Raw genomic sequence first — 72,089 nt, forward strand, 5'->3', positions numbered from 1 at the left:
GTGGATGAAAACTCCTAAAATATCCTCAAGACAATTGTGCCACATATTACAGTCTGGGGAAGATATTCTGAATTGGCATAATCAGTTGATTTAAAACTTGGTTTAGAACCATAATTGTGGAAGGAAAAATCTTTGTGAAATCTTTCTAACCATGCACCAAGACATAACATGGAGTTTAGATGAAAATAAGCAATAAAGTAGAGCTGGGGAGTAGACGCTAGCTTTCTTGGTACTGACCACTCACTTCCAAATTAAACTCTTGATATAATTATAAGTCTTTGTGTATGTGTATGTGTTAAGAATAAATCTAGACATGTCTTCCACCCAGCTACAAGTTTTCTTAATGTGTCCCCACATGAAAATAAATTATCACATGATCAATGTAATGAGCTAAATACAAATGAGCTAAATATATGACCAGAATCTTTAGGCATAAGATGAGGAACAAAGAAACAAAAATTCTAAAGAGCATATAATCCAATTTAAAAGCACGGAATCTTAATCTTGAATCATTAAATCATGAGCTAAATAGTACATAGTTTTATGCTAATGTCTCAATGCTGGTAATACCCTGGAAATCAAGCTGCTGTGTCACGGCTATTTATTAGTCTGACAAGAGTTATTGGAGTTTTTGTACATGGGTGAAACCTTTGGTAGTACTGGACATTATCTCATTTTTATGTAGTTGATTATATTTTAATTATTAGACAAGAGAATGATTTTGTAGAAATTGTATTCTCTAAATTTAGAATAGAATAACTTTTTTTTAGAGCTGCAAGGATGTGATAAAAGGTCATCATTATGCTTTGCTGTAACTCAATCTTTTCCTACAAAAATATTATACATTTACGTTTAAAAAGTTACAGCACAGAACCTAAGAGCTGTGTTCCTTCACCATGCAGTTCACAGGAACTAACCCTCCAAGGTTGGCTCTTTGAACCTTAGAAATATGAATAATTAGGTCATTTCATAAATTATGGCATAAGATATCAGACTGCCTTACATTATATTGCATTGCATTTAAAGAGCTCAAGTATAAATAGGTGACTTGAAAAGTTATTCTGCACTTCGCTAATAGCTTATATTATTTCCTGAAAATTCCTTTTTGTAGAAAAGGGCATGCCACTTCTCTGCTGGATGCTCCAGCAAGTCTTGTTTACTGTAACCAGGAGATGAAATTTCCAAACAAACCCTGGTGTTTACAGCACTTGGAGAGGCATGTGGCCTGCCATTCCAGCCTCTCTCAAGCATGTGCCCCACCTGCTTTTTGGCTTTGGCTTACACAAGTTGGTTGGGCCACAACACAAGTGTGAGAACATGAGAATGTGAGATGCCACAGGCCAGGTGACATGCCAGTGCTGAAAAGCTGGTACATGGCAGGGCATCATTGTGTACATAGAAAGGCCACATGCCACACCAAAATGTGGCAGCCACTTCTCCCAAATTAGATGAATAATTTTCCTTTCATTATGTTCTCACAAGCATGTTGTAAAACAATAAGCCTTGAGCTACATGAAGTCCAAAAGTTCAGGGTTTCAAATGAGTGGCGAATGAATATTCATGTTTATTTCCGGGTTGATTGACAAGTAGGACTTTTTTTTAAAGCCACACTTATGTGTGATTTAAGAAATATTTTTTCAAGGCAACAGAAATCATTCTCATAGGTGTGAGTCTTCCGATGTGGCCAAATGCTGTAGAGCAGCAAATAACTTTTTTTTTTTCTTTGACTAATAAAGCAGGAGAGAATTTACTAGAAGAAATGTCGTAGGATCTCATATAGTTCCTCCTAGTTTCTCTGAATTTCATACTTCTGTATGCTATCACCAGGTCCATGCTGCTAATGCAACTGCAGTTGAATTCATTTCAAGTGTTGGCAGGAAAGGATAAGGGAAAAAATAATTACACTTTTAAAATTCTGTTGAGTCTAGTGTGAGTTACAGAATTCATAAATGTGCCATGTCAGGTAACCCGAGGTATTTTCTGAGTTCCGACTCTATCGCTGAATAAGTATGTGAACATAAAAGTTGAATAAAATTTTTCTATACTTTATTTTCTTCATCTTAACAATAGGAGACTCAATCCAGGGCCAAAATCCTTCTGAAATATTTGAAGAATCAGTAATGAGAATGTCTTTCTCGATAAGAGGGCATCAACAGGAATCTTGAAAGAATCTAAAGGGCATTTGTCTCCGCTATCCACACTTTACACAAGAAAATAATTGTGGGACTTGTGACTATTAACATTTATTCCTCACGTAATGTATTTTCAGACATATGGTTTTTAAGATTTATTTTTTTTCATCTGTTTAACTGCAAGCCATGAATTTCCAAGGAGGAGAATATACCTTTTTATAACCTTTGGCATAGATTTCATATAATATTAAAAGTGAATCAACGATTTTTAAAAACTAGCAATCATATTAGTATGTGGAGAGCTGTAAGTTAGGCCTGCGTCTTATGGTTCTTGGCTTTTGCAGCTGCTCCCTAACTTTCCTAAAATAATGCACCATAGTTGAGTGTGGCACAGAGAGTATCCTGTAGGGCCATAGTCCGATTTTAGATTAATGGGCTCATGGCCCTATTTGCTACGGCCAAGTACTGTTCACCTTCACCACGACCACAGCATATTCATCGTTTACATAAAAGAAAAGCCACTGATACTGTGCTATGCTTATAATGTTATGTTGCCTAATAAAGGTATTTTGGGGAGTTTATTTATTCCCTTTCTGTTTGCTGAGTAAATTATTGCTTGTAAAAGGTTATGCTTCTCCAGAGAGCATTAGAAATAAAGTCTCCGTTCTTTTTACCCAAAGTCTGGGCAATTTCCAGCATCTTTTAAGCCTAGAGTTTGAATAAGAATGTCATCTCTTTGAAATAGTCTGCCGAAATAGAGATTTAAAGCCCAGACACTGCCTCTTGATGAATACAACAGACTGAGAGGATAGTGGGGAATCCTGAGTCTGCGTGGAGACAGCTTCCCATTAGAGCTCCCATATTAGTATTCAGCACAGTAGGTGAAGCTTCAGAGACCAAGTATGATTTTGAATTCTGAATATCCAAGCAGAATATTCAGATACAGTGTATATACTGCATGTTTTTTTTAAATGTATATTTCAGTAGAGAATTTACAAAAGAAGTACATTATCCTTGTTTGAATATATTGAGCCTTCACACTGACTTTATGTGAATTCTTTATGTGAATTCTATAATTTCTAGAGTTACAGCTCTACAATATTTTACTAGTAGTATAGAATCAAAATTATAAACCAAGTAAAAAAATGTTTTTTTCCTGGACATTTTCATCGTCCCCTCCTTTTGGCCTTCATTCTTTCTTATTTCCTGTTATAGTTTTCCAGATTTTTGTGTGTAACAATAATCCACTCTCCCCTACAGATCATGCACACTCCTGGGAGGTTGTAAAGATGTCTTTTCATCATCTACTGACTTTCTTTTCTTTTCTTTCTTTCTTTTTTTTCTTTTTTAGTTTATTCTCTCTGAGGCATAGATGAGCTGGAGGTATCACTTGGGACACACTCATAATTGAATGATGAAGTGAACTTAAATGAGTGTATGCAATTTCACATCTGCCAAAGGTGGAAACAATGTTGGTCCCATCCACTTAAATTTGAATTGGTGATTTAGCATCAAATGTGCCATTTTAACAAATTTTAACAGTGGTATCTACAGTAGAGTGGGGTAGGCCGAATAGTCTACCTTCATTGTCTATGACACATAGTAGGTCATTAATAAATATTTGATTGAATTGAATAGGAAAAAATATCATTGTGGAATACATCATGTCAGCTTAGAATAATTGGACTATGGCTATGTTGAGGAGAAATAACCAAAAAGAGAGTCAATTCTTCCCTAAGGACTAGCAACATGGTAAAAAAAAGAATTTTAGAAAAATAAATGGGCAAAAGAAGGGACTAATATTTTGAAATAATGAGAGTCTACTCTTCCACATAAAGGACAAAGCTATATTTGCGGTATCTGGAGAAAATGGTGGTTGAAGCCATTTGAAAAGTTGAAAAAGGATGTGTTCATGGTTATAACTTTTAACAATAATCATTTGTTGGATCCAATTTTCAAATATTTTTTATGTTCTAAAATAAAGAGGAATGTGTCAATGAAAACATGGATTTTTCACATTGAAGTTTACCTTACTCTAATATTTTCAGATGGAGGATTCATGATGAATTTAAAACAAAGAGTAGAATCTATAAGAAAATAACAATGTGTTTAGATTTTGGTAAGCCTGCCAAAATCATAGGGAAGCGTAGTCACCACCCAGTGCCTTTTTTGTTTTAGGGGAAAATTATTTTTTTAATGCCCTAATGAGTATAATTAGTAAAATGTTGTATATGACAAAAGTGTACATCAAGATGAGCCAGGACCCTGAGAAGTGACATGTGATCATATTTTGCTAAGGAAAAATCAAATGCTCTGTGATAAAAATGGAACTAATGAAACCAATATGAAACGCAAATATTTCTGAATCTAATTATTACATCAAAAATACTAGAAATCCTGGACTTTAGTCTACTGTTACATTCTTTAAATTTCTGATTCTCAGAGTTAAAAAAAAAAAATCTGGTTGCATGGCACTCGGAATATACGTAAGTAACACTTGGGAGACATTGATAAAACATCGGATAATTAGTTAATTTCCTGAATTTCATTAGAAGATGGATTTAACCCTAATTTTAGGATACAAAGATTGATAAAAACGATTACTTTACATGAAAATATTCTTACATTAACTATACGATTTGCCAAACCACACATGGAAATTTAAAAAGAGAAAGATATTTTTCTTTGACCTGAAAGGAGGACCACACATATACTTTAGTGAATTGAAAACAGCTGTGTACAGTCTTTGGCACAGGCAAATTTTTTGAAAGATTACATCTGGATGGTCAGTTTGGGTTTTGATACAATCACCATTGAGGTATTTACATATAAATATAAAAATATGTTGAACTGCTTAAAAACATTTGTTTTTTTTGCTTAAAAACAATTTTAAAAGTTGAGCCATCTATGCCTTGAATTCAGTGTCCTGGGTTCCCCCCTCCCTTTTCTTGCATTCTACTGGTATATAATTTGAGTAAAACTGTTAAAGGCAAATATTAACCATTAAATGTGAAGGAATGATAAAAACTATTGTAAAAATGAAGAAATGAGGAAATTTTAATTCTGTCCTTGACTGTTGAATTTACTAAATGATGCTTTGCAAACGACTTTAGCCATATAGTACTCAGTTTCCTTGTATAGCGAGGTTAACAATACTTTTTATTTAACTGGGATTGTTTAAAAAGAGCAAAACCAAATGAACTCCTGATGAAATTTCTATATTTACATATTGTCTATAATCAGTATTTTCTCTTTTGCCAGACAATTTTCAGGACATGTTGCATTCTCATTTTTTCAAAAAGATAATGTAATTTCTTTTCTTTTGGTAGCATAAACTGGAATTCGTAGGCACTGAATTAGGCAGGAATAAAGGAGATGAATTTATTTTATCAACAATTTTCATTTATTATATTTATTTTTATAATGCCCTTTCAAGTAGCAACTCAAGGCAGTATGTGGTGATTCTGACTGCAATGTAATAGTCATAAAAAATGTATTTATAAGACCCTGTACCGGACATCTTCTGTGAATCTAACCCTAAAATGTAAAGCAATAACCTGGGAATAGTTATGAATATCTAAAGATGCAGGACCGACTTTCAAAGGGATTTCCTCCCCCACTTTTCCCCTTAGAAAGAGCTAAAAAGGACTAAAGATATCAATTCAATACATGTATTTTTTTTCCCAGGCATCAATTTTCTTGGAAATAAATCTGAGAAGTAGAAAAAATAATTTACTCTCTGCATGGGTATTTGCTGTAAGAACTTTCACCATAATGGAAAGTGAATGGAAAGGTTAAGTAGAAGACGTGCATCATTGCTGTAATTTGTAAACTGATGTGATAACCTCATGTTTAATATTTTATGGAGTAGAAGGTGAATGCTAGAGGGAGAAATGTCACTTGGAGATAAGCGAAATCATATGCTAAGAATGTGTATAAATGTGACTGAGAATTAACTTGAGTGTTTCTTTATTAATTGATAGACTGGTGTAACATGACGATGAAATAATGAAGGTATCCTAGCAACCATCTTTTCCTAACAACTGTGGCCTGTAAGACTGTGATGACTGTCAGCCACATTTTATTAATTCAGGAGGGTGAGCAAAGATAATTTCAATTTTTTTTAATTTCAATTAATAAAACCTCTCTACAAACAAAGTATAATGTAGATTTGATCACATCTATTACTAGAATTTTTTATTTAATGATATAAAATAATAGTATCCCTAGATGAATAAATCATTTTAAGTTGATAATATTCCAGTTCTGAATAGTAGTAAGATACTCTATCATTTATTTAGTTGATATACAATCTGGAAAAACATCTTAAAAAAAAAAACCCACAAAGACCTGCCAATATTATGAGGTCTTATAATATAAAATATGAAAACATTAAAATAGGCATTTACTTAAAAGTTGATGTTTCTATTTTTATCAGCTTTATTAATCCAATCATATGAAAATGAAAATATTATATGTCCCTGCTTTGATATTCTAAAAATGGATTTATTCCTGTTTTAAAATTCACATCTGTGGGCTTCGTCTCTCCCAATACTGAATTTATCCAAATACTATTTTTAGCGAGTTAGAATTGATACAAGAAGTACTTATTAAGCACCTAATATGTGCTCAAATGAAAGATCAACATGACACGATCATAAAAACACTTCTACTGAGTTTTTAGATCTACTTTTTTCCCAATTTTCATCTCCTCTGATTTAATATAGAAATAATTTATCTGTCTATGTCCTGTCAGGAAAACAGAAACCTCTCGGTCTACGTGAAATAAATAGAAAAGGATTTGATACAGAGAATTAGTGAAGGCAAGAAGCTACAGAAACTGCCAGAAACTTACATCAATCACCACTGCTTCCAACAGTGAAGTGAATGATTTCAGAATAAGATACCCGAAAACTGATGCAAATATGCCATGCCTGCCCAAACCCACATATCTGCCCATTGCAGCCAAAGTGATAATATGGCTTCCTTCCTTTCCACCTTCCATGTTTCATGGATTGCCTCTCATTGGAAGGATCTTCTGACAATATCTGAGAAGTCTAGTTCTCAGACTTCAGCCTGAGTGATACAAAGATCAGCCGGGATGAAGGGAAATAATGGTGCTGACCTCCCAACAGACAATATGGCATCAATCTCAAGCCACAGCTCTCCCATGGGCAATCGTATAGCAATTCCGAATAGAACAGAAAAACTGTTGGAGGGTTCTGTAGCTTGGGATTGTCTTTGGTATTTTAGTAACTAGAAGAACCCAAAATTATCCAAGATACTGAATGATGTATCTCCACTTGTACCACTGTTACCACAACAATTTTGTCGGTGTTCTAGTAAAGCTTAAAATTTATGCTTTTGTAAGATACCAATATGCTTGATAATCTGAAGAGATCTTTGGAAATTTGGAATCATTTAATCTTAGTGAACTGCCTGGTTAGATTTACTATTAATATAAAAGCAGAATAGGTTATGAATATGGAAATTTTTTGAAAAGCAATCACGAAAGTGAAAGTAGCACTTGTTAGCTAGCCGAATTAGTCTTTAGCAGTAACTATTCTGATAATATATTTTTAAGTTTGGGTGTCAGATACTCTTACTGTTTTCCACTTTGAGATGAATAATCCCCTTTTCCCCCCCTCAGCAACTATGGAACAATTGATGAGTTGCATAAATGAGAGAACTAGAACTTACTGAGACATCCTTGGTTGTGACGAAGCAAATAGATCTCTCCTAGGACAGAGAGGTGTCTGTCTTCATCACCATCCCAGGCCAACACTTAGCATGGTGCCTGATACATGTGAGGAATACAGTAAATATGTCCTGAATAATACATGACTACTACTTAATTTGTTCCATTTAACTCACATATTATTTCAGAAATTGTGTTTTTTTCCATAGAGAAATGTACAGTCATTAGAGGGAGGAATTTCAAAACATGACATTTTCAAATCTTAATAATTGTTGAATCTAGATTCAACAAGAACAAAACAAAAGGTACAGAGATTAATTGTACTTTTCTGTCTGCTTTGGATATATTTAAATTCTTTTTTGGATAAATTTTCTTTTGAAACGTCATTCTGGGTGATCTGAGGCTAACGATCACAACCACCATTCTACTGAGTCAATAGGTAGCTTCAGTGTTGCAGTCTTCTGTCGAAGAGTCTACTATGGGCCTGATACCCAAGCTCTGTTCCGTGGTCACAGAACCTCCTGGAAGGCACATTTCTTCCTGACTCATCTTCACCCTCTCTTCATCTGTAATATGTCAATATGGCATCCCTGCATAGGGCTTTCTTTGTGTGCATTATATAGAAAAATACAATAATGTATCAGCTATCATTTGTTTATTCTAAGTGACAGGAATCTTGCTTTAAATATTTTCTCTCATTCAGTACTCACAGTAATCTTATGAGTTAAGTTTGAATCCTACCCACAGTTTACAGAGGGGAACGAGAGATTTAGAGAAGCCAAATCAATTACTCAGTGCCTCATAGATATTATAATAGCCATAATTTAAACCCATGACCGACTTCATCGAATCAACAATAACAACAGTCTCAGTGAAGGAACTTGGTAAATTGCACTTTGCTAAACCCAGAGAAAGCATTAAGTAGGATTTGAAGGACTCAATGGTAGATCTTTTAGTATCACTAAAAGTACTAAATATACTGAAGCTTTAAAATACATATAGATAGATTGGCGTAAAACTGTAAATATTCAGTGTTGCTACATTTCTTTGATTCCTTGCTCATTAGGAAAGTGATTCAAGAAGAATCTTGAATCTCTCCTTAAACAAAGGAGAGAACTGTTAAGTCAACTGCGTATCCGTCTTTAATAAGAAGATGAAAAAAACATTTCTCCAACCAGCCTCTCAACAAGCTAATTTTTTTTCTTTATTTTTCTCCTTATTTTTAAAAGTATTTTCAGTTTGATTTTTTTGAATCTCGAGTTTTTGTGCAATTTGGGATATTCTGAACTCTTTTATTCTTTATTGGCTGTGACTAGAATCTTTCAAATTACTTTTTATGTTTCTGGAAATGTCTGAGGAACTTGAGATAATATATGGCAGTAGCTTAAATGAAAGTCTCCGTTTTGGAATGTTCATGAGAAATTTTAAATTCTAGACTTGTTATTTATTGCTTAAGTAATTAGCTCTTGACTCAAAGCAAGATCAGCATCTATAAACTATATTCACAAATAATTCATGACCACAACCACTAGTCACACTTTAGTAGAGTGAATGACAAAATTATCAAGCAGGCACTAAAGCTCCACCCATATTCCACAGTAGATTTTTTTCTCACTCTTTCAGACAGCTATTTCACATTTTCTCCTTCCTCAATCTTCTGTGATTAAAAACCCAGCTGATGACTTCATACTTCCTTAGTAAATGAGATACAACCAGATGAAAACTGTCTCATCCTCTGCCCACAAAATTTATTTTCTGGCTACTGTTTTATTCCTGATGGCAGGCCCAGTTTTGAATAAATGGGTTGACCTGAGAAACTCTTTTTATAAAGGAAGAATGGTCTGATCGCTACCTGAGGCCAACCATCTCACATCTCCATTAGGACTTTATTCTTGCAGTCATGCCTTCTCTTTCCTGCATCATCAGTTTTTCTATGTATTCACTCAGATGTAAGCATAATTCTCCAAAATGATTACAGGAAAGAAATCTTGAAAACTCTGATAATCTCAGAAGAAGAAATAGGCATTCACGTGGGGAAGAATTCTGAAACACGTTGATGGATCAACGCAGCATCGGCTAATCTGCCCTGGGTAATACCAGAGTCACTGACTATTGCTGTTTAATTCTTTTGCAGGTGCTGAGTCACAGGAAGCCGTGGTGTAACACCACATATTCTGTCTTCATCTGTTCAGATTGCTGTAACAAAATACCATAGACTGGATGTTTTATAAATAACCAACATTTCTCACAGTGCTGGAGCCTGAGAAGTCCAAGATCAAGATGCCAGAAGATTCAGGGTCTGTGAGAGCCTGGTTCCTGGTACCTAGAGGGACATCTTGTAGCTGTATACTTACGTGATGAAAGGGGTGAGAAATCTCTCTGGAGTGACTTTTATAAAGGCACTAATCACATTCATGGGGGCTCTGTCTTTATGACCTAATTATCTCCCAGACGCCCCACCTCCAAATACCATCACACTGAGGTCTGGGTTTCAATACATGGATTTTTGGAGGACCCAAAAGTTTACGGCATACCTCATCCATCCAAATTAACCACTTAATCGTTTTCTGTTTTAAACAGTCTTCAGTCAAATGACCCAAGGATCAAAAGATGCAGTCATCTAATACCATGTTGACCAGAAAGATTAAGAATCTTTAGGAATTATAGTTGTGATCAAAGAAGCAGTAACAATAATTATTCCTACTTCCTGGAATATTTACTCTGTGTAGGGAACTGTACCAAATACTGTGCACACTGTGTACACTTTAGAATACACTTTGTGACATTTAACTGATCTCTTAAGCATGGTCTATGCTCTGAAAAATTTTAGATGGATAAAACCTGGCCTGTTTTGGAGATAGTTGCTACATTCTAGCTGGAACTTAGTGAGTTAACCCCAAGCCATCTGGAACATTCAGCTGTTCAGAATAACTCATTTCCAGGGAGCTCTGTATAGTTGAAGACTTACTGTATGAGTTTTCACATAATGTGAATAGAAATGTGAGTATTTGTAACATTTAAACACTCACAATTTCCATAAATGAAAGAAAGTTCAGTAAGAGATTTATCATGACTCAGTTTTTTTTTCTCCCTCCTCAGAACGGTACTTGCATATTTTGGGTGGCTTTTGAATAGGTATCGCTGCAAAATGCAGTAGGTGACAGTTAAACATACGTTTCAGCATTTGCAGGGGATGAATCATGCTCTTTCCCAGTCATTTGGCTTTTCAAGATCTCTGTTAAAGAAAAGATGCAAAACCTCTCTCTTGTGGCTCTTTCATCAGTCATCAAACTTGTGGCTTTTAGAACACATTGGTTTTGAGAAGCTTTTCATGAAGCACCTTGAAACAGCTTGCCATGGAAATGGAGAAAAAGGAAGGCAGACGCCTGGAGAAGGAAATTTTTCTTTTAGTTAACATATCACAGAATGGGCTCTGTGCCCAAACTTGAGAATTTGGAGTTCTCATTGACATCAAAAGAAATTCCTTTTTTTTTTTTTTTTCATAAGGCTGCTGGATTGGTCCTGAGATTTGAAGAACATTTTTACTCTTGTTCTTTCTCGGTTCTTTGCACCTTTGTTTTGTAGGCATTTTCCATGTGAAATCTGGATAGTTCTTTTCATGTTGAATAATTATGTCTCTCTGGATATTTCCAAAAAGGTTAGATCCAATGAGTTCCTAAGAAAATACATGCAATATTAACTTTCTTATCAGATATAAAGTGGTAGAAGACAGGGTTAGAACTGTCTTTCATCAAGGTAATATTTATAGCAAAGCAAATCAACATTTCAGCTCTGCAAATCCTAAATTTGTTGCCAGACAGTATCTGGAGATTGTTTGGATGTTTTGATTAAATACAGATTCCTTGAATTTCTTTCCTAACAAAACCAGAATTCTGTCTTAGTTCTTATTCTTTGTTTTTTTTTCTTGTTAGGTCTTCTGAGAAATGAGATGTCTAATTAAGGACTCATATCACTGAATGTAAAGAGTCTCTTTCATGATCGTAGTCACCTAAATTAACTTATCCTACAGTTTATAATCTGACACACAATCATGATACTTAAAAAAATAAGCATTTGAATTTATACAAAGTAAGTTTTTAATAGAAACAAAACTAGGGAAAATAGGCAGCATTTTTTTAAGTTAACAAATTGTATTTTTCCCCAAATCATGCTTTTCTGTGTGCACACAGGAAAAGATATTCTTGGTACACTTAACCAACACTGATTGAGTGCGTCCTGTGTTCCAGGCACTGTGGTAGAGGCTGGGAATACAAATAGGGTGCCCATCCTGGAGGTTTTATGGTGAAATCAGACAAAGACAGGGACATGATGAAGGCTAGGAAGTAAGATGCATGCTAAAGTACCAGTGTTCATAGTGGGCAGAAAGAGTTTACCAATAAGAGTGAGGGATAAGGAGTGGTTTCCTAGAGAAGTTTAAAAAAAAAAAAGAAAAGAAAAGAAAGAGAAAGAGAAAGAACCTGGGGAAATTATCTGATGAAATTATAGGCAAGAATAGCAGAACGAGACCTTGTGACAGGTGCCTAGACCTAAATACCAACCACCAGTCTATGGAGGATCACAAATAAAGCAAAGTTCGCAGTGGATTTTTGGGGGAATCTGTGGCAGATTGGGAAGCATTGGGAAGTAGAATTCTTGACATGGACAAGAATGTTCTCCCACTGGGAAGGATTAAAAGCAACAGAATTGTTTCTATGTGGTAGTTGTAGCCAAAAAGAATGTCTATGAGCTCATATGGGACAGTCTCAAGGATACACAGAAAAAGTACTCAGCAAGGATTTAGAGGGGATAGAAATTAGCAGGTGTGGACACAAATTGGTAAAACAAATGATTACTAAAAACGTGACCCTCTTCATCCTTAGAAGCTATCATGGCCTGAGGAGAGACTTGATTATAATTAAGGGAGAACAAGAGGTAGTGAGGGTGGGCAGTTATCAGTAACCAAATAATTGTTGGCTATATAACGTCATGTCAAGAATTCTTAATTTTGTCTCTTAGCTTTGATAATTTTGTATGAACATATTTGAACTCTTAAAAGCTAACCATGACAGTAGTGCAGAGAATGAATGGGATGGGGCACACAAGTGAAATTTGAAGGTTAAACTGAAGAGATCGAGGAAGAAAAGGAATAGTAAGAGCAGTGAAAGCTGCATAACCAGGCAGCAGTTGTGCACAGATATAAAAAGAAAAAATGAAATACGTGTTGTTTAGAAGTATGAACATGGATTGGTTGAATGTGTTTAACAGGCGGATCAAGGGGGTGAAATATAAAAAGAAGTGTACGCGGTCTCTAGGTTTCGGGCTTGGGCGCGGAGTGGGTGGCAGTGCCAGTCACTGGGACAATGATTACAGAACAAGGGAAACATTTGGATAAAGAGGATCAAAGTGGCTAACACTTGTTGAGTTTCGGAGATAGATAGGTTTATAAATGTTGGTCTAGACTTCAAGCTATGAGTTGGAGCTGAAAATATAGACTTGCTGTTTTTGTCCTCTTGTGTTTTGTATAAATATATTCCACTTAAATTACAATGCGGTTAATTAAACCATGTTTGAATCCCTGGCCAAATAGTTTAGTATTTAAGAGAGAGTGTTCAGGGAAGATAAATCAAGGAAGCCTCTGTCTATACGGAGTTGTTACTTTTCTTGATCATTAAGAATTTAAATAAGTGAAAGATTTCTAGAAACATCATCTAAAAGCAAGTTAATTGTAATGTGACCGAGGTCACCTAAGCCAAAAATCTTTATGTCTCATGTCACGTGACATAACATCACTACAGGCCAAGACACTTCTATTCTTAAGAATTCTAGCACTGTTATGCCTAGTACATTGAGGCACAGAATTTCTCTGGATTTCTGCTTTAAGAAGTTAAACCACCCGTCAAATGACCCTAATATAACATTGTGTGTCAACTATACTTCAATTTAAAAGAAATGTATACTTGAAGAGAAAAAGAAAGTTAACCATACATGGCCTTGAGATGAAATGTTAATCATGGAAGAATGGTGGTCAAGAGCAACTTTAGATCTCAGATCTGATTCTTATTTGCTGTATAACCTTTGTAAGTGTACGTGCATTTCCTGACCTTAATCTCGTCATATGCAAAATTAAGGGCCTAATAATGTCTAACTCATGGTGGTATGTAAGAAGTTAATCATTAAAGAAGCTAAGCAGAGTTTCTATATTCAGGAAGAAAAGTATAAGAAAACAAAACTCAGTAAGCTTAAGAAAAAAATGTGCTTCTAAAGCTAATAGAATAAGAAAATAAAATTTAAAATTTGAGGGATCCCTGGGTGGCGCAGCGGTTTGGCGCCTGCCTTTGGCCCAGGGCGCGATCCTGGAGACCCAGGATCGAATCCCACGTCGGGCTCCCGGTGCATGGAGCCTGCTTCTCCTTCTGCCTGTGTCTCTGCCTCTCTCTCTCTCTCTCTGTGTGTATGACTATCACAAATAAATAAAAAATAAAATAAAATAAAAATAAAAAAATTAAAATTTGAGCTAAACATATATGAAGAGTACTTTGATATACGTACGAACTTAAAGAATGTAATGAAATAAAAATACTAATTCTCCAGATTTCGTTATCTTCCACTTTATAGTCCAAAGAATATACTCCCAGCTGAAAGCTGAAAAGCAGAGTTCGGTGCAGTGTGGCATGGTCTTTTTTTGGTCTGAGGCCTCTCAGAACCTCCGAAAAAGCATCTGGAGGTGTGGGCTTCCCCTTCTGAGTGTTACAGGGAAGCCGTACCTTTGCAGAGAATGTTTTAGCGCCATGTAATAAAACAGACCTGTTTTCAAACACGAGCTCTGGAAAGTTCTTTAACATTATTTTCCTCATGCAGGAAAAAAGTAAAAACAACAGTAACTTAGATTTAGTGGACAAGGTCTTAGAAACTATTCAGATGATGCAAGAAGAAGCAATCTGATTAAACATATTACAATAAAAATTCCAGTAATCCCACCCGCACTACTGTGGCTCAAGAACTGAGTTGTGGGAATGGCATCTCTTCTCCTGGTTCTCGATCCTTCAGACACTCAGACTGGGACTTTACCATCGGTCCCCTGATTCTCAGGCCTTCAGATTTAGACTGGAATTATGCCACTGGATTTCTTGAGCCTCCAGCTTGCAAATGGCAGGTCATGGGACTTCTCAGTCTCTGTAACCACAAGAGCCAATCTCTTACAGCAAATCTCTTTCTATATACCTCTATGTCTGTCCATCCATCCATCCATCCATCCATCCATCCATCCAACCATCCAGTTGGTTCTGTTTGTCTGGAGGACCCTGACTAATGCTGTGGTTGACAAGGACTAGTGGGAAAGGAGAATGAATGAGTGCTGATAGGTACAAGGTTTCCTTTGGGGGTGATGAAAATGTTCTGGAATTGGAGCACAACTGGATAAATATACTAAAATTCACTGCATTGTATATTTTAAAATTATCAATTTTATAAGATGTGAATTACATCTCAATAAATTAGGTATATATGTATATATTGATCTTAAAATAACATTTGACTCCAGATGTGGATGTTGCATCAGAGTAGTAAGGCTTTAGGACACCTCACTTGCATGGGTCCATCTAAGGCTTTATGAAGAGATGCTCATGTTCATACAGCCACAAGTTTTTTTGTAAAGTGTGCAAAAACAAGATATTTTAACTGCAATTGGTTAAGACCAGTGTCCCTTTCCATAACGATTCCCCCAGCTACTCATTTTCTTTGTTATGGCACGGCATTGGCACAGCTGCAGAGATATCCTATTCTCTCTGCAGAAAATGATAGCACATTGTTCTCTAAAGGGGCCTTTAAAGAATGCAGCCCAAATATATAGAGAAATATCACAGAGAGATGATATTCACGTAACTAGTAAAAAATAATGCCATTTTCCCAGATTTTGTGGTATTTGTGTCAGCTCTTTAAAGTTTATAGTTTGTTGTGCCTTTTCTCTAATGCAAAATTTAAATATTAAGAATAGTTGTTAATTTTGTAATCTTTTCCTCAAAGAGATTACCCCAAATAATGTGGCTTTAGAACCCACAAAATCTGTATCTATCCATATGTGGGACTCAGCATATATTAAGTACTACACTGGAAGAGAAAAACACACTCCTTCTGGAAAATCCTGGGAAGGTTTTAGCTTTTCCTCTCAGTGCTCTCTCATGTAAGAATAGCGTTTCTCAGAATGGTGAATATAACAGGATATACTCACATAGTATGAGTCAGGTCATGGCGGCTGAATAACTACTAATATACACAAGTAGCATGTTTGCTTCTTCAAACCTGACTTAACTAAGAAAATAATAACAAAAAAAATCAGCACATTAAAATATCTCTTTTCCCTAAGAATTGAACACTAGATTCCCTTGTGTCCAACTTCATCCAAAACTGGGAGAAAGAAAGCCACTTGGGTTATTCTTTTTCTTGCTTTGAATTATCCTTGGACATTTTGTCAAGAATTTAAATTCACAAATTCTCCCTTAAAGTATACATGTGGTGCCTAAAATAATCGTGTCATAACAAGTGTCTTTAACACTATCGAAAATAACCTTCCCAATACATCAGTGTCTTTATTATAGTTGTCAAAAGCTTTGTAGTTGTCATGTATTTAATAACCCGAATTAAGAAAGTACAGATGAACGTAGGAGGCAACACTTCCCAGGTTTACCTTGGATATGGATGCCAAAGATATCAGAGAAAGGGGGGTCAACATATGATCCCATACGAGCATTTCTGTATTATTCCAGATGGTTACCCAAAAAAGTTTTGCTAGAGAAGTTATATTTACATATGAGAGATCTATTTTAATGATATTTGTAAAGGTAGGAAAAGCAACATTGTTTGGGGGGGGGTATCAATCATTGCTTTGGGCCTTCAAGTTAATGGGAAACCCTTTAGAGTATGTGGTTTTCAGAGCGTGAACTCAATGCCCATAACCATGTGTGAGAAGCGAGTCCAAATGTTGAGAACAGAAAGCAACAAGGCTTTCAAAAGTACAGCCAGTGGTGTTTCATCCAGGAGATGAGGATGGATGACAGATCTTCTAAAGCTGACAGTAGTCAGGGATACTTATTATCAACTCAAGCTGCGAAGCGACAAAGTCAAAAAAAAAAAAAAAAAAGAATCCTCTGGACTTGTCTCCCCGAGTATTCAAGCTTTACTTAAAAGCTTTAACTTTCCTAACTAAAAAGTTAGGGTAGGGTGGAGTGGAGGAGGCAGGGAACCAAGCCAAATGTGGTAATGATATTCCTCAGTGGATGGTTCTGTCTCTCCTGCTCCCTTGCATTTGCACAAGCGAAGTTCAAAAGGAAGAATGTCAAGAGTTTAGACGTACAAATGCCTGAGTCACATGTTACACTATTTGCTGGATTATGGCACCACATTAAACCTCCAAGTATCCACTTCCACGCTCATGACTTTGGAATGTGAGCCTCATCTTGCCTCTCCTGGGTGGCATATTCAGGACCGTAGCTGAAAAGAAAAGTGGGAATTCTACATAATGATCTACGCAAGGAAACAGCCCTGACTAGCAGAGGATGGGGAAACATACCTGCTTAGGTGCCAAGAACGTACAAGAAGGATACACGAGGAGGAGGTTTTTAATACTTAAATTTCAAATCAAATACTCAAATTTCAAATCAAATTTCGAATACTTCATTTTCAAACCTTTGCACTTTCTTGGAATATCAATACAGCGCAGCTTTTGCCGCATAGATGTCAGTGAGCAATTAATTTCAAGCTTTTCAGCAAAATCTAAGGATTTGAGATAGTCTCATACAGACAGAAAAGAAATCTGATGGTCTTTATCCTGGAAAACAAAGCCTCTAAAGGTCAGTAACATTCGTGGGTTCCCCACTGCCAATAAAGTAGATGCGCTACGCTTCTTAGTGTTGAGGTACGTAACATTCCCTCCCACTTTGTTTCACTGGATATAGTGATGTCACTCCACTTCAGAGATGGCTCTGGGAAAAGTGGCCAACAGGTACAAACTTCTGGTTACAATATAAATAAATATAGAGATGTAATGTACAGTAGGATAGCCCTAGCTAACACTGCTCTACGGCGTGTTTGAAAGTTGTTAAGAGAGCAGATCCTTAGAGTTCTCATTGCAAGGAAAGATTTTTTTTTTCTTTTTCTTTCTTTATTCGTGTCTGCATGAAATGACAGATGTTAACTAAACTTCCTGTGACAATCGTTTCACAAATGTAGGTCAAATCACTATGCTGTACACCTTAAATCTACACAGTGCCGTCTGCCGAGGGTATCTCAATAAAACTGGGGGGAAATGGCTCTTTCAATACCATAGACTCAGGAAAACACAGGAGGAGAGATGGAAAAGGTAGTTTTTGCAATGCCCTTTGCTAGCTCTTTTCTCCGAATAGTCATTATGACCTCATTTCCCCAATTTAGGAAGGATTGAGTTGTACTTTGACTTGCTACTATTTTTAAATCTACAGATCCCGTCATTTAAAACATATGTTTTAATCAAATCAAGCAAAGATGTCTGGGGTGATTAGCTGAGGATTTTCATTCCTTGAATGCTCTTGGCATGGATATTCAACTCCTCCTCTTTAACATTCCCCAAATACTATTGATTTCTCCAGTTATAAGCTTTCCATCGCTCATGTTTATTTTAGCTTGTTTGCATGAAAGCCGACACCATACAGTGACAAGAATCACATTCCGAGCCTAAATGCTTAACATTTAACAGGGATTTTAACTAAGAGACCTAACGATGCCAAGTGTAAAATAACCTGCCATTTCTAGATGATCTGCTTTGTTTTATGAGGAAGGGCCAAAATCATGTTTTAAAAGGAGTCTTTCCATAATGCACTTGTCACAGAAGGTTGATAAAACAGAAAGTCAGACGAAGTTGATCATGGCAGAAACGTAGAAGTGCTGTTAACTTAATATATATCTCGTATTTGTTGTTAATTATCAAATTGCCATCCCTCCCTCACACTAGGTGGTCAGGAAAGATAGGATATCACCTCGTGACAGTTTGTAGACAGATACGGAAAGGAGCATTTTCTGATGCAAAAATACTCATGTCAAAATTGCAAGCTTAGAAAGTTAAGGATTTTATTTTCTTAAGCAAAATGAATGTTCTTCTACCTAGAGCGATTGGTTTAAATCTGGCAAGCAAGATTTACACTCAGGATGCAAAGTGAACAATCAGTAAGTCCAATCCATACTAGTACTCAGAGAACGAGTCTGTTAATGTTTATTTACCAAATAATTCCCTTTGCAGAATGATCCTGAAGCCATTCAGGCAGCTCAGTTCTTGAGCCAGAGTGGTGCTGGTGGGACTATTGGGATCAAATAATTTTTTATTAGATTTCTCACCAAAATCTGGGGAAGGCAATAATCTCCTCGCGTGCATATTTTGCTTGAGTGTCCTACACCCTGAGCATGTGTTCCACTCTAACCTTGAAATACAAACCAAGCCTCCTGATGATCTTCAAGCGCACATTCGTTCGCACAGAAACAAACACTACAGCCTACTACTGCTGGGTTTCTTTGCGATGAACAGTGTATTTTGCTCACTGTGGGGAAAAGGCAGGAGGCAGCCTATTGTATGTGGTAACAGTTATCTCTGAGTGAATAGAAGGAATTGCTTCCAAATGCAATAACAGAATTACTGTAGATTAGTGTAGCATTTGAGCTTTAGTGCTGAGGCAAAATTGTTTCCTCTATTGCATGACCATGATCTTGGAAGTTTTCATTTTATTCCAATAATGGAGATGCTTGATCACATACTGAGTCAGGTAAATCACAAAGCCGACTCTTCAGCAGTCCTGGGCAGGCCATAACTAATGCCATAGCTGAGGACTGCATTAACCGCAATTCGGATGAATAAAATCCAACCACAAGCTCATTTGATTTGGTTACAGTGGGAATAGGGACTTTGTCCAGAAACACAATATGCAACAACAACAAATGCTCTTGTTCCACATGGTGAAAAAGAAGCCCAGGTACTATTCACTGTGGTCTGCAGCCTTTGATTATTAGGGACAGCACGCCCAGTTCACGAATACTGGGTATCCATGAAAGAAACAGAAACTCATGGGCCAAGGGGAATATTTATATACATCTGAGGATGAAAGAGCTGAGGGAGGGCAGCACTGTAGTATCAATTACAATGACAAACATGTGGCTGCTTAAAATTTTTAACTTGAAACATGAAAAGGGATGGGGATTCAGTGCAGCGCATGAATAGCCTATAGCTTCAGCTTTGAAGCGAATGACCCACTTTCCTTTTCATGTGTATCCATCAAAATTAGGTAGCACCTTGCTTGAAATGTTGATAAATTTGAGATCAGATCAAGAAACACATAAAAGTTGAACAGGGACTATAACTTCACTCTTTAAATGTGCACATTGAAGAATAATGATCGTTTTGTGTTAGATTTGATTTAGGTAAGAACGAGATCCTCTACCTTCATGAGCTCATAGTGAAAGTAAGAGTCAACAGATGGAAGATGATAGAAGATTTGAAATATTGCTAACCTCCCCCAAAAAGAAACTCTATAAGCACCAGCAAAAACAAAACAAAACAAAAAAACAAAAACAGTGTATTTTCTTTAAAAATTAATTTTTAAAAAAATCCAGGAAAACACATAAGAAAAAGTGACTAAAGAACATGATTTGACTATTATCACTTGCATCCCAATTGGGACCCCATTGAATCACTCTAAGCTACAAGGTTCTATAGTGAAAGAGACTTAAGGATTGAAACGATTGAACCTGCCAAGGTAAGTTAGAGAACAGAGGAATTTTTAAATATGCTAATCTTAATACACAAAATACAATTGCCCTATTGTGCTGTTAGGAATGAGGGTTAGTTTTAATGGTATTAGAAGATACTAGATCAGGGGACTTAGAGCTTCCAACTCTACTTCTCGTCCCCATGTCTTTTTCCACATGAGACTCCCAAGAAGCCATGAACTCATCAGTGAGGACAAATTCTAAATTTAAATTTGCCTTAATTCTTGTCGGCTGGTCCCCCATGTCCTGTCGAAAAGCAACCGGGACAGCTGGGCTGAGCACGTGGCTTAGACTCATGGCTCAAGAGGAGTCTCTGGATCCATTTGTCTCCATCTTAGCTGCAGCTGCTCACTGGTACCAAAGTTGGTGCTCACAAGTAGAAGAGGCATTGGAGGGTGTTGCCACGGTGCCTCCTTCAACCAGAAAGCTGGTACGTTTGACTCCATCAGTATTTCCTTCTGACTCCATCTTCTCCTCAAACAGAGGCTGGGAGCTGGGGAAGACAAGAAAGGGAGTAGAGGAAAAGAGGCTCCACTAGAAAGGGAGTGGTGCTTAGGGCTTCCCTCCTGTCCAGAGGCCAATGACTCCACATAGAAAACACGCCTAATTCAGTTCCATGAGCAGTTATGTTGTATCACAGTGGGAAAGGGAGGAGGGTAGAAGTAAGACATGGTTCTTATTCTCAAAAAGACTCAGGTCTAGCAGAAAATGAGCTCTAACCATAATGCATAGTGATAAATGCTTTATGTATTTATAAACCAACTTATGTAGGAAATCCAAAGACGGAGTCATTATTCCTGCTATGAGCGCAAGGGTGGTTAGAAATGGCTACAGCAGAGACATTTGAGAAATTATTGAAAGACAAAAAAGTAATTTTAGCACACTATTGAGATTACAGGCATAATGGAAGGGGAGAGGGGAAGGAAAAGAAGGCAATGAGTTAAGGTAAGGAGATCTGAAATTACATAGCATATATGGTGAGAACTCTGGCTAGAGATCTGGGGATAAGGAGGACCAGGGGACAGGTGCAGGCTACGTCAGAGAGCTCCTGAGCACTGCAAATAGAGCAACTATCACAATAAAGCAAATCAAATTAATTTTTTGGCTTCCCAATGCATACAAAAGTTACGTGCACACTACACTGTTGTCTATTAAGTGCGTGCAGCAGCATTATGTGTGAACAATGTATGTACCTTAATTAAAAAATACTTTATTGCTAAAAACACCAACCATCATCTAAGCTTCCAAGGAGTCATAATCTTTTTGCTGGTGGAGGGTCTTGCCCTTGATGTTGAAAGCTGCTGACTGATCAGGATGGTGGTTGCTGAAGGTTGGAATGGCTGTGGCAATTTCTTTTCTTTCCTTTTTTCCTTTTTTTTTTTTTTTTTGACATTTTCCAAGTTTTTATTTAAATTCCAACCAGTTAACATACAGTGCAACATTAGTTTCAGATGTAGGATTTAGCGATTCATCACTTACATACGACACCCTGTGCTCATCAAAGATACTTTCCTTAATCCCCATCACCTGTTTAACCCACCCACCTCCCCTCTGGTAACCATCAGCTTGCTCTCTATAGTTAAGAATCTGTTTCTTGGTTTGCGTAGCAATTTCTTCAAATAAGACAACAATTAAGTTTGCCGCATTGATTAACTCTTTTTTTTCATGAACATTCCTCTATAGCATAGCATGTGATGCTGGTTGATACCATTTTATTCAGAGTAGAACGTCTTTCAGAATAGGGGTCAGTCCTCTCAGATCTTGCTGCTGCTTTGTCAACTAAATTGATATAATACTCTAAATCCTTTGTTGCCATTTTGAAAGTCTTTTTATTAAGATTTTATTTATTTATTTGTGAGACACGGAAAGAGGCAGAGACATAGGCAAAGGGAGAAGCAGGCTCCATGCAGGGAGCCCGACGCGGGACTCAATCCAAAGACTCTGGGATCATGACCTGAGCTAAAGGCAGACTCTCAACCACTGAGCCACCCAGGTGCCCCTCATTTTGGCAGTCTTTATAGCATCTTCACCAGGAAATTACAGCATTTAGTCACATCTTCAGACTCTACTTATAATTTTAGTTCTTTTGCTATTTCCACCACATCTGCAGTTATCTCCTCCATCAGTTTTTTTTTTTTTTTAGGTTAGAATTAACTTCTTCCAACCTTCTGTTCAATGTTGATATTTTGACCTTTTCCTATGAATCATGCATGTTCTTAATGGCATTTAGAATGATGAATCCTTTCCAGAAGCTTTTCACTTTATTTTGCTCCCGTCCACCAAGGGAATCACTATCTAGGCAGCGATAGCCTCACCAAACGTACTTCTTATGAGATGTGAAAGTCAAAATTACTCCTTGATTGATTGATAGGCTGCAGGATGGACCTTGTGTTGGCCAGTATGAAAACAACATTAATCACTGCATATCTCCATTGGAACTCTTGAATGACCAGGAGCAGTTATGTTTTGAAAGAAATCCCTTTTTTCTGAGCAGTAGGTCTTGAGAGTGGGCTTAAAATACTCAGTAAACTGGGGGTAAACAGATGTGCTGCCATATGGTCTTTGTTGTTCCCTTTATAGAGCACAGGCAGAGTGGATGTAGCATGTCTTAAGGGCCCTAGGATTTTCAGAATGGTCAAGGAGCACTGGTATCAACTTCAAGTCACCAGCTGTATTAGCCTCCAACAAAAATGTCAGCCTGTCCTTTGAAGATTTGAAGCCAGGCATTGACTTCTCCTCTCTAGCTGAGAAAGTCCAAGATGATGTCTTCTTCCAATATATGGGCTGTTTTATCTACATTGAAAATTTGCTGCTCAGAGTAGTCACCCTCCTACGTAATCTGAGCTAGATCTTCTGGAAAACGTGCTGCAACTTCTATATCGACACTTGCTGCTTCACCTTGTACTTTTATGTTATGGAGATGGTTTCTTCCCTTAAACCTCATGAACCTACCTCTGTTCACTTCACACTTTTCTTCTGCAGCTTCCTCACCTCTTCCACCTTCATCGAATTGAAGAGAGTTAAGGCCCTGTTCTGGTTAGGTTTTGGCTTAAGGAGTGTTGTGGCTGGTTTGACTTCTGTCCAGACTAATCCAACTTTCTCCATATCGAAAATAAGGCTGTTTCACTTTCTTATCATTCATATGTTCATTGGAATAACACTTTTATTTTTTATTTGTTTTTTGAGAAAGAGAGAGAGAGAGAGCAAGTGCAAGCAGGGGAAGGGGCAGAGGGAGAAAGAATCCTAAGCAAGCCCCTTGTCCAGCGTGGAGCCCAATGTGAGGCTCAATCTCACAACCCCAAGATCATGACCCAAATCAAGAGTGAGGTGCCCAACCAACAGAGCCACCAGTGCCCCTGGAGTAACGTTTTTAATTTTCTTCAAGAATTTTTCATTTGCTTTCGCAACTTGGCTGTTGTCATGAGAAGCCTAGGTTTCGATCTATCCCTGTTTTCAGCATGCCTTCCTTCCTCACTAAGCTTAACCATGTCTAGCTTTTGATTTAAAATGAAAGATGTCTGATTCCTCTCTTCACTTGAACACTTAGAGGCCACTATAGAGTTATTAATCGACCTAATTTCAATATTGCTGTGTCTCAGGGAATAGGGACACCTGCAGTGAAGGAAAAAGAGAAACACCTCATCAGTGGAGCAGTCAGAAACACACACTTTTATTAAGTTTGCCATCTTATATGGTGCAGTTGGTGGTGCCCCCAAACAATTAAAATAGCAACATAAAAAAAAATAGCAACATCAAAGATCACTGATTACAGATCACAACAAATATAACAATAATGGAAAAGTTTGAAAATTGAGAATTTCCATAACATGACACTTCCTAGTGAGCAAATGCTCTTGGAAAATGGTGCCAATAAACTTGTTTGACACAGGGTTGCCACCAGCCATAAATTTATAAGAAATGCAATAAGAAAAGAGGATGAAGCACAATAAAATGAGGTATGCCTGTACTTAGGAAAGATCTAAGAAAGGTGTGTTATTGCCAATTTAGGAAGGGCCTTGAATATTCTGCTAAGAAATTGAGTTTTATATTTGATGATGATGGGAATCATGGAAAATCCAGAAAGCTGATGTCTAGAAGTGTGAAAACCCATTGTTGCTTCACAACTTGAATTCAATTCAATATTTGTTAAATAACTACTATGTGTCTGGTCCTGTGCAGTTTGAGGGCTTCATGGGTTAGTTGGTCAAGCCCTTTTCTGTGGTTTTCAACTGTAAAATGAGCCATAAGCAAAAAACTTACATGCTTCTCGTAACAAAGATGGCTAGGAGACTGAGTGCTACCTTTTTATTTTTATTTTTTTAAATATTTATTTATTCATTTATTTATGATAGACAGAGAGAGAGAGAGAGAGGCAGAGACACAGGAGAAGGGAGAAGCAGGCTCCCTCCCTGGAGCCCGGCCTGGGACTCGATCTCAGGACTCCAAGATCATGCCCTGGCCCAAAGGCAGGCGCCAAACCACTGAGCCACCAGGGATCCCGAGTGGTACCTTTTTAGATGACTGGCTGAGCCACTACAGTTTATAAATCCTAAAGCCTTCCCTACCTAAAAATCAAATCAAAATGATTTAAGATGTAATTAGATGATCAAGCAAAAAGCCTCCCCTTTTTTCTGTGTTTACCATTGTATTTTCTATTTTGTGTCCATTCTGAACAATCATGCACATGAAGGTACTTCGTAAACACGCTCCAGATGTAAGACAGGTTATTTCTCTCTATGACCAGCCCCAACTGCTAGGTGCTGGATCTTACTGGGCATGATTGCTTAGAAGGCCCTCTGTCACTTCAACCTCTAAAATCCCCACGTTAAACTCCCCCTCAAAAAAATCTGTTTTATTCTTGTGCTCCTTATCTCAGTTGATGGCACCAGTACCATCATTAAATTGCCTAAGCAACAAATCTCGTCACTCACTAGGATCCTTGGAAGCTCTGAGCACATACAATGGCACAGCCACACTAAATACACATGCATTTTAAAAAAAATTCATAGAGTTAAGTACTATAAAGAATCCAATAGAATTTGGATTTTAACCATAAGTTTTAATGTCTTTTTTGAATTCTATGATGTTAAACTATTCCAAAAGTATTTTGGGGGCCCCTACTCTGTGGGTAGCCTCACTGTCTCTTGAGTGCTCAGCATTGTTAGACTCGTACCCTCCACACTCTCTCAGTTCATATTCTTTACAGCTCCTAACTGGTTAACTTCTTGCTCTATTTTTAAACTTTATCCCTTCCCAGTCATCTTTCCGTGTTTCCAGAATAATCTCTGGTAAACACAGACCTGATCATATAATTTCTCTTCTTCAAAACCTCCCATGGTTCTCATCATCATCAAAGTCTTCTTCTTTGCCTTAGACACAGGGGACATTCTGAGGAAATAACCTCAAAGTCCTTTTGGCAAATAGTACCATAGAACAAATAAAAAATAGATAAATAAACAAAACCAATCATTTGTAAGAGGAAAAGTGTCGTAAGATTTCCTCTTTATTTTAGGGGTACCTGAGTGGTGCAGTTGGCTGAGCCTCTGACTCTTGGTTTGGGTTCAGGTCATGATTCAGAGACATGTGTGTTTAATTAATAATTTACTCTGCACTGGGTGTGGAGCCTGCTTAAGATTCTCTCTCTCTTTTCCTCTGCCCCTCACCCTGCTCTCTGTCTTTAAAATAAATAAATAAGTCTAAAAAAAAAAGATTTCATCTTTATTTTAGAAATTACGGGTTTTGCTTGTTAGTAGCACTCACATCTGGCAATCAAGAGAATGGCATTGTTTCTGTCAAAGAAGAGACCGTTGGGAATGACTATTTGGAAAGCATTTTGATGATGTATTATCATAAAGAATTTAGAACTTTAACAGAGTTAACATATATGCTACCAAGAAAAAAAAAAAAACAATAAAAAGTTCTCAGAAACTGAGACTGTCCTAATTGAAAAAAGAACATTTTAAGCACTTCCATATTATTAGAACAAACACCAAACAGAAGAAAACAATTTGAGATAATACCATCTTGTCTGATTACGATATGACTAATTTTAAATAAATAAGATAATTTTTAAAAACTCCCATATTTGGGGACTTTAAAACTTCCGAATAACTAACGGGTCAAATAAGAAACTATGATGGAAATGAGGAAATGTTAGAATTAATGGTGAACAGAATATTGCGTATCAAAATTTGCTAGATGAACTCAAACTGGTCCTGACAAGGAAACTGGGCATTTTTCTTCGATTACTTGACACAAATTTCAAAACCAGTTAACAAACATCTTTTGAAGAAGTTCTAAAAAAACAGAATAAGCCAAAAGATAGTAGAAGTGAAGATATAATAAAAAATAGACATGAATGTTGTAGAAAATAAACAAAATTGAGATCACGAAATAGGAAAAAACATGTGACAGAAGAGACAAAATCAAAATGTATTTTTAACATCGACTCTAGGAGTTCAAATGTGCGGAGAAGCCACAGCAGAACTTGGAAAATAACAGAAGTAATGTGTCTATTGCTTCCAGTCAATTAATATGTGATCATTGTAAAAACGTTGTAAAATGCTTGAAACAAGCCCAGAATTAACTACTAACATTTTCTTAGGAATCCTTCTGGGTAATTTTAGCCTCACTGGTCGTATAATGCAAATACATGCACATACACTCACATGATCCATATTTGTTGGTCACATGAATTGCTTTCCTATTAAATATTCCGTTCTATAGGTTTTCCATTTAACAATGCACCTCAGCCATTTTTCTTACATCAGTACATATGTATTTATTCAATTTTTTTAAAAAAAAAAACATTGTTTAGAACTCTGCCTAGAATGTGTACTATAATTTATGATGGATATTTAAGTAATTACTAGACTTTCGCTATTGCTAACAGTGTTACAGTTAATATTTCTGAACATATATCTTTGCACATTATGAAGGTTTTTCTGTGAAATTGATTATTTGAACACACAAGTAACTCATGCTAATTGTTTTCAAGTATAAATTGTCGTTGATGTGCAAAAAAATACAAGTTTAATTATCTGAATCCTTAATAACCTTCTCTGAAAGCGTTCTGTATCCCTCAAGCAGAAAAAAAATAAGTAGATGATAAAATTGTCCCCTGTCTAGACTGAGGCAAAGATGGTGACATTTGTTTTCAATTATTAATTAAACACACATAAAGCCCTTTAGATGAGCAGGTGATATGGTTATTATTAGATGTGTTGCTTGTTTACAGCAAGGGCATATTTAGAGCCTGAGATCAAAGTTCTAAAGCTGATTTCAAAACAGTGGCATTAATTGTGCTAAGGCCTGGGACTCTGGGGAAACCAATGGAAGAGAATCAAAGTCACCTAAACTATAACAGAGTCGCATCATTCTGTCATTACTCCCAATCAGACCATTACTGACCACTACTGTAATCAAATCATTACATCTTTACTCAGACCTTTGCTCAGTGCATTGGTGCATTGGTGCCTTGGTACAAAACCAAACCAGACCAAAAAAAAAAAAAAAAAAAAAATTCCACCTGTTCTCTCTCAAGGAAGAGATTAACTATATGTTTGTGAAAGGGTTCTATCATTATTTGTACATTAACTCTTTTACTTAAAAAAATATTTCTTCATCACCTACTATATACCAAGCTCAACGCTAAGCAGTGAACACACCGTATTAAACAAAATAAATAAATAAATAAACAAACAAACAAAATCAAATTTCATCTGGGTCTTCACAATGCTCTTGCACCTGCCTCCATAGTAATTTTGAGGAAATATTTTGACATATCCTCCTTCCCCACTATTCTCACTGCCTTATTCTAGCCCAAGGTCATTTTCATTTTTTTTCCCATAATTTTTTATAAGTGTTTACCCTGCTCTCAGCCCTGATCTATTAACCCAGTACTGTTGAAATTATTTTCCTAACACAGCAGTCTCCTCATGCTTCCTAACTCAAAATCAGTTTCTGTGTTTTCTACGATGTCCAAAATGAATACATTCTGACACTTCCATATTTCCCCCAATCTATCCATCCAGCCTGCCGGCAGATGCATGCCTCCTCACCCTCTACGTTCAACACACACACACACACACACACACACACACACACACACACAGAAGCTTCCCTCTCCAGGAGGTACGTGCTCCTTATTGACTCCAGAAATATGCCTGGAATCTTTGTGTCTGAATCTTAGTTCAAAGTCTAATTTCCAGTGGATTTCTTCCTTTATTTTCAATTATCTGAAACCTGCTCGTAAGTTAAGACTCAAGTTAAGCCCTAACTGGACAAAATTAGTTATCTTGCACTTGTTCTAGGATAGGCACCAAATTGAGTGCTGGGGTTAAAATAAATACACAAAGTATGGTGTTCTCACTCAATGACAGACATAAGTAATTGCAACATAAAATGACAAATTCAGGGAAGACATACAGAGGTTACTATGGAATTAGAGGGTTACTCAACACAATTAGAGGCAGGGGTAGAGACAAGGAAGGCTTCTTGGAAGAGGTTACTCTCAAGAAGAGTTTTGAAGGATTAGAAAGAGTTAGTCAGGTGAAGGGAATAGGGATCCTCCAAGCAGAGAGGTCATCTTGAACAAAGACATCAGTGGATGAACAGCACAGCAAATGAGTAGAGTTACAAAGAATTCAATATTGTAGAAAAGCAAAGCCTGAGGTAAATGGTTGTGTAAGAAAAAGGCAGAGAAATAAACCAAATGACATGGAACCACTGGCAAATTTTGTTAGGAAAATGATGAGATCAGAATAGAATTTGGATGCATTCCTTTGTCCATTGTATAAGGATGAGTTTGAGCATGTAGACTTAGAGCCTGGGAGACCAGTATAATAATCTAGGGCTTCCATTAAAGAAGTATAAGTAGTTACAGGGATGGAGAAACTGACTCAAGATTTAGGAAGTAAAGCACACAGCACTTGGTGATTACTTGGATCTGAGATCCAAGGGAAAAGAGAGATTCAAGAGACTCAAATTGTATTTTTTTCTCTCTTTCCATTCGCCCTTTCTCTCTTTCTCCTCTCCAATTTCTACCAATTTCCATTTTAACTGACTAAGTCCATGGTATACTCTTGAGTCAGGAAGAGGTTCAAGGAGGGGAAAGTGATGAATTTGGCATTGGGCATTTCCCTTTGAGTTATTTATTGATGTTCTGAATTGCTCCAAAGGATTTTGGGAAGTGCACGGAACTAAAAATTCCTGTAGGACAATGAGTTAGAGGGGATCAGAAGGATCTGGACCATTTTAGAGCTAGAGAGGGAACTGAAGCATTATTGACATAACACCACCAGGACCCCTGGAGTTTACTACCACTTCTGGTGTCAGGCAGCATCAGTAAGTGGATTTGCCCATGGAACAGCAGAAAGTGGAAGAAATGTGAGTTGATGATGGAAACTTGAGGAATATCAACTCTTAGGATATAAACAGTAACAGTGAAATTCATGGAAAAGACCAAGAAGGAGTGCTCAGAGATGTGTAGCTGACTAAAGATAGGTTGGCAGAGTGGCATAACGGAAACCTAGAGTGGGAAGTGTCAAGACAGAGGGAGTAATGAACCTTGTCAGATGCAACAGAAGAATCTATCCAATTCAGTGGGCTAGAGGCAGGAAAAGCCAGACCTCAGTCTACGAAGAGGTGAATAGGTTAAAGAAGAGAAAACTCAATTCCACATTCAAGAGATAGGAATGACAGGGAAGAGGAGAGAGAGGCTGATACAAGAACAGAGTGTGGTCACGGGAGGATCTCTATTCAGGACACAAGATATTCCTTTGTTGCTTATGTATTTAAGCTATTATGTTTCTCTAACAGAGACATGGCGCTGAAGGTCCAGGATAGAGAAGATAATTGATGGAGGAAATCATAAAAGAAGGCACTTGACTCAGTGCATCAATGGGAAAGGAAAGACCACTCTACTCTCTAAGACTAAAAGGAAGGAGATGAATTGTGGGCATGTAAGTAAGCGTGCAGCTAAAGAGGGCAGTATTGAGGGAGAGTACCCGCCATGATCTCATCTCTCTCTTCAAAGTAGGATACTTTCCCTAAAGTGGTCCCAAGCAGGTCTCTTCCTCCATTTGTACTCCTCTGGCACCATTTTCTGAGAGATTTCTCAATAATGCTCTAGAGTGCCTTTTATTTCTACACACACGTGCACACACAATGTTTAGCCAAATTATTAACTTTCCTGAACAAATAATATTGGTGCATATTGGCCAGCACATATGAACAAAATGGGCTTACTCTATAATTAAAGAAAAAATATAGTTTCAGTAGTAAATTCAAGCCCTCCAGAATATCACATAACCATATACAAAGTTGCAAGATTAAAAGAAAAGTTTTAAAAAAAGAAAAAAGTAAAGGAATGGAAAAAAAAGTTAAGAATCACTGTCTATTTGTCTATTTTTAGCTCATCGGAAAAAGAAATGAACAATTCTAGATGCTCTTAATTATTTGAAATGTTTCTGTATTAACCAAAATGCAAGAGATAGAGACAGACAGACAGAGAGAGAGAAAGAGAGTGAGAGAGAGGAAGGAGTGAGACAGAATGGAAGGAGAGAAAAGAGAAATACATAGAAAAATAAATATTTTTTGCTACGCTTTGGATCCTCCACAACATGGTGCTTGTGGCACACGGCAGGAGTCAATAAGTATATAGTGATGGGTTGAGTCCTACGTGTGATTCATACAGAAACATGTAGCTCCTTAACAATGGCATCATCACGAATAGTGAAGAACCTCTGAGAATTGGAAATAATTAAAATAAGAACTGGAGCAGCGCTCTAGGGACCTCGTGTACCCATAAGAAAGGACACGTGATAGCTCTTCCTGACCCCAAGGCCTCTGGGTGTTTTGACGGGCTTCATGATAGTGTGGCCAAGTGCATTGCTGCGGATAGCAGGCTCATGCCTGTTCTCAGATCCCACCCGGCAGCGCAAGGGCCCACGGGAAATAGGGCCAGACCTCTTTGGCTTCAGCTGTGTTTCCACTTCTATAGATAGCCATAATGCTTAAATAGAATCTGAGGAAGTGAGATATTTTGTAAACAGGAAAATGGGATTGCCATTTGTCCTGGTTTCACCCCAATGGTGGGAGCAAAAATAGTTGATCCCTTTGCATCACAGCAGAATTTTCTCTTTATAGCTCCACTCTGCGTCTTCAGGGACCTGCCTAGGAGTCCTGCAGAAAATGTGCTCTGTGTGGCCAGAGCAGTCTGTGCTTCGTCCTCCCTCGCTTTGCCCTCCTGTTAAGGGACTGACGAATACGACCTTACATGTTCGGGCACATCTTGTTCCTGAGACAGTTGTGCTCGCTAAAGCTAGAATAAGACAAATACAATATTCTATTATATATTGCAAAGTCACTAAGAGGCTAGATCTTAACTGTTCTTACCACAAAGAAGAGATGATAATTATGTGATGTGGTAAAAGTGTTAGCTGACAATAGGGTGGTGATCCTATTGCGATAGGGGAATGTATGAATGCACAGTACGCCTTAAACTTCCACAGTGTTCTATGGCAGCTATTTCTCAATAAAACAAACAAAGATTTGCTAGGGTTGCGGTTCCATGAAGTCAGTTCTACTCTGCTTCAGACACCTTTCTACCCAGCAATGCATGGTGGCCTTCCTGTTAAAATTCTTTCCTGTGGTCGCCAAGCCAACAGTCATGGCTTTTGCCTACTTATCTGATTTGCTCTCTATTACTCTGCCGGGACTCTTTTCATGCTCTGAATACTGACTCACTCTCAGCCTCCTTGGCCCTTCCCAACAAAACTTTACAATTCTAGGAACTCCCAGTTCTAGAAATTGAGTCTACTGAAATAAAAACGTAATAACATAAGGATGTTTATTACAGCAGAACTGGTAGCAGCGAACAACTGGAAATGACCTTGGTACCTGTTAATGGAGAATGGTTGAACAAAGTATATATCCACACCGTGTAATGTCACCCAGATATTTGCAAGGTCTAGAAAGCTCATACTAATTTTTTAAAAGAAGTTGAATAGCAGAAGTTATAATGTGACCTATTTTTTTCCTAAAGGTGAAATCTTTATGCGTCTGTTGGTGTGTCTACGATTTTATATGCATGTGAAAAAATATAAAAGAGCGAGTATCAGATTGTTGAGATTGGTTACATCAGTTGAGTGGTTGGAAGGCTATCACATCTGTATTGCTGATGTTCTTAAGCATGAACTCCATTTATAACTTTAAGAATAAAACACCTAAAAATTCAAGATACCTGACCCTCATCCAAACTTGCAACACCTCAGGGGATTATATGAGAAGGCTTAAGCATAAATAAAATGAATAATTTTGTGGAGGGAAAAAAACTTGTAAACCTATCAAATTTCTTCTAACTCTTGGAAACAAGACATATTATTTTATTTTTTTTACAAAGATATTTTTTCTATGACTCTATCTCGTACCTCATTAGGAAATCCTAACAATGTTGATCCATTTTGAAGATCCACGTGAATTTTAAATAAGGAAGTAGCTTGTCTATTTACTTTCCTGATCACTTATCCCCAGTTAACACTTAACTGTTTCTTCTAGAAAGAGCCATAGTCCCATTTTTAAGGGAAGGTGAACACAGATGCTTTATAGGAATGATCCTGTCGGCTGGCAGCTCGGTGTGTGTTAAATTCAAGCAAGCTACCCTGAGATGCAGAAAAATAAGGCCATTCTTCTCTCGGGTGATTTGTGAAATCTAAATCTTTTCTACGTATCAAGTATTTCATTTCAAAATTCTTAATTGGGACAAAAAATCTTAGAGACATTGAACACCATAGGCAGCTTTTGGGCATTAAAACAATTGTTCATGATTTTCCCCTCTGTCATTTTCACAGTCGACTTGTCACTCTTATGAAATGCCAGGCCTGCTCAGAGATTGACTGACACAGTACGGTTGGCATCTCACTGGAAGGTATGATTTAAAATAGTTTGATGTAAACTGAGACAAGCTTCCTGAGATACTGGGATCCAGAGCTATTGAACTGTAGAGCTTGATAATTTTTTACAAATCCTAATTTAAAAGTTTTCTAAATATAAAATTGAAGGATACTTCTAAGGCAGTTCCCTTATATAAAAATAAAAGTGTTCTTATTTCGGTTAAAAACTGTAAACTGGGACTTAATATCGTATTAGTCTTTATTTTCTAAAATTGTATTCTGTTCAACACTTAAGCTTAGGAACCTACCCTATGCTCTAGTATATTTATTCTTCATCATGACGCTGCACACATAGAATATGTTCGGAAAATGTTAAATGGGTAATAGAATTTAGTCATACACTTCTCTTTTTTTACACTTTTTTTTTTTTTTAAGATTTTATTTATTTGTTGGAGAGACAAAGTGAGCCTGAGAGAGAGAACAAGTGGTCAAGGAGGAGGGAGAGGGAAAAGCAGGCTTCCCGCTGAAAAGTGAGCCCAAAGTGGGGGGAGGGGGGCTGAGCTAAAGGCAAATGCTTAACCAACTGAGCCACCCAGTGCCCCAGAATTTAGTCGTACACTTCTATAAAACTTTTTATGTCCTACGAATGGCATTTTTATATTCAATTGAAATATTAATGATAGAATATTAAAGCAATATTAACAATAGAAAGACCAAAGGTCTAAAAAGAAATGGTTTGATGCCAAGAATTTTGTGAGTGGGGTGCACACACATGCGCACATCCCTGTATAAAACTTTGTACATAAGATACAACCTATATAAACTATTAAACAATACAACACCTTTTCTTTCAAACTATCAATTCTTGCTTCTGAAGTAACGTAAAGAGTGCAAAAACTTCAGAGAAAAACAAAAGTCAAATTGAGAAAGTGTGATTAATGGTGCTTTGTAACAAATAAATCAACATATTGAGGAAAGAAAGCAAATAGAGCAAGTGATGTTGATTGCTCCACTTAAAAAAAAAAAAAAAGGTTTTAAGTTCATTACAAGTGGCTACCCTATTTGAGGTTGAATCTGTCTATTCCAAATTTATCAAGGGTCAGAGAGCAGTCTCAGTGATTAGCCATTTGTGTCCATGCAGCCGTAAGGCTATAATCAAGGATCCTCTAGAAACAAAAAGGAAGTTGTGTATTATTTAACTTTTTTTTTAAGAAATTTCCTTCTCTTTTTCTTCTTTCTGTTTTTCTCTCCTGCCCACTCATTTTCTCTTTCTCTTTGCTGTCTAATCATACATAATCCTTTTCTGAGCTGCTAAAAGCATTTCTCTTTGGCTCCTCTTTTCTCTTGGAGGAGTTACCTTTTTATCTCAAACTCACTGGAGACCAGCGCCCAGAATGGTAAGTAAATCCAAATTCCATGAGCACCAACTCATATCTGTGATCCTAAATTCATAAAGCCTTTCATCCTTACCAGTAAAATTGGGAGAAAAAAATTATTTCTCTTTTTTGAGTCAGGCTGCATTGCTAACATGAATCTAGAACTTCTTTCAACTCCTTTTGACACTTGATTTCCTCCCTGGCAGAAGGAAGCTTTCCTATTTTTTTCAAGAAATTTGTCAAAGTCTCTGAAAGTAACCCTTAAACATCTCCCCCACCAAAAAATAGCAACAACAACAACAAAAAAACCTGGCCCGATCAGTTAATGGTAAATGAATCAGAACCATACGGATTAAATTCCCCTTCAAAAACACAAGGGTTTAAAAATTAAGCAAAAAATTACTGACTGAAATGTTTGTTTGCCAAATCCCAAATGTCTGAAAAATAGTTCAAGATGTTTGTTGAACCTGAAATGGGCCTGAGTTATCCCTCCATATTTAATTCAGGCAAAAATAATTCTTACCAGCTGAATGCTCTAGTTGGTAGACTTGGTAAAAAAGAAAAATCAATAACAATATAGGAGAAATTTTTAAACTTTTTTTTAAATTTGAAGTTTTTTTTGCAGCTTTATTGAGATATAACTGACGTATGACATTGTGTGAATTTCAGGTGTACGACATGTTGGTTTGATACTCTTACTGATCACCACCATAGCATGAGGCCTGCAACAGGCCACGTAGCTCCCGTTGCTTTCTTGTGGTGAGCCTACTTAAGAGCTGTTCTTCTTTTTTTTTTTTTTTTTTTTTTTAAGAGCTGTTCTTTTAAAAATATAAGCATTCAAATTGAAAACCAATTACCTTTGAGAAAGGTATTCTAGGAAGATGTGATGACTCCATTCTGGATTTTCTAGGATACCCGGGACACACCCCAAATTACGTTTTGACAAGTTACGTAGAAATTCACCTACTGCTGCAGCTTGTGTCTTCCTATGCTTTTCAGTTTAGCTATTTCCTTTGGTAATATGGCCAACAAATATTGTGGGAGAGTGAGAGTGACCATGTCAAGGGCTTGTGCCGGAAAGAAAAATCTCTTCCCCAGGTCACTTTGGCCTTTAGCGATTATAAGGATTTCTATTTAGTGACTTCATCACCTGCTCTTACAGATACTGGCCCCATCAATCTTGATGAGAAATCCACCCCGTCCTAACAGATAGGTCCAACAGCTAGCCAATAAAGAAGTGTGTTTGCTAGAAAGTTTAAGTTGATAATAAACAGTTGGTGAGTACTGTATGTAAATAACATACTTTTCCCAAATATCTTTCCTGGGTGTAGAAGCCTGATGAAGCAAATGGATGGAGAGAATGGAGAACAGACATTGTTGGAAAGAAGTAAAAGAGAGAGGAGACTCTTAAGTATGCCCTGTTAGGGTGTGACTTGGGGCCAACATAGTTGCAGCTGCGTATGTTCTAATGGGAAGAAACTGGAATTTCAAAATGAGAAGGGTTTTAGAAATTATCTAGGCTACAGCAGCTTCCTCATCTTCCAATTTCCAAATATTTCACTCCATAGACTTAGTTTTAGAAAGTTGTATAATGGTAACCTCTATCCATCATTTCCGCCTGCTACCACTAAATTTGCACAAACTTAGTGGCTTGAAACAATACAAATTCATCCCTGTGCAATTAGGCAGGTAAGAAGTCAAATACAGGTCTTCTTGGGCTAAAATCGAGGTCTTAGCACATGTGCATTCCCTTTGGAGGCTTCTAGGGGACAATCTGTTTCCTTGCCTTTTCTAGTTTCTAGAGACGACTCACATTCTTTGGCTCCTGGCCTTACTCCTCCATCTTTTTTTTTTTTTTTTTTTCTTTTTTTTTACTCCTCCATCTTTAACCCCAGCAATGCTGCATCTCTTAGACTTTGCTCGTGTGTTCACATCCCTCTCCCTCTCTACTGCCTCCTTCCACTCTTCCACTTGTAAGGATTCTTGTGATTAATTGGGCCCAAGAAGATAATCCAGGATAATCTCTCTATTATAAGGTTAGTTCTTTTAGTAACCTGAATTCTGTCTGTAATCTTAATCCCCCTTTGCCATGTAACATAACATATTCACAGCTTCCAGGGATTAGGACAACATCTTAGGGGATAGAGTGTGGGCATTATATTACCTGCTGCACACTATAATCTCATTTGTAGATGGAAGCCCTATGGGAGAGAGGGATTAGACTGTTACCTTTGTGGCATATTTATTTTTCTCCATGTTTCTAGGTGAATGGAATGACATAACAATAACCCGCCACTTCTAGTAATTCTGCTCCATGATTCCAAAACTAGAAGTGTGTCTTATCTATTTCTTATAGTCCAAACATTGATTTACTTTTAGGTCTGGGCAGGCCAGTATGTGAGCTAAAATAATCAATGAATCTTTAATTATTGAGTGGCTACATGCCTAGAAGTGGACTCTCAATGAAGATCATGCACTGGTGTGATGATTTGGGGATTTGGAAACCAAACAGCTGCAATGTAAACAAAAGCAGGTCTATGTAATACGGAGTTGGGGTCCTTTTCTCCTGGTGGTCTGGAGTGTTTCCTCAATGTAGATTAATAACTTTTTTTGCCAATGAGGGTAACGAAACGCTGCAGAAAATAAACTTTTAAATAACAGTGGAGAAAGTGTTGGCCTTTGTGTGAATGTTCTGAGAAGTAAGCATGAAAAAAAATAAAAAAAATTTAAAATAAAAAAAAAAAGAAAAGTAAGCATGGCACTAAGCTCTAATCTCCTAAATTCAGAAATGTAAGGTTTATGGGGGAAAACAAAGCATTTAACAATTTTTTTTGAGGCACAAACAGTACTAAAAAAATAGATAAAATATAGTGTAATTTTCCAGCTACATAATACAACTAAAACGATACAATTTTCAATTAATTTTAATTAATTAATCATAACAGGGATGTACTTTTCTCAGATTTATTAATATCATTTTTTCTATTGTCTCATCTCTTCACCGTTCCTTATATCATGAAATATTTAGCACCATGACCCATTCTGTCTGTATAGGAGGAATAAATTGAAAAATTAAATGTGAATGTATTTATAGTGTATGAATATTCATATATTATGTATGATATAGAAACAATAAGTTGAAAGGAATGAATGAATGAATGAATGAATTGATAAGAAAATATGAAAAACAGCTTTGAGCAAATATTACCTCAATGTTTAGATGTTCTGTAAAACAGTACTTTAAAAGTACTAAAAGAGAATGATAAACTATTTATCAAGATCTAGCGAGCCAGAAATTTTTAAAAATACTTTTTGAGTCCATGCTACATGACCATATATTGTGATTTCTAAATTTCTCTAAGTCCTGAATGGAAACATCTACTTGGTCAGAGGGACACAGTGTATCAACAGGCTTTTTAAAGTTTTCATTTTGGGAAGTATGGTCCAGTCTCCTCTCTATTTTAGGACCTCTCAAGTTATACAGGGATTTGCATGCTGGGCAGTCAAAATAAATGTCACTGAGTCATGAAGACAATCTTATAATGAAAAAGTTGCTTAATATCATGGGCATTAGTAATATCTATTAATTTATTGAGGAAAAAATAACCAGCTGTTGTTTTAAGCCCTTTATACACCAGGCTAGGGTCATTTTTTTTTTAAACAATATTAAATTAACAAAACCCTTTTGATGAGCTACAATGGAACCCAAGTGAGTGTTGCATCTCCCTTCGTTCTGTTGTAAATAATGATGATAAATCCACATATGGAAATCCTAATTTAAGTAGTAAATCCCAACTTTAAATTATTTCTGGGAAAGTAGCAAAGATGATTTTTGCATCGCTTATTTTGGAGAAGAGATGAAATTAAAACTGAATACCGAGGAGCATGGGGCAAAGCAAATGATCTTAAATCACTACCATCTCCTTTCGATATAATTAGGGCCAAGTCCAGCAACTAGTTTCCAAAGTTACTGGACTTAGTTACCAAAATATTGTAAGCTTTTTTCCCCCTCTCCAGTTCTTTAAATCTAACAGTGTTCTAGAATTATGACGGACAAATTCTACCTGAAGAATGGCCTGGGGATTTTAACCTCAGAGGATGCTTTTCTAATTATTTTGATTTGTTCTTGAAGGCCCATGCCAGAAAACATGTGGAAGACATGAAACCTGACAACTTAAAAAAGTTGACGTCATTACTCCAATATAAGGTATTATTTCCCTCAATGACTTTTTTTCCAGTAATTTCGTCAGGATAGATCTTCAATGGAACTGTAAATTTTTCTGAGTAGTATTTTCTGCTCTTCCTACTATCTGTCTCACACCTCAAACATATTTTGGTAAGTGAATGTTTATGTTATTACAGTAAGAGTTTTTGGAGTTTTTTAAATGTATATCATTTAAGGATTTGAGTCTGAATTAAATGAATAATCATCCCATACTTCTCTTCTGTAGTCTTTTTCCATATATTCTGTTGTTTGATATTCGAGGAACCCTTTAAGGCAGGACCTCCTGCTCCTTTCATGCCACACAATCTCCCTGAGAACTATTATTAACAATTGAAATTTCAGCAGCGGAAGGCTCTCCTCCCCTTGTATGCTGCACGCTGAGCACTTCTTAATCAGTCTTCTGCCCAGAGTTGTGCACTCCTCTATCCAGTTTTCTGCCGGCATCTCCACCTGGATATCCCGTAGGTACCCCAAACTCAACATGTCTAAACACTCATTGCCTTCTCCATCACACACGCTTTGCTGCCACCATTCTCGGGTCTGCCTCCATGAGTCCTCTACTTCATATTCTTGAGTCATCTCTGTTTTTGCAGGTTTGACCTCCCAGATATTTCTTGGCTCTTCTCCAACCTCTTTCTCCCAGCCCACCACCAAGAGGCTCTTGCTGGCCTCCTCTAAATCCATCCTTTGCAGAGTCACGCAAATGAATTATTTCAAATCTGCCTACGATTACAGCATTTTCCAGAAAATTCTTTATTGTCTTCAGAATTAAATCCACATTCCTTTTTTTAAGAAAAAAATTTTTAGTTTATTTATTTATTTATTTATTTATTTATTTATTTATTTATTTATAAGAGACAGAGAGAGAGAAAGAGAGAGAGAGAGGCAGAGACACAGACAGAGGGAGAAGCAGGCTCCATGCAGGGAGCCTGATGTGGGACTCAGTCCCGGGTCTCCAGGATCATGCCCTGGATTGAAGAGAGTGCTAAATCTCTGAGCCACCCAGGCTGCCCATAATTCCACATTCCTTAATGAAGGACGAAAGACTTTTTGTGAGCCATACTATACTTCCCAGCATTCTTTTTTTTTTCCTACTCAAAGTAGCCAGGGTTGATCCGTTGTGGTTCCATCTCATTGTCTGACACTTCTTGCATTCTGATGGCATCAAATCACTTGAGCCCCTTAAAAAGGCACTGTTTTCCAATGTCCTTTGCCCCCTTGAACTGGCTCCATTTCATTAAAAGTGGTGATTCAGAGTCTTAGTTCATATGTCACCGCTTCCTAGAAGCTTTCTTTTATCCCCTTCATACGTCTATACCCATGAGACATGAGTTCTCCTCTATGTTCCCACAAACTTCTATGTTCATCATTACAGGTGAACACAGGGTCATGTGAAACCTGAGCATTTCTTAGGAAGAATACCTCAAAATATCTAGGGTCTTTCTATTTCCATGTCTTACACTTTTTAGGCCATGTGTAAATATTTGCAGTTGAATGAATAAGAAAAAGATACTAGAATGCAGGTATGTAGGTATTTCCAGCTCCTTTTTTTTTTTGGTTACACCATGCTGTCTCTAATGCTGATCCTATCTACTTCAAAACTAAAATAAGTACTGCAATTTTGGTAGGACAGAAATCACTAGTTTGAAATGTTACATTTTCATAGTTTGATACCATACACAATAAGTAGAATTTTAAATGAAAATTGATTGATCTGGTAAAGTGTTCATATTCTGCTGGCTATTTTCACAGTTCTGGTCCAAAATCATTATAATATAGTTTCTACTTCAGCATTCATCAAAACTATAAAAGAAGTGTTGCCATTCATGGATGTATTAGTGCAACAGGGCCCAAATGCTGCTTTCAAAGACTATTTTCTTATACAGAGACATTTTACAGTCAGGTAATCATCTTGTTAAACATTTCCTATAAAATTTTAGAAATCATTACCTGGGAGTCTATCACTGTGGCACTAATCACACCTCTACAATTAAGCTTATTTCAACCCTTTCACTAGAATTCTTTTTCTTTAATCAAGGGTTTATTATTGGACTGTTAATGTGAAAGTTGAAATAAAAAATCTCGGCTCAGGAATGAATTCTAATAGCAGTTATAGAAAACCCTGAGAAATTCTAATATTTTTCTTTGAAATTTATGTTAGGATGTGGGTTTAATTTCCCCTCCCCGTTTATTTCTTTTTTTTCCTGTAGAATGATTTGCCTTACTTAAGGGAACCGAAATTTTTCCTCATGTCGTTAAGAATATCCTTAACCTAGTGCATTTGGGCTTTCCTTGATATGAACACAAAAGCACAATTATTTTATTAACCTGGAGGTGCAAATACAGTCAGCCTGGAGATGTTTCCTACTTTTTCTACAGCACTCAGTGGAAGTACAGTTTTGACTTTTGTAAGGAAAAAGGATCAGAAAGTAATTTTATCTTGCCAGAGGAATCAAACATCTTTTATACCTCCCAAGAGTTTCACTAACAGAGAAGAGTTTTAAGTTCAAGGACAACACATATCTTAATAATAAGCTAGTCAGATTGTGCCTTGAGAATGAACTAATTTGGGACAAATCTATAGTTTTGAACATGATTGCATTTGCTACACACAAAAAGCCTATGAATAATCAAAGCAACCCTAAACTTCTTGAACTCCCCGCTGCATTCCTCCTCTGTCTTCACCACCACCCCCCCAGTTCAAGTCCCAACTATCTGTCACCTCGATCAATATCTTTCTGTCACTTTACATCATCTCTTTCTCCTTCCAATCAATTTTCCCTGTGATAGCCTGTGAGATCTGTGTTTTTAAGTGATCATATGTTTTTAAATTAGAATACAATACCTAATGGCTTCACTCATTTTGTGTTTTAAGGCAAAGAATAAAGCCCTTGACACAAGAGGCAGGCATTGCTATTAACCTAGCCTTACATCAGTCCCCATCTTGGTTGTCCCTTGCCCACCTTACCCAACGAGCTAGAAAAGCTAATATTCACTTCTCCAGCCTTTCTTGCACGTGCAGCTAGGAGAGGGCATGTGACAGATTTCTGACCAGTGAGGTATAATTGTAAATGGGCTGAGAACCGAGAGGACCTTTGCTTTTTCCTATGAAACAGATGGATGTAGCTGATGCTGCTACCCTTCCTTCACTTCTTCCTGCCTTGAATCTGGCTGTGATGCCTGGGGTTTCAGCAGCCGTCTTATGACCATGAGATGATGAGTGTGAGGATGAAAAACAGCCCACTGACCCTGGACAGAAGAAAAACAATAAATCTGGGTCTCCAATGACAACAATGGATGGGTGAACATTTAATGTCCTTAATTGTCTACCGCTAAAATCTTTGTTATTGAACTCATGTTTTTTAAACTACTGTCATTAAACTACCTTCCATTACTTGAAATCAAAAGAATTCCTAACAGAATTACATGGCTTACGATGCTTGCTAAAATTCTTCCACCTTCCAGTGATATTGGTGTTTTCTGAGTTCCTAAAATGTTACTCTCTGCCTTGGCGATTTCAATCATTACCGCCCAACCCCCCACCCACACCCTTCTCAATCTTGTTAACAACTTCTCAATCTTCAAATCTCAAATAAAATATGTCTAAGAGACCTTATTTGATCCCTAGACTAGGTCATCTCCTTCAATTATGTACTCTTGTAGCTTCCACTGATTATCTGTCTTGGCACATATTACAAGTACATATTTATTCATAGGAGTATTCCATAATGCTGTCTTTTCCATGAGCTCTGGTAGGGTTAAAGCTATATTGTTTACTATTGTCTGCCCAATTTTTAGCAAACAGTATGGCACCGAACAAGCATTCAGCTACCTCAAGAAAGGAAAGAAAGAATGAAAGAAGGAAGGATCAAAGTTCATGAGAACAGAAATCTCAAATTTGAAGTTAAACTTGGGTTGTCCTGTGACTTTGTTTTCTATCTTGTGGTAGTGATATTTTCCCTGCCAGGTAAGTATTGCTTTTTCTATCTCATATGTGAAAACAAAGAAACAGCCTAAAAAGAATGGTCTGTATTTTTGAAACCCAATATGAAAACATCATAATGCACCTGAGGCAAAAAGTGTTAAAAGAAAAATTTATTATTTATTTATTATTTTGGTTTTCTTTTATCTCATTTAATTTTGCTTTTACCAAAAAAAGAAAAGAAAATAAGAAAGAGAAAGAAAGAAAGAAGGAAAGAAAGAAAGAAAGAAAGAAAGAAAGAAAGAAAGAAAGAAAGAAAGAAAAAGAAAAAAAAAGAAGAAGGAAAAAAGAGAAAAAGTCGAGTTCATGTGCCCTGCTGCAGATTGGTGTTTGGTTATCAAAGCAGCTTGGTCAGAGAACCAGGAATGGGAAGAGTGACCAGTCTTGACATTGGATTTCATGTTTTGCTAAGGATCCAATAGAGTCCCAGACGTTTATGCTTGGTCTATAAACTCTGAAACTATGAAATTGTATAGCAAATTCTGGTTGTACGTGCATTTTTCTAGGAAGAGAGTTAAGAGCCTTAATCAGATTTTGAATAGGGTTTTAGTTAAGAATAGGTTAAAGTTAAGAATCACTGGGTCAAGTTACTAAATATAGTGGTGGTGTTGGAAATCAGAAGTTATATCCTTTTTAAAAAGATTAACATAGGTATTTACTATATGCATATTTTGGAGAGATATAATTGCACTGTAAATAAATTCACGTTTTATGGTTTTCAAAAATCATTTGATCAGTTAATCTGTTAATCTGCCCCTTTGCAATGAACTGAGATAATGACACTTCATATATATATCTATGCTAAGCTAGTTAAATGCATTATGTCACTCAATTTTTCTAGCAAATCTGCAAAGCTACTATTGTTATCCCCCTTTTCCCGATGAAGAAACTCAGTCTCTAATATTTCCAGTAGCACGCTCACTATCAAAGCTGAATGCAGGGATCCCTGGGTGGCGCAGCGGTTTGGCGCCTGCCTTTGGCCCAGGGCGCGATCCTGGAGACCCCGGATCGAATCCCACGTCAGGCTCCCGGTGCATGGAGCCTGCTTCTCCCTCTGCCTGTGTCTCTGCCTCTCTCTCTCTCTCTCTCACTGTGTGCCTATCATAAATAAATAAAAAATTAAAAAAAAAAAAAAAAAAAGCTGAATGCAGGGAGAAAGTAAAGTAATACTTGTCCAGCCTTCGAGAAAACCAAGACTTGTGTAAATGAGAAAATAATGATCATTTGAAAGTAATATGTGATAATGATCAAAGATATAGTATAATATTATTTACTATCCTAATCCTATTAGTAGTAGTAATAATAAGCACTTTAAGATGTGAAAAAAGATCCTTTGGGATGTGCTTGGACTGTGAGCACTGGTTAAAAGCTGCATAGAAGAGAAAGAGAAGATTTTAGTCAGCTGGGGTTAAGTGAGCAGGATTGGGAATGACAACGTGAGTTCCAGGGGCTAAGGAGTCTGGCTGAACTAGGGAGTGGGTTCCTGTTGGAGCAATGAGAGGGCGATAAGGTTGGGAAGGATGTCTGGGGGCAGTCCGATGGTCTTGTGTACTAAACTAAAATGTTTGACCTTTAGCCTTAGATAATGAGAACCACTTGAAGAGTGTTCTGAGCTGGAAGGTGACATCATGCAAACTGTTTTTAGGAAGATTAATTTGGTACCAGTTCACCAGATGGACTGGGAAGAGGCAAACCCAGAACAAGGTGGTCCAGCCAGAAAAGCATGGAGAACTGAGAAAAAAAAAAAAAAAATGATGTGGAGAGAGAGAAGGGAAGAAGGGAGGATTTTAAAGGCCATCCCAGGAAACAACTGATTATGCTCAGTGGAATTTTGTTTCTTTAAAAAAGAGCTCTTCCCTTAAAAAGGGGAAGCCACCAGGAAGCCCCACATCTGTGACGTCAGACTCCGAAGGAGCTCCTTGTACCTCATCTCCACCCATTTCACCTCTACTTCTCCTTTTCGCGTGTCCTGGCTTATCCCCTTTTTTCCTCTCCAGTTTTCATCCCTCGACTTATCCAATAAACTTATTCTATTCCTGTTGAAGGACAAGCACAGATCTAGTGCTAGAAATACAACAGTAACTGAGGGAGTCAAGGCCTCAGTTGTGATGGAGCTCGCATTCTATTGTTGATAGACAGTCACCAAATAAATGAATACATCCACAAGGAAAAGGGCAGAGAATTAAAATAAGGTAATGTGACAGACAATGGCTGGGGGAAATGTAGGCAGAGTGTTAAAGTGGCCCTTCTGAGAAAGTGACATTTAAGCAGAGATTTGAATGACAAGAAGCAGACAGCCATACAAAATATTGGCAAAATATATATATATATATATATTTTTTTTAGTGCTCTGGGTACAGGACATAGTGCAGTGGCCTCAAGACAGAAATGAACTTGGCTTGTTCCAGGAACAACAAAGGGCCAGTTGGCTTGAATGTGGTAAGCCACAGTGAAAGTGGAAGGAGATAATGTCAGAAAGGTAAGTGGAGACAGGATGAGATAAGGCCCACTAATAAGTTAGGGTGTTGGCATTGTCATGAGTTAGGGCGTTACTCTACTGGGGAAGGAAAACAGCTGGAAAGTTTTCAAGAAGAATGTTAAGATAAGACCTGATTTCCATATTGGAAAGATCCCTCTGCTGCTCTCTTGGAAATTGATCGTAACTGTCAGAGGAGAGGCAGGGACAACACAGGGAGTCCATTGCTGTAGTTGAGGCAAGAAGTCACTGTCAGAGGTCACTCGACTAGAAGCTTAGAGTGAGTAGTAGAGAACTTTTGGGAGTTTGGGGTGTGTTTTGAAGTTGAAGTGGTAGCTTTTACTGATGGATTGGATGCAGATAAGGAAAGAGCAGGATCTCAAGTAATTCTTTGATTTTTTTTTTTTTTTAATAACTTGAGCATGAGCAATGGAACTAGGGAGATGGAAAATGTTAAGACTGAGGTGGGGGTGAATGGACTTTCCTCTCTTGGCTGTGTTAAACTCATCTATTCTGCTCTGTTAGACTATAGCCTGAATTGCCCTTCTTTGCACAGAAAGCTGATGACTCAGTAACACCATCCCCTTGACATATTCTCCCCAAACCCACCAGGATGGTCTGTTTCTCTGAATTGCATTTACGGGAAGTCTTGATTTCATGCGCTGATTTTGACAGGTAGCACAAGGCGGATGGTAGACAGGGGAGGCAAAGTAGCATGGGTGTTTGAGATGTTAAAGAGGACTGGAACATGTTAAAATTCAGGGTATTTTAAGGGTTAAGCTTAGAGGATGAGATGGCAATTGATAGACGTTTGGATATCAAGAGAAGAGGATAGTTTTGACAACAGCAACAACAACAACAACAAAACATACTGAGTCTGGATTCGTTATGTTATTTGAGATGAAAACAGAAAATTTCATGATAATATTCTACATGAGTCAGAGACCTATGGGTGTGTAGAATCTTGTATTCCTGCTTTACAAATAAGCATATTGTGGAAAGTCAGTCTGGTTGCTAGGTCACTGATCTAGAAATGTAGGTAAAAATCTGAACTTTAAGGGGATCCCTGGGTGGCTCAGCGGTTTAGCACCACCTTCAGCCCAGGGCATGATCCTGGAGATGGGGGATTGAGTCTCACATCAGGCTCCCTGCATGGAACCTACTTTTCCCTCTGCCTGTGTCTCTGCTCCACCCCCCTCTCTCTCTCTAAAAATCAATTAATTTTAAAAAATCTGAACTTTAAAACTGCTCTGAGCTTTCAGAAGTCTGTGCCAATTTAATTTCATTAATTCATCAGTGTTTCTTTATGGTAGCCTCCATATATATCAATAAGAAACCTCATTTACAGAAGAAGCAGGCTTTAAGTAGGAAGCGATTAATTATGGAGCCCAGTTACAGAAATGCCATGTTAATGCAACTATTGAGGATCACATCCGTTGCGTTAAATAAAATATAACTATGTGGAGGGAGTTGTATTGTTTTCTGAGGAATTCGGGCCAGTGCTTCCTCATTCATTTAGAGATTTGTGGAGGAGGAATGAATGGTCGGTGTCCTTCTCATTCTCATGGGTTGATTTTTCCCCCCCAAGAAAAAGAATTTTGCAAAAAACATCCTTTTTAAAACTCAAAATTGCCTTTTTCAACTTGAAAGGGAAGCATCAGAGGAGTTAAGAAAATTTACCGTAGTTGAAAATCCACTTCATTTTCTTTACAGATTATTTTGAATGTGCTTTAAGAAATGCGTATGTCCTCTCTAAATATATGATGGAAATGGTTCATTGAGTATTATGAAAAGAAAGTTTAGTCTCATTTCCTAAGCAGACTTTTTAACCTGACAGTGCTAAATGGGGAAGAATTCTCTGGGATTATGGTGTGTGTTTTGATAGAGATCCTATAACAGCTGGTTACTTTTAGTCATTTTCTCACTGCGGGAAGATTCGGCGGCAATCTGAAGCAACGGTGATAGAACCTTGCTATCACGCAAAATTAGAGAGAAAAATATTTCATTTTATTTTCTAACATATATTTTTTAACATTTTACTGTTTTGTTTATCAAATGCGTATTTCCAAATGTGTATTCATGTGGGAAAAAAAAAATCACCAACAGTGTCTGATCCTGAAGACAAAAAAAAAAAAAAAAAATCACCAACAGTGTCAGATCCTGAAGACCAAGAAAAAAAACATTTTTTTTTTTTTGAGATATTAAAGAGGACTGGAACATGTTAAAATTCGGGGGGTTTTAAGGGTTAAGCTTAGAGGACGAGATGGCAATTGATAGACGTTTGGATATCAAGAGAAGTGGATAGTTTTGACAACAGCAACAAGAAAAACATACTGAGTCTGGATTCGTTGTTATTTGAGATCAAAACAGAAAATTTTCTCCAAATAGGTGGAGCTGGTGACCTCCCTAGTTATTTTCATGACAGAGACTCTGGATATTTAACAGGTCCCAAACTTGCCTTTTCTTGACTTATGGGGTAATGGACTATTTGATAACTCGGATCCAAAAGCCCAAATCATTTCAGGGTGCGATTCCTGCAAATTCACCAGGCGGTGTGCTCGGCAGCCAGGAGAAATCCATCCATCAGGTACAGTTCTGATTGCACACAGGTAAATGGTTTATAGAGTGTTAGCCCGCACTGCTGGTTTAGATTTGAGGAATTACTCTACAAGAACAAGGCAGGTTCTATTTTTGACATTTCAGCAATGAGACCACTTGTACATTATGGCCTGATTTTATTTACTGTAAGAAAATAAGAGAGCTGTAATTTGTAAAAGACATTTATTACATGAGTCCAAAAATTAAAAAAAAAATGCTTAGTGTCTCTGTCCATCCCATCTGGTTTTATTTTAATCTTACTCTAGTCACATATGAAATTTTGCTTAGCTGTCTTCATTTTCTTAGTCAATCTTGATTAATGGCCTTCAAAGTAAAAATAATTGGCCTGCATCAGGGTTGTTTTATAACTCTTGTTCACAAAGAATGTGAAAGGCTGGAAAATGAGCCTAAACAGAAGGAATGCATTACGCTCCTCTTTGAGAAAGAGCAGTCCTTCAGTTGTGTTTCAATGTGTATTTTTATAACAGGCGCCTCCTTGACCGTCCACGATATTGCAGATATGTGGTGCCAAAAGCTTATGTATACGTCGTCAGGCTGACCACGGCCCGACATCTCCGAGCAGCCACACATGTGACAGCCAACTCCCCCCTGGCCAGCCGCACAGGCCCGGGCGCTTCAAAAGTAAATTATCAGGAAAGCTGAGGCTCTGAAACCCAGAAGTTAAAACCGGGCAGGGGGCTAATTGTCTCTGAAGTTTAAATGGCTTGTTTATAAAAGGCTTCTCGGGCATTTGTATTTTTTTTCCCCTTTCTTGAAAAGTGTGTTCAACTTGAAAGGAATGGGGGGAAATGCAGGCGCCGCGTGGCCCTTGTGAATTTGGAGTTGAGCTCTGCTTCCTCTCAAGGTCCCCACTTCTGGGAGAGCCCGTCAGTTGGGGTGGGGGGGTGTGGGGGGGAGGCGGGCAGGGGGAGCAGAAATAAATTTGAGTTCACAAAAAAAAGAAAACAACCTTCTGAGAAGATCATTTCTTTCTTACGTGAAATTTGTGTAAATGGAGATGTGGCGTCTCTTAAAAAGCTGGTCGTTTTATGATCGTACTGATTGGAACATTAGCATCAAGAACTTTCCAGCTTTTCAATAATCTCAATACCAAGCTCAATTACCCAGTGGTGTTTTTCAAGAATTTCAGCTGTTGTCATGTTTGGCGTTTTCAAAACAATTAAAATTGCCCCTCGGATTTGATTCGTGCTGGATGCGATTTCAACATACACGGACCTGCAGACACCGACAGGCCTGTGTCCCACACCTGGCTGGTGTTCAGGTCACTGACACGGTTATTGGGGGGTGGGCATGTTTCTCGACACAGAGGAAAACCTCTGGACAGATTATGGCAACCACAGTCGAGTCTTGACGGAAGACCTGCTATGCTCCATGAGTTTGCATAAAAGGAAAATAAGCTCTTTTTGGGTTGGGGAGAGAGGTTGGATCCCCCTATCAAGGTTGTGGCCACAGGCAAAAGTTGCACTGGGAATTCCAACCTGGCCTCCTGAAGTCCACCTGCCTTTGGATTTCTCCCTGTCGGGCTTTCCAGGCCTCCTACTTTCCCTGAGGCTTCTCAGTCCCTGTCCCTTCCTACCGAGCTCCCCTGTCATCTCAGCCCCTTAGTCCCCGGAGCCCTCAGTCCTCGTAAGGCTTTGCCCTGGTCCCAGAACTCGCTGATCTCTTGAGAGACGTGAGTGGAATTTTTTTGCCTGGTGATTTGAGCTCCTCTTCCCCACACATCATAGAATAGTTTCATTTTCCTGAGATAATGGGGCAATCGCAAGTAATTTTCTAATCTGATGCACTCCCCCACTCAGCCCCCTGACCCCCGCGAATCCACAAACCTAGTCTGAATGTGCTATGGTTGCAGCAGTTTATTTATGTAGAAATGTATTACAATAGTTCCTGATGTTTGTTCGATGGTTTCTTTGCGTGTGTCACCACACAAAGCGTTTCAGAGTTTATTTAGAACCTGGTTTATGCTAAACTATGCAATAAATATTTTGATATATTATCTATTAATCCTTATGACAGAGTTAAGAAATGCATATTTGATGCTCATTTGATAGGTGAGTGAGCTTAACCTTGCTCACAGGTTAAGGAAATTATCCAAGTGACTGTTTTAATCCAAAATCCTTTTTCTTAACCTCTACATCAGGGTTTCCAAGCTTGGTACTTTTAACATTTGATGTGCAAGTAATCCTTCATCCAGGGAGCCTCGCCAGTGGGTTGGAGGATGTTTAGTGGTATCCCCAACCTCCATCCACTCCACACTAGTGTCACCCTCCTTGTTTCCCATCCAAGTTAGTGTCAACCCAAAATTTCTTCACACGTTGCCAAATGTCCCCTGGGGAAGGAAACCACTGCTCTACATGTTGCCACAATACAGAGATTTTTCTCAACTACCTTTGTAGTTCAACTTATCTGGACAAAGCTCTATCACGTCGCCCAGGCTGGTTCAACACTGATAACATCTCAACCATGGTCAATCCCAAACGATGGAGAAGAAGTGGGCAGGGCTCCTCTGGGAGGCCCCGGGGAGGAAGCCCAGATAGGTAAGTGATTACCACCGTCCCCAAAAGGCTTGTCAGAAGCAGGATAGAATTTCTCAAAACAAAGCTAACGACAGTGGGGCCCATTGTTACATATCAAGTTGATGAACTCCCTGGCAGATGGCAGGCTCCCCATCCGCTCCTCCAAGGAAGGAGTAAAGCAACATGTGCCTTGGTGCATCTCGAATACCGTGAAGATAAATGGCTGGCAGCTTCCAGACACAGCTCGCAATCTGCTCCCAGTCTCAGCTGGGTTGACCCAAAAAGAGACCCTAAGTCTCTTCTCTATCCAGGACTATAAGCACCAGATGCCAAGCTCACAGTTTGGTCAACCGGCCTAACTCCACTTTCTGTGGATTCTCACTCTGTAGTTTTAAGTCTTCCTGGTCTTGGTTTGTATTTTCACAAATATAAAAAAACAGTGCACTTTCAAAGAGGAGCTGTCTCGCTCAATCCCGCTGGCTGGGGCCTTGATGCACCCATGTCTGTCTCAGGAAGCACTTTCTCTGTGATGATCTCACAGGCATGTATTCAGCTTCTTAATTAGGCCTCTTGGTCACAGGGTAGAAGGAATATCAGGTTTGCTACTGTGATATGCAAGACGTTACTGGACGTCTGGCCTAATTCCAAACTGCCACCTGACCTAAACTTGAAGGCTGGGGGAGCTCCCAGGAGAAAAGCAGATCTTGGCTGTGACCTGATTGATGCCTAGTTCTATGGATTAAATTGTGTCCCTCAAAGCTGTACAGATGCGTCAACCCCTATCATGACTGTGTTTGGACATGGGACCCTCAGCTAGGTAATTCAGGTTAAAGGTGGTCATAGGGAAGACCCCTAATCTGAGAGGACTGGTGTTCCTATAAGAAAAGGAAACACACCAGATATCTCCCTGGTCTCAGCACATGCACAGAAGAAAGGCCATGTGAGGAGGACACAGCAAAAAGCAGGCCATGTGCGAGCCAGGAACAGAGGCCTCACCGGACACCAATGCTGATGGTTCCTGATATTGGACTTCTCCAGCACTGTGAGGAAATACGGTTCTGTGGTTTGGTTAAGCCACCAAGACTATGGGATTTTGTTATGACAGCCCCAGCAGATTAATCCAGGTAAAGTGGGAGGGAGAAGGTTAGGGCCCGGGTGGGGTGGGGAGGGCAGGGGATGAGCACGGGGGTGGAGCGAAGAGGGAGGCTGGTTCTCCCAGTGAAGACTGAGCAAAACAGTGCATCCAGAACATGGTGTCAGTTCATGTAATATCTGCCCCCCCAGCAAGCCCCACTCCTCAAACTATATCCACAATTAATCTGACGTGAGAATAGAAATGGACTCTTTCTTCAACCCTTTCTTGGGTTGAAGAAGGAAGCTCGACGTAGGTGATGAGTATCTGAAGCCCCTCAAGGCCATCGCAGGTTGGTGTCAGCCCGAGTGGACGTGGTGTATGGGACCTGTGACTGGCTGACACACCTCAACAGGGAAAAACCTTCACACAGACCAAGTGCCTAGTTAAACGGTGAGGTAGGAACACAGAAAACACGGAGGGATTTGTTCATCCTGGAGCCCAGCCGATCAGATTCTCAAGCTAGTGAGCTTTAAATTTGCAAAAATCCAGTCTTCGAGCTGTTACACAAGTTGAACTATGTGTCAAGTAGCATAGTCCTTTAGGAGACTTAAAAAAACATAGATGATAGATAGATAGATAGATAGATAGATAGATAGATAGATAGGAGATAGGTCGACATTATTTTAAACAAATAATAAATAGAAGTGTCCTGTTGTTTCAGAGCTAACAGGTCACTCGCTCCAGAAAAAAATGATGGAAGGGAAGGAACCTCATCATTTGTGCTTTAATCCGCAGCATCGCTATGTCTTTATAAGTGAACCAAAATTGTTGATACGGCCAACAATTTTGACAGCTCCAGAATGGGAAGACAAATAGCAGGACCAAACGTCGACGTCCTTCAGGTGGGCTGTGCTGGTTTTTGGGGGGCCGGGGCCCGTCCTCTCGAGCTCCCTTCCAATCCCTACTGCAGAAACCAGCCTTGATCTTTTCATACAATATGCAGCTATCTGCTCTTTCTTACATAAACATTTGCAATTCACCAAGGAGGATGTGAGATGCATCTTGCATGCTTATCAAGCGCCACAAGAACTTTACAGATTACTGCCTGCCTCAGGATTCCAGTTCCCTGGTGCTTATGCATAAGCAATGGATTTATGCAAACATTGTAACGTTTCCAAACAGACTGTGACATGAGTTGCTCCTAGTTCATATAAGGTTCAGATATGCAGCCTATTTTCTGCTCGCACTAGATCATTCATCTCATCGAGTTTAAAATGTATCATCTCAGCGTATAATGCTGTCAATATAAAATGTCATAATGTGGTACTCAATTTGAACAGCAAGATGGATATTAATCTCCGAGGTTTCCACGCACGGCTGGGGTGGGATTGTATAATGTGCAACAGCATTGGTCTGTTTGTTTGCATCGCACACCATATGCATAGGTGGTAAACATTGTGTTACATTATAGACCGTCTACTAATTCTCCTTGATCTAGAGTGTTTATATAGCCCCAGTGGTATAATATGCATTATAACTTAAATTGGATAATATATTTAGAAAGGGAAAAAAAAGCCTTTGCAAAGAACAAGCATCATCAAAGGATAATGATAACATGCCTATTTACATAATGATAATGCACATATTTACTGCCAAGCATGTTTGTTTTGCATTAGTGTGTGTAGCAGGGCACGGGGAATTAAAGAATTACAAAAGGGAGTTTTTCTAGCCTCCATTACTGTGGTAGGGTGGTTATTGGCAGTGAAGAAAGAATTGGAAACACCCATATATGAACTGGTGGGAAAAAAAAAAAAAAAAGAAAAGAACAATTCCAGTTGTGAAGTTAGCACTGTGCATAGGGACAGAAAGGCTCGTGCCCAAACTCTCTCCATCCTTTCGCGTTCTGCGACACGGTGTCTCCGAAAGCAAGTAAAGCCTTTCGCACGGAATTTTTTTTTTTTTTTTTTTGGCAGCAGGCAGCAAAGATTAAACACACAAAAAACATCTCTGTTGGTTGTGTGCATTCTTCACAAACACATGTTTAAGGGAAGCCACCGTTGGAATCATTTACTACAAGTTGCGAAAAATCTGCATTTTTTGCTCTTTGCATCCCAAACTGTGAATTTTATTTATACGTCTACGAAAGCCTGGAAGCTTGCACATTAAAAAAAAAAAAAAAAGATAGAAAGAAAAAAAAAGTTGAGAGATATTATTTTGTGAGCTGTCATATGTTTTCTGAACTTTTTATAATAGAAAGGAGTCTCTGAAGAGCCCTTTCCCTCACTCCTGTAACAAAGGCATGTCCCAGTTTATTAAAAAATCATACACAACAATACTGCTTGCCAGGTTTTATAGTCCTAATGAAAATTTGGTCCAGAGCACAAAAAATGATCTGGAAAAATGCCTGAAATTTCCCTGTCGCAGATGTTTCAACAGAAGGTGCTTGCATGCCATTCGTTAATACGGCGCCATACGGGACTCAGTGTGACCACTGCAATATAACCAGTAAGTAACACACGCAGCGTGCGCTGGGCTGCGCCAAATTCTCCGTCTGTTGTGTGGGACTCGTATCCCATGGATTGAGACGTACCTTGATGAAACTGCATTGTCATGGAATGATAATATTTGTGGATCACCATGCACGGAAAACATCCTATCGAGAATGTGGGAGGTCCATTGAAATATTCAGAGCGTTTCTTGGCTTTGTAGTTGCTTAGAATGGATGGCGAGATCAGTGTGTACAGTACCCCCCTCCCTCACCATCCTGTGCCAGCTTACAGGAGTAACTCCATGGAGAGAAGATTACTTTTCCCAAGAATATTAGTTTGGGGTAACATAATTAAAAGGCCATGTGGAAGTTGTTTCATCTGTGCATGGAAGGCGAAGGCACAGGCCGCCCTCGTTCATTCTTCGCTTTAAAATATATACAGGAGACAAGTGACTTGGTGCTCACTGTCTTTGAAATAAAAGGAATTTATGCATCCTTGCAGAGGCTGGTAAAAATAGAGGCACATCTTGGATGCTACTCACACATACTGGATTTTTTCCACTGAACCTAGATAGTTCTTGCTGGATAAGACTATCTGGATAGGGATTCATTCTGAAGAGTAGCTGATGTGCAGCTACCCAATACATATTCCTTGCTCAGACCTGCCTGTGATATCATGAGAACAGGGTGCTGGGGTGGGAGTGCGGAGGGGGACGTTTGGAAAGGGGCAGGAGAAGCATTTACCCTGCACCTCTCGGTCGGGAAGGGGTGCTGATGGGATGTATACACAAAATCACTGTGTGTTTTGTGTTTCTTGAAGTATTCCTTGGCTAAATACAAGCAGCTAAAATACAATTTTTGTAACCCCACTTTGGTACTCATATCCTCTTAATATATCAAGAATCCTCAAAACATCACAGGGACCAAGACCGCTCTCAAGCTCTGAGAAGCTCTTGGTTGAGCTGCACGGCCTCTCAACATGATGATGGATGTATGTGGTGATCCTGCTACTTCATGTACATTTTACAAACCTTTTGAGGGTAAGATGTTTACATGTTTTCTTTAAGTATTTTCTATTCTCTTTTCTGGAGGGGAAAAATAAATTTCAAATGCTTTGCCATCTTAACTAATTTAATATCTCTATAAAGAAAAAGAAATTTAGCAAGGAACCATCATCTGGAATTTCCCTTAGATTCTTTATTCTCTTTTCAAAGATCGTGACATCAATATGAAACGTTTTGACAACAGGGTGGAAGGTATGGTAGAGAGAGATTCTTTGGACGACTTTTCTTAAATAAAATAATTGCTTACTGCTAGTCATTTAAATAGTTATTTGCTCAGTGTGTTCATGTTATATAAATACTTTTTAAATTTTTTAATCCAAATTTAATTTAATTAACATATACACATTATTAGTATTTAGTGATTCACCAGTTGCATATAACACCTAGTGCTCATTACATCAAGTGTCCTCCTAATGCCCATCATCTAGTTACCCCATCCCTTCATCCACTTCCCCTCCAGCAACCTTCAGTTTGTTTGCTATAGTTAAGAGTCTCTTATGGTTTGTCTACCTCTCTGTATAAGTACTTTTAATATGTATTTTCCCATTAAATCTTTGCATTAATCTCCAAATAAGTATCCCCAATTATTGAAAACAAATACAAAAAAAAAAAAAGCCCTAAGGCTCAATACTATTAAGAGTATACAGAACCAAGAATTGGTGTTCCTAGATCTTGAACTTAGAACTTGTAACTCCGAATTCTGGGGTTTCACTGCATTATGACTTCATTCCATAAATTTAATTTATACCCTTAGGGGCACCTAGGTGGCTCAGTCAGTTAGGCAGCTGCCTTTGGCTTAGGTCATGATTCCAGAGTCCTGGGATGGAGTCCCACATCAGGCTTCCTGCTCAGTGGGGAGCCTGCTTCTCCCTCACCCTCTGCTACTCTCCCTGCTTATGCTCTCTCACTCTCTCTGTCAAACAAATTAATAAAATATTTTTTAAAAATTCATACTTTTAGCCATGAGATCAGTTATTATCAAAGCATGCCTAATGTATAACTCTTAGCCACAAAGCCAAGGATTGTTGCAGATCCATTCAGAGTGTATTATTGTAATTTAATGTCATTGTCTATATTGACAACATCATCTAAGCTTCTACTTCTGGCACATTACTGCAATGTTTATAAGTCCATTGATGATACATTGAAGTACACTATTCTTCAAAATTATTTTACTTTTAAGTAAATAGATTGTTTTATATATACATATTTTAAAATATTCTTGAGAGAAAGCCATAGATGTAGCCTACACATGCTAAATGTGGCTTACAAACCTTTTGACTTCATGGAAGACGCACACCATCAAGAATAGTTTGAGACCCACTTGGCTTACCTAAAGTCAATGAAAAGCCAACTAAGACATTAATTTGTAGTGGTGAAATTCGCCTGAGCATGGACACATATCACCTACCTGGTTGCCTTCTTTAAAGATATTCTTATCTTTAAAAACATTTTTCTAAATGTTTTTTAAATCTCATCAATTGACTTTATTTGAAAAATTCCTGTCCTCTTTAAATCATTCTGAAAATGTAAGTGCTGGTGTATCTCGGCCCTCCAACACAGAAAAGAAAGAAGTTTCTCTGTATGATGATAATTCAGTTAGGAATACTATGTGCCGTGCCCCCAGAAGACATTCCTCTGTTATAACATTGCTAGAAACCTGTGATTGGGAGTAGAGAAATTGTACACGGGTGATCCTTATTAAGGCCGACTTGAAAATTCTTCTCTCCACAGCAGCACTTCACGGGGAGGAAGGGGGAAATTTCTCCACTTGCAAGTGAAATTCAACCAAATGATAATATGCTGTTAGATAATATGCCCTTTCAGACACTGATCAAGCGAATTTTTTTCTCAATTCAAGACGACATCTTCTTTGAAGCTATGCTATCACTCAATATTAATTTTAATGTGTATTTACTAATCTCCAAAATTCAGTTCATTCTCTGCTGGTTTTCTTTACAATCAGGTAGATTAAAATATTCCTAAATGCTGCCTCCTTGGAAGATTCCTGAAGTGTTCTAAGCCTTCCCAGAAGCTATTGGTCAATGTTAAACAATACTGAGATTTCTAAAGTAATTCCACACAGTAATGCCCGCTGGTAAAGCCCCAAGGAAGAGATGCTACCAACTGTGTTGCTGATGGATGAGAGCTGTTTCATGTTTTTCTTCCTAAAGAGTTTCCTTTGATATTTTAACAGTTTTATGGTAATGTATTTTTGTGTTGTTTTCTCTTTCCTTAGTCTTCTTCTCCCTTCCCTCCTGCACCTCTCCTCCATCCTCTTTCCTCACGGATGGTCCAGTCGCTGTGGTCAGCCTTTGTGCCCCACCTGGGTAGCTGACGAAGGAGGTGCGGTTGGTTTTGCCAGTTTAGCCAACTTCAGAACATCAGTGGGCTCTCAAAACACTTCTTCAGTGCCCAGGGCACTGCTCAGCCATCTTCTTCTCATTATGGAACTAGGTGAGATTTAAGGTCCTGGTGTTGGTAAACTGAGTATCAGTGCTCACTAGAGAAGAGAAATCAGGTAAAACACACAAAGTTAACCTAGGTAGAGGGACACATGACCCAAAGTGTCTGTCCTAAACCAAAGTTAAAAATGGTTACTGAGCCTCCTCACACACTTGGTTCCTACATTATAGGGCATGTCCTGCTTGAGGCAGAGAATTAATTCTCCCCTCTTTGTCCTTCTGCTTCAGAATGTTCAAATCTTCATTATTTCATTTCATTTCATTTCATTTCATTTCATTTCATTTCATTTCATTTAAGACACGGAGGCAGAGAAGGGAATGGACTTGCTCATGGTACCACATCAATAAGAAGACCTCATTTCCAGTCACCATCTAAGACTATATTCAGAATTGAAACACATCAGGTGCTGCAAGATGAGGACACCTATCTCTCATACAGAGAGAACCTCAGGGTTCAAATTATCTTTAGACACCATATCTTATGCTGCTATCCCCCCTTCTTCTGACCAGCAACAGGTTTTAAGAGTCTATTCAACTTTTTTGTGGCCTTTCCAGCACATACCAGAGCGAGGAGAAAATGTACATGCTTCCTGAGGGTTTCTAGAGCATTTTGAGCAGTTGGGAGCATGTGGACAAGGAATGGTGAAAACAGACGGAGAGCTGAAACAATAAAACCAGGAAAAAATGTTATGAGGTCATGACACATTGATGAGGGTGGTAAATGGATGTCTGAGGACGAGAGGAGAGACAACTTGTGATAATCATTCACAAGACAGAGAACGGAATGACTGTGCATGACAGTGACAAGAGTGACCAAGAGAGAGGCGAGGGTTAAAATATGACCATCTAGGGGTCTGTTATCAACTGAAAACTTCTCCATTGACAGAAATGTCCTCTTCATGGTGACCTCATCCTTACTAGGGCAAGTGAATGTCTTTCCCTTCTCTCTTCTATTGTCTTGAGTATATAAATGAGGTCTCATTTTGGGTGCAAGGGTGCTGGGAAAGGCATTTAGCTAACCACTCTTGATAATAAGCTTCAGTGGGAATAATGTGCACATGTAGCTCTCCCATTTCTTCATCGCTTTTTTATTTCTGTAAGTAATATTTAGAGAAGTATACTGACAGGCATTCCTCTAAGTTTGTCCAATGTCTTCACAAATCCCGTCCCCGACACAGAAGGACTAATTATAAGATCCAGGCTATGGTTGACTTGAACAGAAATTTCTCCTGGGCTGAAAGATTTCTTGTTTCACTTGGAATCTCATATTTCCATTTCACATTTGAACAGTATAGGTCATATTTCCCCCATTAAACTGCAAGTTTGTGATTATAATTATGAAACGATAGCATATGAATAGTGAGGTATTTTAAAAATAACAGAGATCTCAGATAGTTCCATGTTAACAAGTGGGAACAATGAATAGCCCCCATTTGAAGTCTTCAGAAACATGTAGGGAGATAGGCTTTTGGCTCTTATTATTGGTTTAGAATCCCCCTTTGAAGATTAGAGAATTTGCTAATTATCAGTGACTCGGTTTCTCTTTAGGGAACTCAAAAACTAATTGCTGTGTAGATGTTTAAGAATGGCTATTTATTGATAAATTGCTATGCTATCTTGGTGAAAAAATAGTGTAGGATTAAAATGTAGCATGGGGATCCCTGGGTGGCGCAGCAGTTTGGTGCCTGCCTTTGGCCCAGGGCGCGATCCTGGAGACCCGGGATCGAATCCCACGTCGGGCTTCCGGTGCATGGAGCCTGCTTCTCCCTCTGCCTATGTCTCTGCCTCTCTCTCTCTCTCACTGTGTGCCTATCATAAATAAATAAAAAATTTTAAAAAAAATTAAAAAAAAATAAAATAAAATAAAATGTAGCATGGTGGACCCCGACTGGCTTTTTTTTTTTTTTTTTAAGGTTGGCTTTTTTAATGCTGGTTTTTAATTTGACTTCGAGAACTCTGTTTCTTTGTTTCCTTCATGCTTTTCGTAAGTACATTTACTGTAAAATAGCTCATTAGAATTACCACATGTGGTCTTTGCAGAAATTATTTTTAGCAAGGGTGGTTTAGTTCATTAACCGTTTGATTTTGATCACATCAGCAATATGAGGGACTAGTTACAGAAATGTTAATGAATGCACATTCATGGAAGAGAACTAGGGAATTAATACAAGGGCACTTTGATACAAGAATTAGCTTTCAGTTTTTATACAGAATGCAAGATAAGATAATTTTTAGTGACCACAGAAATGATGAAAGTTTGGGCCTTTTTTTTTTTTTTTTCCCACACAGGATGGTGAATCATCTATGTAGAGGCTTTCAGGCATTTTCTCCTGACTCTACATAGTTAAAGTAATGCACTTTGCAGTCAGGCAGACGTAGGTCCAAACCCCAGCCTCAGTCAGGCACTAATGCTATTAAAACTCCATCTGCCTCAGTTTCCTCGTCTATCATAAGACAATATGACACTTAGCCTCCATAGATATTGTAGGTCTTAAATGATATAAGATGAGGCAGGGCACGAGGAATGTTATTTCATACTATTGTTTGCTTAGTAATTTTATGTAATCTTCTCCTACTTGGTATGGGAGTAGCAAATTGGGCTGAAGTGATGTGGGAAAGTTGCCTGGAGTTGAAAGTTCTTATCTTCCAGCACCTAAAATAGATTCAACCCAATACTCACCAAATGCTTGTTTAATAAGAGGCGACAAACAAGCAAACAAAAATCTTATGCTCCTTACTCATATTCCTGACAGGTAATAAGAATAACTTCATTGATTGGCATTTATTATACAATAAGCACTTTACTCTTGGTTCCATTAATTCCTTCGAAACAACCCTAAGAGCATCCATATTCCCATTTTACAGATGAGAGAGCTAAGGCTTGGAGAGGAAAACTTTCCCAGGGTCACAGAGGTAGTAGTAGGAGTTTTAGCAGAACTCATAATCATTCCTGGTGCTCTTGCTTCAGGGCACTGGTTCATAAACACTAGACTACTCTGCATTTGCTTCATGATTAAATATCTGTTTTCAAGGCAGCTGTTCTGGCCCCATACCCCCATGGTGACGCTTCCCTGATCCTCTTCAGGGAATCTGACCACTCATTGAAGATACCGCCTCTGCGCTATTCCCCTGAAAGGTCACAAATGTCGCACCTTCCACCCCTGCCCATGGATGATAGCATTTTGGGGGTGTTTGAAGCATAGTCAAAAGACGTGTAGTACTCAGACCTTTGTCTACTCTACAATCTCCCTCACCTCCTACGGCTTCTCATGTAGTCAACAGAACAGGCCACCCCCTGTCTTAAAACCTTTCCCGATTTACCTCAGATCTTCCATTTACAGGAATGCCTTATTTTTCTACTAACAGGTGGCCAATCACAAACCCCGTTTTAGCCAAACTAAACGTTAGATGATTGTTATTCTTGGAAAACAATGTTAAAATCCAGAATGATAATTGCCTGCCAGGTAACACGGCATAGTAAAAATAACATAACATTGTGCTTGCCTCGTTAAAGCATTGCTTATATTCTGGATCAGAATCCACCGGCCTTGGTACTGGCAGAGAATATAGCACAATAAAGTGCTATCGATACCAATTATTGTGAAATGGAGTCAGAAAGCTGAATACCAAGAGAACTTTCTCATCGGCTATTAATGATGTCATAATAAGAACAAGCTCAACATTTTAGGTGCGTGAATGTGACCTTTCTTTTTTTTGGCTTAAGCATTTTCCATCTGAGTAGCAAAGACCTTTACTATATTCACAGCTTTTCTCTGGGTTTCACATCATTCCCTAAAATCACATTCAGTGGGTGTTTTATCTTGAAAGCAGAACCCAAAGAGATCCTCAATTCCTTGTCAGGAATGGACTAAGACAACTCAAATGTGTCTCTTAATTTATGGACCATCTTAATAAGAAAACATATTTGTATGTGTGGCTGGTGTTTCTTTAATTAATCTTACAGTAGAAATTGAAATTGTAAGTAATTTTAGTAGTAATCGAAAGTCGTTCCAAATGTAGACAAATCAGTTGTTCGTGTGTAAACAAAGAAATTAATACATTCAAAATCTGAGGAGCATCATGAGCTAAGGTAAGGGTCTAGAAACAAGAAGACTTGAGGCCAAGGAATGCTTCCAAGCTATAATTTTTAGATAAAATACGGGGTGTCCAGTTAGATTTGAATTTCGGATAAACAAAAAATATCTTTAATACAAGTGTGACTCGAATATCGCACGGGACATACTTATCCTGCAAGATGATTGACTGCTTATCTGGTATTGAGGCTTAGCTGAGCATCCTTTATTTTTATTTTTGAATCTACCAAGCCTACTCTAAGCCTTAGTATGTTTTCACTTGAAAAAATAAGATAAAAATCCCTAGCTACTTCATCACATTGTTAAGATACTCAAATGGGGCACAATGATAGCATAACATGAGGTTTTTTTGACTTAAACATATTCAGCTCTGTGCCTGACTCCTCATAGTTCACAAAAAGAAAGAAAAAGAATCAGAGTCAGACAGAGAGAGAGAGAGAGAAGGAGAGAAACAGAGACAGAGAGGCAGAGAGGAGATATGAAATAGCACGGGCCATCCACCCAGCCCTCCAGTGCCTGAGCACATGCCCGAGGGTGAGAGTGACAGGGGAGGCTGTCTCTGCTCAGACTTCTGTCTCCCTGCGGCTGCTTCTCATAATGTGAGCACCTGATGGTGCAGGAGTGTGATTCTAGTGTTTAAAGATACTTATTTTTCATGCAACATGGTCCCTAAACGCAAGCCAACTGCTTCATCTGGAGCTCAACCAAAGAAACAGCGATCTGTTCCAATGGCAGAAGAAAAAAAGAAATCTTTGGACTTATTGAGAAATGGGATGTTGAAATTGAATGTGGCACTTTCTAAGGGATTTTTAAGGGTAACTTAGCTGTAGACAATCTCCACCTTACCTATTGGGGTTTGAGGGCCCCATCTCCATATAAGATAAAATTCCACTGTGATTGATGTGAAAAGAGTTTTGTACATTTTTTTGGTGCAAAATGTGTTTTGTAAACTGATGCAAGCCATCATTGTTTTATATTCTTCATTTATTTCCTGTTATTTTTATTATTTTTATTATTACCATCGTTATTACACCAAATAAAATGATATTCAAGATTTTGAGAGTTTACCACAGAACTAATACATGGGAAACAATTTGAGGATACAAATAAATTCAAACATAGCTATGGTTTGGTTGCTTAGGACTAATGTCTCAGAAATGTAAAGGAGTAAATGTAGGTGGTAAAGCATCTTAAGAGGAAAAAAGAACCCCTGAGATGCAATGAGATAACTACAAATACAAGGCATAATTATTGCACAATGAGAGTACTTATTCATAATGAAATTATGGGATTTGAGGGTTTGTTGAAATGATTGGAAGAAAAGTAAATCTCAGAGAAAGAAATTTCCTGGAACTTCCGTCTTGTGCATTGTAGGACCATCTTTTATGGGATACTGGAGGAACCAAATAGATCTGTCATTTAAATGGACTTGTTAAACACTTCAGAATATGCTATGGGGAATTATCCTGCCCTAGCAGGGAAGAAAGGTCAACAAATCTAAATGACCTTGCTTTCCCTAATTGTTATGAGAGTTTTACTAATATCTATCCACTGAATGATTCATGCAGATTAGAAAGTGATGGACAGGAAGATTAGTTGTGATGATGATGATGACATTAAAGAGGGTGTTACTTTCACAGCTTATTACAGTTATTTGGATATCATTACATATAACAATTTTTTTTGACTATAAGCTGCTTGAATGTAGGGACCATTCACCTTATTTTTTAATTTTTTTTTAAATTTGAGTATAGTTAACACACGGTATTACGGTAGTTTCAAGTGTACAAAATATTTACCTCTTTACTCCCCTTTCACCCCCATATCCAGCTGAGTATTTTCATCCTCACTCCTATGGGGTGGTGTTACTTTTAGCCCCATTTTTTGCTAAACACCTCTTCCATAGTCATATCAAGAAGGTAGTGAGGGTCCGTGAACAACGTTGGTGAATGCATATCAAGGGGGATTGAAGAGGACTTCCTAAGGAGATGAGCTGACACTAGAATCGCGTGTCACATTGTCGGGGCAAGATCCTCCTCTCAAGGTAGGGAGACTACTCCAAGCCCAAGAAATACTAGAGGTGAAGAGGAATGAGCAGTTTGAGACAGACAAGTGAGCTCCCAGAGCTGTAAGCTGTGAGAATGGCATGGTACCAGACATGGTCAGGTATGATTTTCATTGACTGTTTGAGCCTAAGTTATGGAAGTGTCACTGTGCAAGATGAGGCCATACTGAAGAGAGGATCGAGATGGACAGAAGGGTGACTGTGGTGGGTGTGGAACAGGGATGAAGAGATCCACAGGAGAAACTCAGGAAGGGGAAGGTGGAGATTTGGGGTCAGAAAGCACCCTTTTCGGGATCCCTGGGTGGCGCAGCGGTTTGGCGCCTGCCTTTGGCCCAGGGCGCGATCCTGGAGACCCGGGATCGAATCCCACATCGGGCTCCCAGTGCATGGAGCCTGCTTCTCCCTCTGCCTGAGTCTCTGCCTCTCTCTCTCTCTCTCTCTCTCTGTGACTATCATAAATAAATAAAAATTAAAAAAAAAAAAAAGAATGAAGAAAGCACCCTTTTCCATTGTGCCATATCTTCAGTCTGGGACATACGGAACTGGTTTGCTGAGGGGGGGGAGGGTCTTCTCAGGTAAATATATCTAGCAGATAGCTGGAATGCAGATCTGTAACCCAGAGAAATATTCATGGCTTTGGAAGCAGATTTTTCAAGTCATCCAAGAGCAGAAGGCTCAGGAGAACATAAAGTTGCCTCAGGAAAGACAGGATATAAGTGGAAAAGAGAGCTGAGAGTAGGCACCGGATCAGGCCTACATTTGAAGTGTGGGCATAGAAAAGAGAAGAAATGGTCAGGAAAGTGGCAAGCTTCTAGAAAGTCTGAGGAAGTCCCATTTATTTCACATTGGTAAAAATGACTGGTTAGGAAATAATTTTGGTTTTTAAGTAACACAATGTTCCCTTCCCATCTTTCTACCTAATGACATGGATACACACACACACACACACACACACACACACACCACCTTTGCTAAAAGCATTCTGTTCTACATTATACTTAGGAAATAAACACTTCCAAGAACTATATAGAAAGACTCTTAGGAGCGGAAAACCAAAAAGGATTTCAAGAGCCCATTTGGTCCATCTCCTTGCCAGTAGGGGCATTTCCTAAATCATCCAAAGAAGAAAATTGTCAATTCTATTTTTAAAATATCTCTACAGATGGTGATTCCATAAGCTCCCCTGCTAATTTGCTCCAGTGTTTAATCAGCCTGACACACAAAGTTCTTCTTTACATCTAACTCAGTGCTCTCTTGTTACAATGTAGAATCTATTTCTCCCACAGAAGTGGAAAGATAAAACAATCTAATAGCTCAGAAAATCCATAAGTCAAATGTCCTCAATCCTAATGGCTGGTAAGATGCACATGGTATTCTTATTTCATGTCAATAGCATGCAATTTCGTCCCAATGACAAAGGAAGGCATCCAGTCCTAAATCTACTATAAGCAGGCACTGATGAACACTCAAATATCCTTTTGCTCTGAATAGGAAAAAATATATGCAGAAAACTTTTTTAGAATTACTAAACCAGAGTTTTCCCAAAGAGAAAGACCACATCTAAAGATTTTAATGACTCTTTTTGGGGACTTCTCTAGGCTTTTTATCTGTGATATACAGATTAAATGCAAACTTCTCAAATGCCCATAGGTTTTTATAATGTTATAAACATTATTTTTCAATTACTCTCTCTCTTAAACAATGTCATTGGACATATTGTTTATTCTTTAAGCCAGAAATCTACATAAATTCTTGTAGATTTAAACTTTCTCGGATGACACCCTCAGGCAGTAAGGAAAGAGATTACTGAAACAGCTGAAAAAGAGCAACAAGACAAAAGCTTTATTTTTTAATTTTACTATTGACATTGGTTTGGGGCCAACCATGTGTGCTCAATACTGTGGAATACTTCATTAACCACAGAGATATGGCTAAGAAGGGAAGGAACATCCTCATTAAAAATGTAGATGCAAGAAAAGTTACAAAGCAGAATTTTAAAAGCCTGCACTGTTCTTCCCATTACTGGGTAAACACTCCCAGCAGCTTCCTGGGAATTGCACCATCCTGGGCCCCCAGGATCGCAGGTGCCCAAAAGAAGAAAGCCACGCTAAAATTAGAGACGCAATGATCAAGGAAGAGCACCCCGACCTTCTCTCATAGATGGAAACAAACTAAAGCAAAGCAAAACAACAAATAAGAGAAAGTAAAACATTAGCTCAAAGATACTTAGGAAACCAACAAAAATATTTCTTTAAAGAGCCACAAAGAACACAGCCTTCAATGACTATTGAGACGTATTCTCAGTTCTTACAAAAATACAAAGAACTATCCTTTCAATGTCATGAAGGATCAAAATTCTATGCCGTCTTTCACTCACAGGTCTAACCTCTAGACAACGTGCTTTTGTATGTGCCTGGAATTTTCTTCCCACTCTCCATGTTTTCTTCACTTGCCTAACACTTTAGTTTACTGGGCACTCAACTTAGATGGTATCCACTTCAAGGAAGCTGTTCTTGACCTTCTTAACAGAGTGGGATGTTGCTGTTCTCCATACGCCAGCTACTCCCTACATTTAGTGCAGCCTGAGATGAATCGTATTATATTCTCATTGTTCCACAGCTTGTCCATCTCTCCTTCCCTACCCAATGTCAAGGGCAGAGAACACCTTCCTCTTATCCAGGCCTATATCCCTTATGGATGGCACATTGTGTTGACTAAAGTGTATCAAATATATGAAAATCAAATAGATGCGTATATGGCTCCAAAGCCCTTCCTGCTACTCTGTTTGTTGATGTCTTTCTTAGTCAGGCCTTCTGACCTTTCAACGAGATCAGTGCTATGGACTGAAATTCTCCTCCTCAAATTTTTATGTCGAAGCCCTAATCCTCAGTACCTTCAAATGTGACTGTATTTGGAGATAGGGTCTTTAAAGAGGCTGTTAAGGTGGTTACTAATTCAATCTGACTGATATCCTTATAAGAAGAGACACCAGGGCCAGGAATGCAGAACAACCATATGAGGACGTGGAGAGAAAGCAGCCATCTGCAAGCCAAGGAGAGAGGCCTCAGAAGACCCTACACTTGCTGACACTTTGATCTTGAACTTTTGGCCTCCAGAACTGCAAGAAATTAAATTTTTGTTGTTCAAGCCCCTAGTTTACAACATTTGTTATGGCAGCCTGAGCAAACTGATGCGGTCGGTATTTTCTCTTAGACATACCATCTCTTATATATCCACAGTTCCCCTTTCCTTTTGCTAATCACATTTCTAATATTTTGGTCAAAACTCCTTCCCACGTAGGGTCCCTTGAGGAAAACAAAAACCGTTTAGGTCCTTCAACAACAGGAAATTGAATGCAAGGATTTGGTCACACAGGTTATCAAAAAGCAGGAAAGTTAAAAGGGAGATGGTGAAGCAACTCAGAACAGGAAGCCACTACCATCCAAAGGGTCTGGAAGGACAGTGGGAGGAGGAGGCTTTCCCAGAGCCCAGGAGGAAGGAGTGTCTCTCAGGGCTTTGAATCATGGCTAGAAGAGTTGATGTCCACAGGAGAGGCAGCCATCTCCTGAGACAGAGAGGAAAGGAAGCAGCAGGGCAGCTGCTCCGCCCTCCAAAGCTGAGCCAGTGCCTACTCTTGGAAGAACAAGTCAAAAGCCATTTGACAAAGGAACGTAGAAAATACAGCATGCAGGGATTATCCCCCTTCGCCCTCTCAGCCCAGAGGAGATAAGAAATGAATGAGAGAGCAGAGTTAAATGATGGGCACAGCCACTAGAATATAAGAAACAGGAGGACGGGAGGTGGATCCCTCTGGTTCCTGCTTTATCCCCAGCCCAGCACCTAAAACACACTGTACAATGCATATTAAATATTTAACAATGAGTTGTGAGATCAACTGTAGCCAACCAAACCTTGTATTTCTCATTTACCAATTTCTCTGCCGTGATTAATATGCTACATATCTGGGAAACCCTCCTAGAGGATGAGATTCAAGAGCGAGAGGTTTTAGTATCTGTTTTGTTCCTTGATTTCGTGCCGGCACTTGGAACATGTCTGGCCAGTAGTAGGTGCTCTAGACATATCTGTTAGACCAATGAAGAAAAGTTTGGTGGGGTGGAAAAGCCCATCTTATCATCTCGATTAGACTGTGCTACATGAAAATTAACACATCATGAAACTGGTAGGCCGGGCACCAGAATTCCTCAAGGCCAGGTTTGCAGAAAAGATTTACGTAAAGAGTGTGTGTGGAATATATACTTGCAAGGCAGGGTCACTTCAGTGTCTTGGGACTCAAGGCAAAAGGTAGACTAATTTTCTCCATTCTCCCACAACTGACCTTCCATGCTCTCCTTCAGCTCTCCTTCCACAAAACGCATAGTTGCCCTTTCTGGCTGTTCATAGCAAAGTGCTTTTCCCAGCCCCGTAGGCTGCCCTGGATGGAAAATGGCCTGGGTTCTCAGAGACTTAACACCCGGCCTTGTGAACATGAGCAAGATTATTCTCTCCGAGCAGCTCTTTTCACATGTGATACGCTTGGCAAGCTGCCCTGCTAAGTGTCAAGCCCTGAATGTTTTTGTTTTTGCCCTGGTGGTCCTGAGGAGTTACTGGCATACTTCTGGGGATCTGTTTTGTATCAAACTGTGGGCCGCTAGTGACATTGAGAAGAAGCAGGTAGAGACAGAGAGAGGGCTCTGGACTGCATCGCATTTAATTCTGATAGCAGACTCCCTGTCTGCCCTGGCTGCCTCAAAGCTTCCTTCGGTCTTTCTTTGGCTCCTTCACTTTGTGCTTCCCAGTATTACAGGGCAATCTTTTGTGTGCATGTTTTCCCCTTTTGCTCCCCAGAGAGGCTTGTCAAAACTCCTTATCTGCTGATGAATGAAAGGAATTTCTCCTGTGCGGGCGGGACCTGGTTAATGCAGCTCTGGCCAGCACGGGTAGGTCACTGAGTTAAGGAAGCTCCAAAAGGCAAAGTGCACTGAGAATATCAGAGTTGCTGTCGTGCCAGGAAGTGCCATCAGCAGGCGTTTTCCTCCAAGCAGAGGGACGGACAAGAAGGAGAGGTAAGGCTAAGGGAAGCAATCTTGGATTCATTTACTCTGATGGGGAGAGATAACGCACTGTACCAGTTGACATTGACTCTGGCATTCATTTTGCACCGATATTTGAAAACATGTGTTTAGGGGCTTGAATATATTTTAGAGCTGAATCAGAATCAGCTCCGTTTCTTCTTCATACAGGACTTTTTGATTATTTGAACTAAGATTCATTTTCCTAATTTCCTCCAAACCTCAACCATCTGAAACCTTTTCCAATTACACAGAGCAAAAGAGATTAGGCTGCTATATCCATTAGCATAAACATTGTATGATGCCCAGTTACGTACCTCACACAAGGACTTGCAAGGAGTGATGACCCACTTAACACTCAGTGAATGATTTAATCAAGAAGTCAATGAATGGATCTTCCTTTTGCCAGGGAGCTCTAGTGTATATAGCACCACTGTCCACACAAACTCTTAAAAAGCTAACTGAGAGAGAAGAAGGAAGGGAGGAAAGAAGACAGGATGGAAGGAAGGAAGGAAGGAAGGAAGGAAGGAAGGAAGGAAGGAAGGAGGGAGAGAGGGAGGGAGGGAATCCTTGTTACCCAGGGTTGGGCTGGGGATGGAGAAGGGAGATGTAAGTGCAAGGAAGATGTCAGTGATCATCGAGTGATTCTGCTGAGATGTTCATTATGTCTGTTACATTCTCATATTTAATTTACTAAGTACATACAAGTTAAAAGAATATACCCTTTTAAATCCACCACAGCCTGGGTGAAAGTCACTGGGAATGAACTAGGAGGGGCATAGGGCTTAAAGTCAAGAGGCCTGAGTTCAAATCCCAGTTCCATTTCTTGCCCTCTGCAACCACCTTCCAAATACTAGATCATGCTGACCCTCCATAACCTCTGCAAAGTGGATCTAGAAATAACAGCCACCTTACTCAGCTATACAATTTGTTTTTAACTTTAAAGTTATTCAACCCAATCACCCACCTTCCAGAAGGATTTGTAGTATGCATATTCTTGATTCAAAAAAAGATTTATTTCTTTGAAAAATTAAGAAGAATGTTCAATAAATCAAACTTTTGGAAGATATCATCTTTACCAATTTTCATTTCGGGAAGTAGACAATTCCTTTCAAGAATTCTCCTTGTTCAGAAAGAGCTGCTTTTCTGAAGCAGACCATTTGCAGTCTCCTGTTGTGCTGTCTACCGAACAGAATGGAGGAAATATAATTGTATTTCTTGTATTACCTGGACAGCATAGTACTTGCATCATGCAATTAGGAATTTCATAAGAGGCATTCAAACAGATACCTTAGCTAAAAATAAATTCCATCTATTTCTGCTCATTGTGTTCAGAATTATGCCCTTTGGGGAAGGGGGTACAAAACTACTAAGGACTCTGGGCTCATGCTTCCTTTTATGGATCTCACCTTTAACTCTGATTCTGTATCTACTGAAGGCTTTGGAAGTGCCTTTTACTTTGTCTCTGGACCTCCAAACTCAATTTCTGAGTAAATATTTTACTAAAGAAAAAAAAAACCTATTCTAAATTTCTAAGTTCTAAACTTAGCTGTAAATTACCAAGTTCTAAACCAAGTTTCTAAATTCCTTTTTTTCTCTTTCCTATCAAGGTCTCCCTGAAGCCCTGAAACTGGCCCAGTTCCTTTGGTTGCCATCGTCTGGGATGTCACAGACATCTGGGCTTGCATCTTTCTGCGTGACTACCCTAATCCAGTTTCCATTTAGCAGCTTCTTGTGCTTTTGCCGTGTCCTCCCAACCAGGTCGCTTCATGTTGTGCTAAGTTGAATGTAGCTAGGATGCCAGAATCTGATCTTTCTGATCCAGTTTTGCATTGAATGTGCTGAGAGCCAGAGTGCTCCTTGAGACGTTGTTTGTGAAAAGTAGCCTATTTGGTGGTAAATAAGCCATTATCATTTGAGGTTACCAAAGAGGAAGACTTTGTTAGATTGATTGAGTCATAGTCATGTTTATGCTGAAACAGAACTCTTCCAACCATCTCATTTTACAGACAAGGAAACTGAACTCTAAAGAGAGGAAGAGTCCAGCAGAAGTTATAGACAGGAGTGATTTAAGTGCAAATTTGGGGCTTACAACACTAATTTGAGATAAAATAGGTTTGTGAGGTGTGTGTGTGTGTGTGTGTGTGTGTGTGTGTGTGTGTTTTCACATGGACATGAACAGAGGAGAAGAGAAAACTGGGAACCCATATGGCTGAGGGGGAAAGGAAGTGGAAAATCTTTGTGTGTGGGGTGAGGAGGAGGCGTAGGAGAGTAGAGGCAAGAAGTGTTCAAAAAGGAAATCCACCAGAAAAGAGTTAAGAAAGTAAGAAAGAAAGCTCAAATGTTTAATAGATTAAACCAGGGCAGGAACTGAACAGACCGATTTTAGAAATCATGTCGGCAGAACACCTTAAAAAGCAAACCATGGAAGGATATTTCTAGAGATAAGGAAAAGAAAGATCTAGAGAAAAGCCCAGGCTGTTAAGCATGGCTTAAGACAATAATTTGAGTGAAATCTTGGAAATGGTTGCTCTTTCCTTAAGCGAATTAGAGGCATCAGAGACACAGCTTAACTTGGTGCAGAAATAGTGTGGAATTGGCTGTAACCAGACTCTAAACCAGGCGGAGCTGTGTGTGTTTTGTTGACCTGTATCGTGTGAAACCCAAACTTCCACATTCCCAAGTTAAGGTAAATCTTGCAGCCGCAGTGACTGGCTGAGTAGGAGATTTTGATGACCATACTTTCTTGCAAAGACTGTGCTTTTCACTCTTTTGAACTGTTGACGTCAATGGTAGCATTTATTACTGTGAGTTTAGTCGATAGCAAATTTGACAGCAATAAAGAAGGACTGCTAATCACCTGAGTATTTACCGCGAGTGAAAACATGATCTACAGGGACCCCTGGGTGGCTCAGTGGTTGAGCGTCTGCCTTGGGCCCAGGGCGTGATCCCCGGGCCCTGGGATGGAATCCCATGTCGGGCTCCCTGCAGGGAGCCTGCTCTCCCTCTGCCTGTGTCTCTGCCTCTCTCTGTGTGTCTCTCAGGAATGAATGAATGAATGAATGAATG

At 38.6% G+C, this 72,089-nt stretch overlaps 2 long non-coding RNA genes across 2 annotated transcripts in view; both read left to right on the forward strand.

Annotated features, from left to right (window-relative positions):
- The first annotated feature begins 6,161 nt into the window (after positions 1-6,161).
- Positions 6,162-43,174, forward strand: LOC144300161 (uncharacterized). The gene is made up of 7 exons (XR_013366755.1): positions 6,162-6,229; positions 9,965-10,196; positions 30,433-30,575; positions 33,465-33,541; positions 39,015-39,089; positions 42,224-42,408; positions 42,906-43,174. It is a non-coding gene; the product is annotated as an uncharacterized LOC144300161 (long non-coding RNA).
- Positions 43,175-68,678: 25,504 nt separating this feature from the next.
- The window catches only part of LOC144300162 (uncharacterized), a 6,296-nt gene continuing 2,885 nt past the window's right edge, over positions 68,679-72,089 (forward strand). Inside the window, exons 1-2 of the long non-coding RNA XR_013366756.1 lie at positions 68,679-69,014; positions 70,631-70,781. This is a non-coding gene — a long non-coding RNA (uncharacterized LOC144300162). The remainder of the gene's footprint in view (positions 69,015-70,630; positions 70,782-72,089) is intronic.

Source organism: Canis aureus, chromosome 28, assembly GCF_053574225.1.
Source record: "Canis aureus isolate CA01 chromosome 28, VMU_Caureus_v.1.0, whole genome shotgun sequence".
NCBI classification, from domain to species: Eukaryota; Metazoa; Chordata; class Mammalia; order Carnivora; family Canidae; genus Canis; species Canis aureus.